The sequence below is a fragment of the Panthera pardus genome, unplaced genomic scaffold, assembly GCF_024362965.1.
Source record: "Panthera pardus isolate Hobbes unplaced genomic scaffold, ASM2436296v1 HiC_scaffold_1, whole genome shotgun sequence".
Classification (NCBI taxonomy): domain Eukaryota; kingdom Metazoa; phylum Chordata; class Mammalia; order Carnivora; family Felidae; genus Panthera; species Panthera pardus.
The window spans coordinates 78,714,685-78,766,609 of record NW_026526654.1 but is presented as its reverse complement, the minus strand read 5'-3'; the positions used below and the strand labels follow the sequence as shown (position 1 = coordinate 78,766,609).

At 40.5% G+C, this 51,925-nt stretch overlaps 1 protein-coding gene across 1 annotated transcript; it reads left to right on the top strand.

The window, feature by feature from the left end:
• Window positions 1-17,759: 17,759 nt before the first annotated feature.
• Window positions 17,760-19,416, top strand: LOC128777265 (collagen alpha-3(IX) chain-like). Its single transcript, XM_053903525.1, has 3 exons — window positions 17,760-17,772; window positions 17,805-18,430; window positions 18,726-19,416. The coding sequence occupies exons 1-3, from the start codon at window positions 17,760-17,762 to the stop codon at window positions 18,756-18,758; spliced, it is 672 nt and encodes a 223-aa protein (XP_053759500.1). The 3' UTR covers window positions 18,759-19,416.
• Window positions 19,417-51,925: the final 32,509 nt, after the last annotated feature.

The window sequence follows — 51,925 nt, the reverse complement described above, 5'->3', positions numbered from 1 at the left end:
CAACAGGTATGTTTCATAATCAACATGCTATTTTTATTACTATAAATAAATAAATAAATAAATAAATAAATAAATAAATAAAATTGTAAAGGGGGCAAATCTGTCCTTTAAAATAGATGTTTGTGGTGCCAATTTCTTGCACTGTGAGTGCAAGTGAGTGTGGACCTGCTCTTTAAAATAGTTAGATCTTTCACGGACAATCCTGGTGAGAAGAAGGTGACTGGTTTTCTCTGGGGACCCAACATTAAAATCTAGCCAAAGAGAAGTGACACTCATTTTCTTCTTATTGTGGTTCATAAGGGGGCAATTCCCCAGGAAAAGCATCAAGCATTGTGCTAGGGAAGCTGGGTTGCCAGTGGCAGGATCATTTGGACACAAATATTTTAGTATATTTTCCAAAATCTGTCTTATTTGGTTTAATCAAGCCTAAAACATCACTTCTATTTTTCATACACTGCCTCTTTACAGGCTTTCTTGAGTTAATATACTTAGTCTGTAGAAATTACTTTTCCTACTACAAAGATTTCTATCCAGAATAAGCAGCAGCCAGGTATAGAAATGATAGAGGATGTGCTCTGGTATACAGTTCCCTCTAAACTAATATGTACAGAGGTTTGAGGGCTCCTGAGACAGATCACCTGATTCTAATTCTTTGCTTCAGAATACTCCTGAGCTTTGTGAAACTGGGCCAAGATTCACACACATTTTAGAGTCTAAATGTCTCCATTATAAAATGAAGATTTCGATAATATTGACCCTACAATACAGGTTATTAGGGTGACATAAAAATTATGCACGTGAAGTGCTTAGCACGGTCTCGGGCACATGGTAAGACTCAATCAAAGCAGCTGCTATCTGTTTTGCCAGGATCTCCTTGGCGGGGAGCAATGGTTTCATCTAAACTGGGAAATTCCTTAATTTTTTTTGAAAGGTTGATGGAGAAAGGCTGAGAGGAATGGGGTTAAGGGATTTTTCTATGACCATCTCAACAATCTCCCTAATTTAGCTCATAATCCCCTTGAGGGCCTAAATACAGTGTTAATATTTCCCACATTCCAAAAGGGGGACTCTGGTCACAACAAGATTTCTAAGGGTGCCAGTGAGTTATCAGTGGAGGTAGAATCAAATTCAGCATTGTTTCCAGTTGGGTTCTCCAACAGTTCACTGCCTTTCATATGCAGATGATTTGTTATGCAATAATTTAATTCAATGCTTTTCATAAAGAATGCCACAGAAGGGCTTCTTCATGTGTGTTACTTTGGTGTTGCCCTGGTGACATTTGAAGAGCCCTCGGGCAACCATGGATATCTGAGGATTCCAGAGAGCAACTCCATGTGAACAAAAAGGGTGAGTGTTACAATGCAGCTGTTCAATGGAGATTCTCAAGTTATGTATCATGAATTAGAACTTTTCTTCTGGCTTTTTTTTTCTCCTCCTTGCCTCTAGTCAGTGTGTTGGATAAATAAATTCAGCTTTCCAGGAGAGGCTAAGCTTATGCATCACCAAAGAACTCAACTATTTTTAATGAAATTTTGTAGAAACCTTTTTCATCGTGAACCTAACGCCATTCGGTGTATATACTACAGTCAAAGAATTATAAGATTTCTTATAAGAATTGTAAGAAATCCTCCACAGTGGTAAGTTTCTTAAAGGAAGAATTTTATCTTATTCATTTTTGTGTCCCCACTACCTGGTATGCGACCTTGCCTCAAGTAGGTCATCCATAAATGGATGGTTCTTTTTAAAGACACTATTTAAAGAAAATAGTCCGAAATCTGAAAAATTGATAAAGAAGTCAGATTAGTTTTCTGTGAAAATTACCGACTACCAAATCTCTGTAATATACCAGATGTATAGCACACACTCCCCAGAACTGTAAACTTGGAAATCCATGCAACTGCACCACGATCAGGAGTGAAAAAGCCCCAAGGAGCAAGGCAGGAAAGTGGAAATTCACAGGAGTTTCTGTAGTTTCTGCTAATTTAACTAAAGTCATTGTTAAAAGCCAAAGAAGACCTCAAGTTCTTTGCAACACCCATGCAAGAAAAGAGGCTCTGATGGTTATTCTTTAAAGTGGTAGAGCAAGGTAACCTTAAAAAGATAAATACAAAAATAAACAGGGGCTGGTGATTCTTACCTCAAACACTGATGGAGAAAGGAAAACAGATTCATATGACATAAAGTCCTAGAGCTAGAAAAGAAATTACAGACTATCTGATATAGCACTGGAAGTCATGGATAAAATCCACAGGCTCATAATCTGGTCCCTGCCCACCTCTCCAGTTTTCTTCAACTGTTCCCCTTCTTGACCCCAGGTCCCATCAATCAATATATAAAATTTACTCATGCAACTTCATTCCTCTCTGTTTCTTTGCATGTGCTTGCGTTTTCCCTTACTTAGGATGTAATTTCTCTCCTTTAAGGCCCCACTCAAGGGTCATTTGCTCGGCAAAGCCAGGCCAAGTTCATCACTCCATCCTCTAATCTACCTCTATAGCTTGTATATTCTGCTGCTGCCGTTGCATTTGTCTACAAGTCCTTGAGGGTAAGACTTAGTGTCTTTTTCATCTTTTTATGCTTGGGGCATAGAGCATAGCAGAGTATCTGGAATATGATATTCATTAAATAAATGTTTCTGAATGAATAAATGGATCTAATTAATTCTTCCCATTTGTGTCAAAACATTGAGGGGCCAGAGGTTATTCTCTCCTTCTTTTTAATTAAGCACTGGCCCCTATGTGACTAGCAACTAAGTATTTATGGGGGTTTTGGGGGCTTTTTGTTTTTTACAACTGAGACATTAACTCAACTTGATATTTCTGGGAGGCCTCTAAAAAATCTTTCTGGGGAGCCTGGGTGGCTCAGTCGGTTAAGCGTCCGAATTTAGCTCAGGTCATGATCTCATGGTTCACGGATTTGAGCCGCACGTCAGGCTCTGTGCTGACAGCTCAGAGTCCGGAGCCTGCTTCAGATTCTGTGCCTCCCTCTCCTTCTGCCACTCCCCCACTCATACTCTGTCTCTCTCTCAAAAAGAAATAAACATTAAAAAAAAATTTAAGCCACTCTTGGCCTTTATCATCTTTTCTTCTCAACTTTTACATCATAAACCAGATAACTGTTCATGGCAAATTATACTCAAGATCATATCAGGACTCCTTCCCAGGCCTAATGCTGCAGAGGACCTGGCCATCTGAAAACCCCTTTTCTTACCACTCTCCCACTCGGTCACCATACCCCAAGCCCCACTGATATTCTGGCCTTTCTTCAAACACACCCGTGCTCTCCTGCTTCAGGAATGATCCATGTCCTATTCTCTCTGCCTAGAACACTCTTTGCCCCAGATCTTTGAATGTCTCTGCTCCAATCTCCTCCTCCCCAGAGAGATCTTCTGTGGCCATCAGATCCAAAATAGCACTCTCTTTCATTCTCCAGTTCCTTCTCATTATTTGTTTTTCTTCATGATGTGCTATTTGTAACACATATTATATATTTATTCACTACTATCTGTCTCCTTCCACTCAAATGGAAGCTTGGTGAGGGTGTGGATTTTGTCTTTTGGTCACCACTGAATCCCCAGTAGGTGGGACAGTGTTTGACATGGTAGGGACTTAATAAATATTTGTTGAATAATTTAAGTGAATAAGAACTTGGAGTCACTGTGGGAAAAAAATCATATGATTTGGGGGGTTAAAAAATCATTTTTTCCCTCTAGCTCTGTAATTTAAAATAATGGCCCAAGGGCCATTAAATAGATGAAAAATTGTTATTTAAATTTCAATTATGCTTTCTCCCATTTTCATCACCCAATATGTGACGATAGCAGTGAGTTTTCTTTAGCTATAAAATTTCCATTTGCACCTTGGAAGGAGGCAGGAGGACAGGTCAAGGTTATCTTGCAGGGCGTGCGGCCACCAGAGCACTTAGAAAGGAGCAATTATTCCCTTAATGTCCTTCAGTCATTGAGGCAGTGAGTCAGGCTGCCGGAACAAACACTCATAAACATATTTCATGGGGAAAGCTTCGCTCTTGAGGTAAGGAACCATTTTTCCCTCAAGAAGTTTGTACTCTAGACTAATTTCAAAAATGGGCATCTTGCTTGCTATTGGATGGCCAAGTATGAATTCACCTATAATCCTAAGATACACAGCTGGACTCTAATCTCAAATTTATCACCAATAAGATATGTGACCTGGAATGGGTTAACTGAATCTCTCTGAGATTCAATCGACCCTTGTAAAATGAATAGCCTGGAAAAGGTAATCTGAAAGTCATCCATATGCTCTAACATTTCATGTGTTTTCCAGTTAAAAGAAAGAAAAGGATGGAAGGTTGGCTGTTATTTCCTCATAATATTAAAGGGCTTGAATAAATAAATATACTATCTTGATCAATATCAGTTCAGCCTTTTGAAGCTTGCTAGGAAGTAATTTCACAAAAGGAGAAAAGGCATTTTTTTATTTCTTTAACAACTAGGTTTTTTTACTATGTGGGTTATACAGTGGGAGGTAAAAGATTTTTTTTTTTTTTAACATAAGACAGTTTCTCAATTATAGTACAAAAGAAATCTTCCTGGTTTCTGAAGACTGGAATATTCAGCAGAACGAAGAGAAAGGCAGGTACCTGAAGCCAGATGAGACTATGCCCTCTCCTAGATGTGCTGGCCTCAGCCAGGTTTCTTCACGTACCCCCTCCTTAAAATGGGAATGATAATCATGACCTCAGCATCTTGCTGTGATGGTTCACATGGTGACATGTGGAGAAACACTGAATTAGGGGCCTGACATGCAGCAGGCCCTCAAGCTGCTCCCACCCTCAAGCCCCCCTGAGAGCACTTAGGTACGGAAGGCGAGACTGTCTGGAGGCAGGAGTGGGCATAACCAGAACAGCACTAGCAACAAAATCATGAAGGAGTTGAGCTAGTCCTTGAAAATGGCTAAGATCTAGGTAGGCAGAAGAGAGAGAAAAGTATGAGACTAGAAGACACTGAATAGCACAAGGCATAGAGCCTGAAAAAAAATCATGAGTTTAGAGCCGTTTCCAGTCACCGGTGAGAGGACAGTGCTGGGCAGGCAGTAAACAAACAACAAAAATCACCTAGGAAGCTTGCTAAAAATGATAACTACAGACCAATCTCTCCCCCACCCCCCTACCACACACACACAAACACACTCATTATACTGCTTCCCCAGGGATGATTTTGGTCCGATGGATCTGGTGAGGAGTCCAGAAGCCTGTATTTTAAAAGCTTTTCTAGTGGTTCTGATGCTCAGTTAGGCTTGGGAGCCTGACTTGCAACTGACCTCTCACAGAGCAGAGCTCACACTGGGCAACAGGAAGAGACCGAAGACTGAGCACTGGAGTAGGAGCTGGATCCAAACCCCTCTCTGGCCCTCACTGGTCATGAGGCTTTGGGCAGTCGCATTATTTTCTTATCTTCATTTGTCTCACTTAAATAATTGAGATCATAGCACCTACCCCGCCTTTCTCAAGGGACTTCTGTGAGAACCTAATGATTTTAATCCACTGTTATACTACCTTAATGGAAAGACATTTAACTGTAAGTCTTACACAAATATTTAGGATCACCATTAATCATCGTCTTTATTACCATGGGACCCTGGGATGCCAGGATGCCATGGTCAGCTCCCACCTAATACTCCCTGTGGTAACCTTGAGGCAACACTGGGTGGGGCTCTGCAAATAGTTCCCGTATTGTCACAACGACACCCATCAACACTTACCCCTTCTTCCTAAGTGCTAGACTGTGACAAGGATGTGGCTCTTGGAGTCTTCAGGATCTCACAAACCGTACAAGTCATGTGAATTGTGCCAGCCTCCCAAATCTACATAGCTACAAGTAGTAGTTATGGGCCTTGAACAAGTTACTTAACCTCTCCACGCCTTAGTTTCCTCGGGCATCAGCTGGACATAATAGTGGTACCCAGGGCTACTGTGTACAACTGTGTGGGCTGTGACTTACACAGAGCAACCAGCCAAGGGGTGGGGGTGGGGGGCACACAGGATGAAATTCAGGCCAGGGTACACTCACTCAGCTGCCTGCCCTTGGGGCTGCATTTGCTCAGAAGAGGCACCGTTTTCTAATTCGTGAGCCCAGAGAAGAAGCCTTTTTCTAAATCACAGCAAGCTGCTGTGGGTGCTAACAGTGACCCTGGCAGTACCTTTCCTGAAGCCTGGGAATCAAATGAGAAAATGTGTGAAGTCTTTAGCATAATGCCTGGCACACAATGGGGTCCAAGCAGGTTTGCCGTTAATATTATAATGACCACTGGTTCATTCACTCAACAGACACTCATTGTGCACATTCTGTATCCCAGCTACTGTGCTAGGGCAACTGGACTATCGACAGTGAACGAGGCACTGTCTTTTTTCCGGGAGGAGGTTGGGGCTAAGGTGCAAACAGACACCTGAGTAAATCATTGTATTTGAGTACTGATGTAGGGGACCTTGTCCAGAGTGAGAGTTATAGTTTCACTTTCCGAATTCTGGCAACTGTGCTATTAAGGTTTAATTTACTCCTATAGATTTTTTTTTTTTTTTAACCTGGCAAGTCGAACTTGTTCAGGCTCTTGGATAGAGCTGTTTACACCTCTCGCTCTTCTCATATGTATAGAGCTGAACATACAGAAGGAGCTTACCAAGCCACTGTCACTTGATTCTCCTTGTGGAATAGCACCTGGGCCCACCTTCGTGCCATGGCCCGGCTGTCAGCCAGGTTCACTTCTAACATGGCCTTGAATCCACTGACGAGGGACCTACTTATTTACTACTTAGAACTATGCAAGCACATTCTTGTTTGAAGTAGCTTAAGGGCAAATGAAAATGCACTCTTTTTTTTTTTAGTCAATTGCCCAGAAATACTTAGCATTAAATAATAAACTTAATTTCCAACAAAAGAAAGTGTCCTTTTTAAAAAACATTATTAAATGGTGAGTTCTATGTATAGCTTCCATTAGCAAAGAGGGATTTTAAACTGTGCACCACTAAGAGACTAGACTCTAGTCAGCTTTAGTGTTCTTCATGGAGACAGGTGGACATAATGACAAAACAAAATGTTGGCAGATATGGGCTGAAAATCCCTGGTGATAAATGATAGGCTTTATTACTACCTCTCCTAATTTCCTTTTCTTAGTAAGTAGCCCTGGATGAACCTACACAGGAAATAACCTTAATGGTTTTAATAGCAGTGGCTTAATGAATTAATCTATTATGGGTATTGCAAATAACTTTTTAATTAAGAAAAAGCTTAATTAAGCACTTTTCAAAACAAGCCTTGGATCTGAAAATCTAGATTACCAAGAGTTGTATAATTTGTCCCTATTTCCTATTATACCTAAACACTGCAAAACCTTAAAAAACTAATTAAAATATTTGCTTCAATATATGTAATAGCTAAAATAAAATCACTATAGCTCTGTAAACACTAGGGGTAATGTTATTGCCTTATTTCATAATGATGCTGTCAGAATCAATAAACAATAAAATAAAACAAACACAATTTCTCCCTTGGGAGATCGCCTTTCCCAAGAGCAAGCAGCACAGAGCACGTGGATTATAGATTGTAGGTGCTTAAGGAAAGGCTTCCAAGGTCCCTTCCAAATCTAATATCCTATGTTTTTATGCATCCCTTTTATCTTACTTAAATAACAGCAAGTCACCAATGAAGGTGAACTCACAAATCAAGGCATGATTCTACAAGACCCTGGCTTTCTCTGAATGCAGGACCAGCTACATCACTTGGCAGGCACCGTACAAAAGGAAAATGGGGCCCCTCCATTCAACGATTATTAATAATTTCAAAATTGCAATAGAAGAACACTAAACCAAGGACGGAGCGCTTCTGAGCAGTGACCCTGCGTGAGTGCGGTGCAGGGGCTGTTGAGAGATTCTACAGGTGTTCACAGGCCCAGGATTCCCAGCTTGCCCCCCAACTTGTTCCACTCCAGTTCTGGCAGAGGTAGCTCCAATTACAGAAAGTACCAATTATAAGTTGTTGCTGTTGGTGGAGGTAGGTAACCAAACCAGCATGGGGAATGGCACTGGCAGGCTATCTGAGGGTATGCTTCTAGGCTTCAGCTTCCTCATCTCTCAGAACATCCTATGAAATCTACACAGAAAGGGAGCTAAAAGACTTAGTGCATTAAGTTTCCTTCAGACACATGGTCTGGTTTTACAGGCTCATTGATCTTTAAAGCTAAATGGGTCCTTAGAGATTATCTAGTCTAACTTCCCTCATTTTAATTAGGTCTCCATCAAATTCCATTTAGGCCAAGGGCATGGGAATGAATTCATGGTTGCATATCTCTAAAGCTGATGGTGATTTTGATGAACAAACCATAATTGATGATCTTTCAGAAAGACAAACGTTAGTAGAATGAATGATTCATGCTAGAACACTAACGGGTTACACAAGATGCTGCCAACCATGCTGCCAACATATGTAGTATTTGATTTTTTTTTTTTTTTTTTTTTTTTTTTAATCTCAGAGCAAAGAGAGTGAGACTAACGTCTCAGCTCTTGGAAACCCCTGAACATGGGATCTTAAGAATAGGTTCATAAGATATGGTGCTGGGGTAACCATCTGACTTGATCTCAGCTCAGGTCATGATTTCACTGTTCGTGGGATCAAGCCCCGTGTTGGGCTCTGTGCTAACAGTGTGGAGCCTGCTTGCGATTCTTTCTCTCCCTGTCTCTCTGCCCCTCCCCAACTCGTGCTCATGCACACTCTCTCTCTCTCTGAAAATAAATAAATAAACTTAAAAAAAGAGACATGGCTGATGAATGAAGGGGGTAAGTGGTTTAAGGCTAGAGATGAAAGCATCTCCTTTACCAGGAAATATGTCTCTGCTGCTTTATTCTCCACTTGCAGGTACACATACAGTTGACCCTTGAACGACACAGGTTTGAACTGTGCAGGTTCACTTGTATCCGGACTTTTCCCCCCCAAAATACAGTCCAGTACTTTAGATGTATTTTCGCTTCCTTATGATATTCTTTTTTTTTTTTTAATGTTTATTTTTGAGAGAGAAAGAGCATGAGTGGGGGTGGGGATGTGGGGGGAGGGGGGCAGAGAGAGAGATAGAGGGAGACACAGAATCTGAAGCAGGCTCCAGGCTCTCAGCTGTCTGTACAGAGCCCAACATGAGGCCTGAACCTACAGACCACGAGATCATGACCTGGGGCTCGAAGTCGGATGCTCAACCGATTGAGTCACCAGGAGCCCCTACTTCCTTATGATATATTCTTAGTAACATATTCTTTTCTCTAGCTTACTTTCTTATAAGAACACGGTGTATATATACATATATATGTATGTATATATACACACACATATGTATATATAATATATAATATATTATTTTGTTATATTTATTTTATATTATTATGTATTTTTTATTTTATTATTACATATTATATAATATATATTATACAAAATATGTGTTAATTGACTATGTTATTAGTCTAGCAGCATTTGTGTAACCCATTAGTGTTCTAGCATGAATCATTCATTCTACTAATAGACTAATAGACTAATAGTCAATAGTTATTGACTATTTATGTTAATAGTCAGCAGTAGGCTATTATTAGTAGGTAAGTTTTGGGGGCACTCAAAAGTTATACCTGGAGTTTTGACTGTGCGGGGGTCGCTAGGAGTGTCTGTGTGTATATAGCCATATAAACTCTCATACGATATTTATTAGGGGCCAGACACTATGCTAAATACTTTGAAAATATTAACTCATTTAATCTTCATAACAACCCTATGCGGTAAGTACTATGCTTATCCTCCTTTTTAAAGATGAGGAAACTAAAGAACATTGAGATTACTTATCTTTCCCAAGGACCGACTGCTTAAATGTTGGAGGCAGGATTCAAACCCACGTAGTCTTGGGCTCCAGTAGCCACTCCTAACCACTAGATCACGATGCCATGCCAGTAATCCTCCATCATGCCAAACACGGCTAATCCTGCCCTCCACTACATACGCACTGAAAGTAAAGTAACATGCATTTACAGTCCTGGGTGCTCCATGCTCCTGGCACTGTATGTAGCCGTAGCTGTGGCAAATATGTATATCAACATTATGACTGAAGTGATGCTAATTTCACAGATGTTAATCACCATTGCACAGCTGTGATTTTATTCGTATGACATCTCAAATAGCTTCAATCCCTTTTCCACCACTACAGTGCTACTCTACGTGGTTAAGAGTTCTCTTTTTCATTTGCCATTATTGATTTGATTTAGATTTAAGAACAAAAATCAAACATACAGCACAAAGCTTCTTTCTTTTTTCCAGAAAGAATAAAACAGCCTATATTGAAATATATGAAAGCTTTTTTTTTTAACTTACTTACTTTAATTCTAACAATTGTTTGTCTTTTATGTCTATTGCTTATGACATATTTTCTTGGGACTAAAATAAAGATGTAATTTATTTCCAAGATCATGAGGACACCTCCTCATGGCTAGGACAGGTGCAGTCTATCACTGTTTTTGAAGAGTTCTGAGATGAATGCAATCCACTGTCAGGTGAAGGAGGGAAGCAATACTCGGACCTCCTTGCAATGTCACTGTGACCATCCATACGTTCCCATGCAGCGGTGCGTTAGTGTAACTTACACTGTTACACGTATTCAAATATTTGCACTTTTAGAACCTTATCATAGTGATAAATATTACATTTCAATGGAAAGTGCTTTCAAATATCTTTCAAGGAACCTGGCTACTTTTCTACTTTATCAGATGGAGAGAGAATAAAAAGCATCTGATAAGACTTTCCAACTTAATGTCAGCAAGTAAATATATTAATTTTCATGGGATCGAACAACAATTACCTCTCATATTCATTTGATTTCCTATATAGGAAAGAGAAAGAAAAGTATTCACCAAACACAGTATGCCGTGTTGAAATATAGATAAAATATGCAGCATGAGACAATATAACAGAACCGTAAGATTCTGAAATTTTTATTTTGGATAAAAATGTTACTAGGGAAATAGTCTGCCTGAAAATATAAAATGGCTTGACACAGCAGATTTGCAAACGCAATATTGTGTAGTCATGGCACATTCTATACTGTCCTTTTGCAATTTCTGGAAGCTTCCTCTATTTCTGGTTAAATAGATGAGTTAAGTGATTTGAGCAGCATAATAAAATTTGTGTGCTTTGCCAGGATAAAACCACAGTACTAAATTAATATCCTGCACTACAGTCCCAACATGCTTTGACAAGGATGCTATTTCATGGCTCAATAAATACTTATTGACTAACTACAAACATGACAAAAATGTTTGTCCTTCAACTCGACTGTTTTAGGACTAAACATTCAAGGATTCTGAAAAAAGCCCAGGAATGTTGTAACACTTTTCAAACCACTTTTGTTTTCATTTTGCAATATCACTAAGCTTGCAAAAGGGCAGAATGAAATATACTGTTGGATAAACTCCCAGTAAACTACAAGGCCTTTTAGCAAATTTTTCCTTATAAGTTGTTTTATTGAACAGAAGGTTTAAAAAAACACAATGAAAGGAGTATATATTCATTTCATTAGACGTGTGCTCCATGTCTCATGTTGTTGAGTCAAAAAAATTGTACCACATGGTCTCCTCAAGGAGTTCCAGCCAACTATTAGGGCTCGTGTCTCTTATACAGAGCCCCACCAGCAATTAATGAATGTGATCATTTCCTTGCTCCAATTCTTGGAGGAAATTGTGTTACTTCTAAGGATTAGCCAGCATGCTGCAGATAGGTTAGGCCAAGTTTAAGTTACTCTTCTTACAAATGCAAAAAGTTAAGATAGGATTTCTTTTTCTCAGAGAAATTCCCTTCAATCAACTTTATTATGGACAAACCATAACTGATAAAGGTCAGTAAATGGATGCAGTACTCAAAACCTCAATATACAGAACTTTTCTTACAAGCTAAGCTTTGTTTGAGTAGACTATTCCCGGATATCATGACATTGAAAAAGTCATCTTTCCAATATAAAGCTCTTACTTCATTATATGTGGGGTCAACAGGTTATAATAACCATAGAAGTATTCCTGCTAAGACCACTTATACTTAACCATATTTTTATTTTTTTTAATGAGGGCAAACTTGAGCAGCCTTCCCTTCAAATGTTATTTGAAGTTTTTAATTTCTACTTTGTGGTATCATTTCTAAATTTAAAAAAGTTATATTTTATTAGCGAGACATATTTTTATGATTATTTTCATTCATCAGCAGTTCTGGGACCAAATAAATCTGTCACAAAAGATTATTCAGCATAGCACGATTATTCTTCTGTTATAAGAATGCTGAATTTAGACAGTGTTGCTTTTTCAAATTCTCCAGAAACTTAGCATATGTATATATAGAGAGAGTTCACATCCAAATAGTGTGCTCTAAATAAAGGATGCCCTAGGATTCTGTCCTTGGCCCCTCCTCTTATGTATATATTTTTTCCTAAGTAACCCCATCTAATCCTTAGGTTTTATTCTATAAAAGTTATATGACAATCACTTCTGGATTTATATTTTTGGCTTTGACTTTTCTTCCAAACCCGTACTTGCACAGCCAACTTTTTGACTTTTACTTTTGGATGTCTAAGAGGCACTTTTGGTCTAAGTTGGCTCAAGGAGAACTCCTCAATCCTCATCTGTCCAATGCCAAAAGCAAAAACAAACAAACAAAAAACAAAAACAAAAACAAAAAAACCCACCAAAGAACAAAAACAAAACTTCCTTTTGCAGCTGCAACATGCGTACCTGCCACGTGCCCCATCTCAGCCCATGGCACTACAACCCAGGAGTTCTTGATCCTTCTCCCTCACCTCCAGCAACCAACCTCAGCATTGGCATCTCTCCTTTCAACACGTATTCCAAATATGTCCCTACATCTCCATCTCTATCACTATTACCCTAGTCCCTGTCACTGTTTATCTCTCACCTAGACCACTCTGGTGGCAATTAAACCAGGACCCGCCACTCCTCTGCATAAAATCCTTCGCTTCTTACCATAGGTAGAACCAAAAGCAAATTTCTTACCCTGGCAAGTAGGCCCAAACTTTTATTTTTCTGTAAAATGACAAGCTCATTCCAACCCTACTTAATCAAAACTTTTCTTAGGGGCCTAGAATATGACCTTCTGCTAGACATAGACTTTTGAGAGTTATAAAATGGTAGTTAATAGAAGTCAGTGGTTCTTAGGCCAGGTTACCCACTGGAACCATCTGTGGGGCTTGAAAAAGAATACTCATCCCCAGGCCCTCTCTAAACTGAATCAGAATCTCTAAGAGGCAGCCAGGACACTGATATTCATAAAAGGCTCCCAGTGATTTTATGTGTAGCTAAGGCTGAGAACCCTTATATAAGGAATATGTTCTCCTTCTCTGATTTTAATTGCATACTTACTTAGATTTTTTTTGTCATTGTTAATATAAATCACATCTAAATGTATTCTCCTTTCAAGAGATGTTTAAAAAAACACCTGACAAGAAGGATGGCCTGTACCTTACAGGAAAGTGACAATAAAAAGGAAGAACGCTGATATAAAACACATAAAAAGGATCAACTGGTATCATCCTGTGCTTTTTGATATCACGGAACACATTTAGATTTTAATAAGGAACGTCTTTATCGCCTATGTTCTATTCTTGATCCCACTCTGCATGAAAGTCCCAGTCTGGTGTTTACATCACATCACAGGATGCTACTGTTGACTCTGAGAATGAATGAACCTGTTTCAACATGACAAGAACTCACTGAAATTTGGTGGAATTAGTGTTTCTCATCGAAACTCAAACTTTTCAGTGTTTTAAGTTAGTTTATTCTTGGCAGCAATAGAACTTCCTGTGTCTAAGAGAAATGATTTAAACTGAGACTATAAAAGAGATCAAAAGACTTGGACATCAGTTAGTTCACAAGCCACCTAAACACTGTTATGTGAGTATAAAGGAATCAAACATATGGATTACATTTCCATTAAAATAGAGTAGGGTTTTAAAATAAAGGAGCAGAAAGCTTTAGAGAACTCATTTGGATTTTCTCAGACCTTACCATTTGAAAAGTAGTTCAAGCTGCTTACAAACACCAAAAGCTGAGGGGTATGCTGCTGCCTAGAGAATTTAATGATGCTACAAAAGCTCAGAATCGTCACCAGTGGTGGCTGGTTAGAGATCTGGGGAAGCCAAAAGAACCTGTCACTCACCTGTCTTGAAGAAACCTACATTTAGGCTTTAGGACAGCCTCTCATTCTTATAGCCCTTGGCTTCTTATAGTGATGGTAGTGGGCAAGGCTCACCACCTAGGGGCCCCTGACAAGCCAGAGGTATGGCTGTTGGTTTCAAATCTCTATGAGCCCATACACTTAGCAGTCCAACAGGATGACAAAGGGACATTGGTTTAGGTGTATAGGGTTATCTTTGTCACTCCAGGAGTAAAAAAAAGAGCAATTTTTCCAGTTAATTTTACTATTCTTTTTTAAACTAATGGCAAGTGCCAGACTTGGAGAAAGGATTTGAGGTCCGTGTGTCTCCATAAAGCCTATGGAAGAAGCAGGGTAACTGTAAGGGAAAATGGGCACAGGTGGCCTTTGACTTGTGACAACACGCATTAGAATCCTGCTTTGAACACTAATTTTGTCATCTTGGGAATAAATAACAATTACCACCATTATTGGAATAATCAATATTGAGATAACAAGTAAGAAAAACTCTTGCTGACCCCTTGCGGGGTTAGAGTCTCGGGAAATTAAGAAGTATGCATTGGCAAAAATGCCATAGTCTGATGGAAATTTGGCAGCTACTACAGATTTGGAAGGCCCAAGAAGCGCTCCTGATATCAATCCTTCTTTAACAATAACTTACCCCTTTTTAAATTTAGTGATAAAATGAATATATTTGAACATCCTTCACATCTTATCCTTCCAATGATTTCATTATCTGCATTGTGATATGTGTTAAGAAATACTTCTTTCGATTACGTATAGTCCCTTCCTTCCTAAATATGGCCCCACAGCACAGAAATCCACACGCTTCAGTATCATTAAGCACTTTTACTTCTTGACTTTGTTTCATTGACGAGACAGCCCCTCACAAAGAGAAGTAGGAGTGAGTTAGAATAAGGATTTCCTTCCTTTGGGTGTAAAAAAGTAAAAGGGAGACTCAAATACCTTCAGGATTGCTCTAGACAATAAACACAAGTTTGTTATAAAGCACTGTGAATACTGTTCTATTGACCAGAGGTAATAAGAAGAAAATTTTAGTGGGGCGCCTGGGTGGCGCAGTCGGTTAAGCGTCCGACTTCAGCCAGGTCACGATCTCACCGTCCGTGAGTTCGAGCCCCGCGTCAGGCTCTGGGCTGATGGCTCAGAGCCTGGAGCCTGTTTCCGATTCTGTGTCTCCCTCTCTCTCTGTCCCTCCCCCGTTCATGCTCTGTCTCTCTCTGTCCCAAAAATAAATAAACGTTGAAAAAAAAAAAAAAGAAGAAGAAAATTTTAGAGAATTTAAAGAAATACCAGCACACCAATTTTATCTGATAGAGAAAAAAAAAAAAACAAAAAAAAACAAAAAAACTTCAGAAAAAAAAAAGCCAATCAGTATCACGTCTTGGCAGGGTGGATAGTCTCTGGGGGTCCATTCATACGGTTGGTTATTCTGATATTGTGAACAGAACCATAGAAAGAACACTTTTACAAATGAAGAACACTTTCCCCTAGAATTGATGCCAACATTAATAACTTAAGTATTTCAGTGTCTCGTGGCCAAAGTTCCATATTTTAGCTACCTTAGCAAGAAAACCCAAGAAAATCAATTTGCATCTAAAAGCTCCTTCATGGAGTTGGCTTGGTTTTGTGGCAATCATCCCAGCTTGCTTGGAGAAGCACAAGTTGAAGTCTGCTTCACAGAGGATTGTTTGGTGCTAGTTGAATAACCCGCTGGCATCCACTGTTAGCAGAGTGGTAAGCAGATTATGGGTAAGCAGATATTAATATTCTGATTAAACATTTTAAAACCTCATACCGCTATTTTAAAAACTAATTGCACTACTCTGGGAGAACTCTTAGACTTACCATTCTGAAGCCATTTCTAGCCTTAATTTCTATATACTCATGATCTTAAAATCTCTTTCTATGGTTTATTTCCCAGAATCAAAACCTTTTCTCTCCACCACCTTACCTAAACTGCAATTTCTACAATTCATGTGAACAAATGACTTTCCTGGACAACCTTAATGGTTTTAAGTCTTTACATTACACTCTCCTCCTTCCCAGATCTCTTTTTGAAAAAGACAGGGCTGCAGTCATCTTTGGCCTCAGCTTCTATAAAAACCCAGCACAGCCTTGGCAGCCCTCCTGGAAAGACTTCTTGTTTCCTGAAGATCCATTGATTTAACAAATTTAACAAACTTAAGTAACAGAAGCTATGAAGGAGACATTTGCAGCTAGCACTCTGAAGTTAGGAAGCAACAAATGTTTACTAGACCACAAAAATTTTTCTGACACCATCCATCACATAGATTATACAATTTAGCAGGGTAACAGGGAAAGTTACTAATTGTTATTAACTGAGGTCTGCAATGCACATACAAGTCTTTAAAAGTCAACAGTCAAAACTACCAGTTGTCACAACTTATTTCTGGGTCTAGACTGAAAAGTCTGTTTATTTCTTGGGTGCTTACTAAACGGGGCCACTGTGTTGGACAGGAAATATGGGATGAACATTTTATGCTGACAACATTGAGTGCTGAAATCATCTATAATCCCTGCTTCTAATTTGACCAGTTAGATTGATAAGGACCTCACAGTGAAGGAGATACAGTCTCTGGGCACCTACTCCAGAATGCTGTCAGGCTGCATGGGTGCAGGGGCAGAACATCTAGCAAACACACTTCAGTTCTACTTTAAGGAAAAGGGGAGGAGCCCAGAGGAGGTTAAAATCTCCCATGTCACCCTTGGTATCCCTTCCCTCTGTCCAGACTTCATACCTTCTTCTTCTCTAGAACTCTCTTCCACCCTTGTGGTCACTGACCAACTCAGGAGATACTGCTGGAGAGACAGGAGGCAACAAGGTCCAGAGACTGGACCGGTGGTCAGCTCAGGGACCCTTCCAACCACACTTCCCTCAATCCCTGAAACACCTCAAGCAGCCAGCCCTTGGGCGAAGGGATCCTAAATCCTCCACTGCTCTGCAACTGTGTGGAGGGCGGCTTTCCCTTATTGGGGCAGGGATGATGCGGTGACTAACCAGACCTACAGCTCTGAATGAGGGCTCTGAGAAGGCTCAGGCCACTCACTGCATCCGTGGCCCTACAAGGAGATGGTTCCATCGAAGACAGCACACAAGTAAGGTCATGGCGTGGGGAGGCTGGGGGAGGTGCTAAGGAGGGGGCTGGCGTTCTGACCAAGCAAGGATTCTTAAGGACCCCTTAGCTCAGAATAATCACCTCTTCTCTTCCTCTGATTCGTGGGCAATAGGTCCCAAACGGGAGGCCCCTCTTTTGTAATCCCAAAGTGAGGAGCGCCTGATCCACAGCAAGACCGGGATTGTGGGCGGCGATCCACTTGCACCAACAGCTGTCCACCTGTCCTTCCCCAAATCTTCCCCCTACCCCGACCCCCCAAACGTCTGGTCTCCCAGAACTTTGGAGATTCTCCCTTGCTTTGTCCCCCCACCCCCACCCCCACCACGCTGTGGAACAGGCGAAGTTGGGAGAGAGGTAGCCCTCGGGGAGGCACTCATTCATTCACCGGGTGGATGGCTGCGGAGCGCGGGCCAGCCGGGCCAGGCGGCCGCCAGAAGGAAGGAAGAGTCGCCAGGTAAGCCCGGCGCCGGCTCTCGGCCCCGCGTGGCGCTCCCCGCCAGGCTGTCAGCGCGCGGGACGGACCCCACACCGCCCGGGGAGCGCGGGGAGCGCGGGCGCTCGGGCCGGGCCGGGAGGGGGTGCGCGCGGCCGGCCCGGCCCAGCCCCCGGCTCCGAAAACCTGTGCGGGGCACCCCGAGAGAAGGCGGGAGGTGGGCCGGGCGTGCCGAGCCGCCCGCGCCTCCTCCTGCCCCGCGGCCCCGGAGTCTCGCGGGCACCGACCTGCCAGCCGTCTCTCCCGGACGTTCTTCCACAGCAGATCCCAGGCTCTGGCCGTGGAGTCCCGCAACTGCTCGCTGATGGACCGCCTGAGCTGCGTTGGGAAGGGTTTCCGTTTGCTGGTCATTTTAGATCCGTCCGCATAACGACCAGCGAGCGGGCTCGCCACCGCCACTCCCGCGTGGCCCGCAACTCAGACTCCCGGAGACCCGAGACGCCCGGCGCGGGACTCCCGCTGGGGTCCCGGGACCCGCCGCGGGCGCGACATGGGTCCGCCGCCGTCCCGCGCTGGGGGCTCCTCCGCGCGCGCGGGCCGAGATGCGCCGCCCGCCCCGAGCCGAGCAAGGTTAACCTCTGCGCTCGGTCAACTCCTCTACTCCTTTCCCACTTTCCCTCCCTCCCTCCCCTCGGCTCCGCGCTCCGCCGCTCCCCTCCCTCCCCCTCCCTCCTCCTCTCTCCGGGACTGTCTAGCGCCCCACTCCTTCCCCCTGCGAGCTTTTCCTCCCCTCCCTCACCGCCTCCCTCGCCTGAACCTGACGGCCTGGCCCCATACTCACGGAGCTCCCACCCCCTTTTCAGTTTCACTCGGAGATCAGGGGCTGTACCATATTCCTATTTTTTGACAGTTTCCATTTTTTCAGTTTCAGAAGCCACCACCATCACCACCACCATAACACAAATTTTAAACTATGCCACAGCTGGTGCCGTTATAACTCATCAGAGTTTTCCTGAACTCAAGTCACTTGACGTCAGCTATTCAGTTTGGCTAACATTCTTCTGGAGCTGGATACGGGTGTTCTCGGGTTTTATGTTAATCTCTCCTCATTTCATCAATGAAATGATTATCTGGCTGCAACCAGCAATCAAATTAAGTGATTTAAAAAGTCAAGGGGCGCCTGGGTGGCTCAGCCGGTTGAGGGTCCGACTTCAGCTTAGGTCATGATCTCGTGGTTGGTGGGTTCGAGCCCGGCGTTGGGCTCTGTGCTGACAGCTGGGAGCCCAGAGCCTGCTTCGGATTCTGTGTCTCCTTCTCTCTCTGCCCCTCCCCCACTCATGCACTGTCTCACTCTCTCTCAAAAATAAATAAATGTAAAAAAAAAATTTTTTTTTTTAAGTCAAAATATTACAGCCACTGCGTTGGAGGAAAATTAACTTGCAAATATTGAGGTCAAACTGCTAGGAACCTACATTAAATAGATTTACATAGCTTGGCATTTAAATCTGCATGCAGTTTAAAAACTAGGTGTTATGAGGAAGTGAAATATGAAAATTGAACACTTTTAAGGTATTTTAGTCAATAACATAAAGTAGGCTTATTATTAGAAATGAACTGATTCCTGCAGGGAAAAGGGGGGCTGGCTCTTGCGAAAATACCTGAGAAGTGGTGTCCAACTCAGTCTGCTAGGCTCCAAAGCCTCACAGGTAAGATGATGACAGTGCTCGTTCAGGCCTCAGGATGTCCTGCTATCCTCAATCTTTTGCTTCTAAAGTGCTTAGAGGACCTCAGAGAAAGTAATTTTGAAAACATTCGATGTAATGCAACCATGGGATTCATGTCACACAGCTCAAGTTTGGTGAGAGGAATTGATATATTGCAAGAGAAAATTTCTGAATTGTTTAAACACTGAAATTTCCGGACTCTCTGTTCTTTGTAAATGTCTTCGAACCAGACTGCCAGAGTAGCAGTTGTCGGCTGGTGTTTTTAAAAATAATTCAGGTGCTTCACGTGAAGTTTGAAAATTAAATTGTCTAATCCTTTCTCTATTACACAAATTGCTACTGGCTTAAGGCATGGAAACTATCAGCTACCTGAAGTATTCCTGCTACAATTCTACACTTTTTGGAAACATTCCCTGCACTAGCTTATGCTGTTGGTAGAAAATGGAGAAATGATGGTAAAAACAATCTTGATGGTCTTATTTTGTTATTTTAAATAATCAAAATGTTTACTAGTAAAACACACTTGAGAATGAGCTAGAAAGTAATGACTGAGCTCTTGTGTGCCATCCTGATAAACCTTGGAAACTGGCAGTTATGAAGCAGTAAGTCATGGATCAGAAATGGACTGGAAACTATGGCAGCCAGTCACAGACTAGTCCAGATAGCGTTCTGGATGCATGCCAAATACCCCTTTGATTACACCCTCTGTTTTGTATGCACGTAGTGGCAACGAAATTCTCTGCAAGGAGAAAGACCTGTGTTATCTTAAAGTACTGCGATATAGCATATCAACTAAATGTTTCACAATTACATGCCCAGGGAAGCTGTGTATTTAACTTTTAAAAAGGATCGAATTGAATCAAACATAGGCAGTAGCTGTAACATTATGTGCATAGAAATAGGACAATACAAGAATATTCCAGCTATTTCACTGATCATTTTATCTCCAAAGATCCTGGACCCCTACTATTTTCTATGTTAATACATATTTCATATTCAGATGGCACGGATTAGGGGGTTTCTTTAAAGGGCTAATTTGAAGATACACTTTTGCATTGCAAATTTGTTTAGTTCTGGCTGTAGGACAGCCCATGAATTCAAGACTGTCCAAGAGAAGCCAGATGAAAGGCTAAAGTGATCTTCCCGGAACAGGTGCCACCGGAGCAGCTTGCCACACAGCTCAGCCCAGCTCGCTGGCTTGCAGCAGGACACCTCACAGCTGTGCACATGCTGCTGGCACAGATGCAAGGGCTCCAAACTCAAAAGGAACCTCGGGGTTACTTGGAGTCTTTTATACAGGTCAGTAGCACCCACATGCCCTGTTTCAAAGCTGGACCTTAAGTAGGACTCCAGAAGGACTACCTTCTCCCTGCGGTCTTCACCTTGAGCAGAGGACAATAGGTCTACTTCAGAGAAAAGAAATCCCCACATGTGCTACCTTCTTACTTACTCCCCCCCACTCCCATCACAGTAGAAGAGGTGCCTCGCTGCCTACTAAGAGCCGGTCCCCCTGCTGCGCTCTGTGTGCTGTCCTTGTCCCTACAAGGACTTTGTTCCAGCAGTTCTTTCCTCTGTCTCCTTTGCCCTCAACCTTCCTCTCTAAAGGCTCAACCCTCAAGTCTCTCCCTTCTTTAAACCAAAACACAACCACAACCACCATAGCAAGTCGTCCGGCCTCTACCCTGTATCTCTTGGAAAAGAAATCTTCCCTTATCAACCCTGCAGTCTGGCCCTCCCTCACTACTTCACTAAAACCTGTCTGGCCAAGCTCATCAATAATTGGTTGCTAAATCTGATGGATGATTTGTGTGGTTGTTGTCCTCTCCAGGTCATGTGGACAACAGGACACTGCTGACCATTCATTCCCTTCCTTGTGACGCTGGCTTGTCTCGTGGCTGTCAGGCCACATGGCTGAGGTGCTTGTCTTCAGAGCACCTCATCTACCCGCTCAGTGTTGGCATTCTCTAGGTTTCAGTTTTCAGCACCCCCCTCCACCCCCCACCCCCCTGCTTTTCCTTCTGCTTTGGTGTCCCTGGATGATTGTGTTCCTTGTCACAGTTCCAATCCTCACCTCTCAAGGCCCAGCGTGGAACAGGCAAAAGTAGTTGTGTCCAGTGTGGCTGGAGGCAGAGTTGTGTTTGACTGGCAAGTTTCTGCCCCTCAACACCGCCTACCTATATGATTGTATTGTGGATTTAATGAAATAATCCACTTGGCACAAAGAAAGGATTCAGTCAGCGAATGCTACCGCACTGCTGCCCTATCGTTATCATGATCATATTGCTGTCCTATCCCAAATCTTTCCTGAGCCTCTCCAAGAGGCCTTTCCTGACACAATCTAAATAACTGCATCACTTCCTCTCATGGCATCCACGAGTGCTATAGTTTGCTTTACAGCACTTATCACTTTGGATATTTTCCTGTTTGTTTGTGGTCTGTCTCCCAGGCAAACCTTGAACCTCATGAGAGCAGAGGCCTTGTCTGCCTGGTTCACTAGTGTGTACTCAGCGCCTAGAACAGTCTGTACAGTCATGTTCAGTACTCACGTGTAGAATGAATGATTATACTCCAGCACTGTATATCATTTACCTTACTAACGGATATCTGTAAAATTTTCCCTCTGAACCTGCTCGTCCATGTTTCCTGTATTAGCCAGTAATGCTACCACCTGTCGAGTGTCCAAGAGAGATGCCTAAAAGACATTCTAAATTCCTCCAGAATTCCTAATATTGTTTTAATTTTTCTCTGTATCTCTATCTCCAGAGGACTGGGTTTGGTTAAGTTTTCTCCTTTCCTTCTCTGAATTTCTTCTTATGAGATTCTCATTGGAAAACTATCACCCTTACTCAACTCTGTCTTTATGCATTTCCTCTGCTGAAAGACCTTCCCCTACTTTTTTTTTTCCTCATGCATTCTTCAGGATTCAAGTCAGATGTCACCTCCTCCTGGAAGCCTTCCACAGATCCCTGGAAGGGAGGCTGCGGTGTTCCTCCTCTCTTGTGTTCCCATAGTACCCTGGGCCCAGAAATCACGGAGCACTGTGGGTAACTGTTTTCTCTCAGCCTTCCCCCTGGTCCTGAGTTCACCCAGCTAGAACTAGTATTTGGATTTCTGAATCCCATGTGCCATCTTTAGTGAAAAGCACATAGTGGGATCATTTACTGACTGAATAAATATTCTACTATAGTTTTGGATAACTGGTTATTCCTAGGGTCTGCTTCTTAGTATAAATGTAAATTTTAATTATGCCTATGGCTGTGTTGCTTCATTGTCATTAACTATCCCTCTATCTTCTTATATCTAGTTTATTAATTTTAAGTAGAGAATACATAATAATGATTACAGCTTTAAACACAGAAAATTATAAAAAGAAACATTAAAATTACCTGTAATATTACCAGGAAGAGAGGACTGAGAACATTTGAAAATTTTCCTTTTCAATTTTTTTCTGCATATTTTTAAAAAACTGTAATAACTTTCATACCAAATTTTGAAAAAACTTTTTCCACTTAGTGTTATTAGATCATGAGAATTTTCCCAATCTATTAAGCTTTTTAAATTTTTAAAATTATTATTATTATTATTATTATTTTTTGAGAGAGAGAGAGCAGGGGAGGGGCAGAGAGAGCAGGAAACAGAGGATCCAAAGTAGGCTCTGATGTGGGGCTTGAACTGGAGCCACGAGATTATGACCTGAGCCGAAGTTGGATGCTTAACCAACTGAGCCACCCAGGTGCCCCAAGTTTTTTTAAATATACTTTTTGGTGAATGTGCAAAATTCTGCTGGATAGACATACCATAATTTATCTTAAAACCTTCCTAAGTTTGGACATTTCATTCCAAATTTCTGAAATTACAAATAATATCATAATTAGTAACTTTGGCAAAAAAAAGATCTTTTTTCTTTCATCTTCTCTTAATGCTATATAATTAAGACCCATAACCACTGCACCCACAACCACAACAATAAGCAGGACTTGCCACGTACCCTTCTATAAATAAGACTGCAATTCTATTAACTTCTTATCTCTTCTGCTCCCCCTTCTTTTAACTCATTATGTGCCATCACCCCTTATACCCAAAATGGAGAAGCATATTCTGTTCACTTGCTGAGAATTTTGTTGTCAGAAGCCTCTGCTTAAGAAAAGAATTCAGTTTCTAACTGTGCCAGGCCAGCAAACCTTTGCCAGGAGCCTATGGTTATGATCCATTATTTCAGGTTGTTTTTCAGCTTTACTTTAGGAAATCACCTTACTTACAGTGACCCATTTCCCCTCGCTGCACAGTAGATGGGTAAAGAGCTCACTGTGACTCCTTCCATGCATGTTCTTTCCCCAAGAGAGATGTGATGTGGCAACCATTCCTTCAGTGCTCCCTTCAGGCTGTATTTCAGGGTCTTGTTATGGATATTCTGAAATGCAATCTCATTTGTTTCCTCATAAAAGATGTTGCTGAAAGTTCTGGAGAAGCTGGCTTTTCACGCTGGATCCTTGGCTCAGGATCACCAATCAGTGGCTGTGCTGGTGGGTGTATCTTAGTGCCCCATTGCCAAGCTCTGAATCTGCCAATCTTCTACTGCTAATAGTTTTGATTGCTTTGGGGTTTTGTTCTCTTAATTAAAACATTGTTGGGCTCCATGCTTTCTTGGAAGCAAATTCAGTGTTAGCTGTGAGCTCTGCACTGCCGATCAGTATCTTTGCCTATGTTTAGTATTATACTCATGTACACTGGGAAATGCCTGGAATCTTCAGCCTTAATGTCATGTCATAATATTTCACTGACTTTACAAATATTATAATTCCTTTCTGTATTTTTCACATACACTTGTGGGGACTATCATTACCACCCAGGAGATCTTGGGTCAGTGTGTCACAAATCACTTATTATACTCACAGGCTGCTGGATTGAAGAAGTGTCCTGTGATTGGAATCACCTTGATGTCTGCTTGAGGACACCCTGTGGCATCCTTCAGCCCGTTTACTCCGCCATAAAGGTTGAGTCAATTTAACTTCCTACACAACCATACTTTAATACACTGATATAGGCAAATTGATTAGTGAAGATTCAGCCATTTTGCTGTGACTGCCTGTAAACAAGGCTAGTTTTAGACCTCAGCATGTTTTGGGGACACTGAAATGTATACTGTGAAGCATTGTCTTGGTGCTACTATGCTCTTTAAGGTCAGTAAACATATCATATAAAGAGCTGTGAAAGGCAGCTCCCTGGCTCGCTTAGGCAGTAAAGTGCCTGAAGAAGGTTAAGGAGACAGACAACTGGTTGATACCCTGTCTCCACATCAACTGGCTGTGTGATTTTGACAAGTTGCCATTCTTTTCTGTTCCTCAGACTTGGCATCTATAAAATGGGAATAATAATAGTGCTTCCCGCAGAGGATTTTTGGCAAGGATCCAATGCAATGATACACGTAAAATACTTAGAATGGTTCCTGGCATATAATGAACGTTCATTAAATGTTAGCTATCATTAGTAATATTATCTGGCCTACATCAATTCTGCAATTCTCATGAGATTCCAGTCCAGCTAAGTTCTGCGTAGCCTCATACTAAGTAACAAGAAGACACTAAAGAGTGTTAGAGAATAGCAATGAACTGGGGAGATATAAGGATGGAATGCAAACCTCAGCTCTGAGAATGATAAGCTGTAGGACTGGTAGAAGCCACTTAACCTCCCTGAACATCAGTTTGCTTATTTGTCAAATGCAGACGAGAACATTTGTTCTACTTACCCTGATCAAAGTTAAACTACATATGAGAGAGTCTTATCAATTCAAAGCTGTTGTAGATAATAGGAAAGATTGGAGAGAATCTACGTTTGGAGCTGGTATGTTTCCTACTCGCATTAAAAAAAATGTATTTATTCAACAAGTGTCTTTATTCTTGAGCGACACAGGTTTCCTCTGGTGGCCCTGTGTCCAACCTGGTATGTTTCCTACTCGCATTAAAAAAAAATGTATTTAGGGGCGCCTGGGTGGCTCAGTGGGTTAAGCGGCCGACTTCAGCTCAGGTCATGATCTCGCGGTCTGTGGGTTCGAGCCCCGCGTCGGGCTCTGGGCTGATGGCTCAGAGCCTGGAGCCTGCTTCTGATTCTGTGTCTCCCTCTCTCTCTGCCCCTCCCCTGTTCATGCTCTGTCTCTCTCTGTCTCAAAAATAAATAAATGTTAAAAAAAATTTTTTTTTAAATAAAAAATAAATGTATTTATTCAACAAGTGTCTTTATTCTTGAGCGACACAGGTTTCCTCTGGTGGCCCTGTGTCCAACCTGCTGACATGATTTAAAGTCAGTTAAGTGTGTGGTGTGGACAGTCAAAAGGGGCTGGGACCCTCAGCCCCTTCCCTGGGAATTATATCTCCCACTGCAATTATATTTATTCCCTAGATACACATGGAGCCAACCTTTGTCATCTTTAAAGACAGGCAGCCTATATTCCACATTCTAGAGGAAAATCTTTTGGCAATAGCTCAGCAGTAACTCCTAACTTTTTACTTAATCTGAGTAGATCTGGCATTTTCTTTAGTAATTTTTTCATTAATAAGCCTTTGCCCTAGTGAAGCACTACCTAGGATAAAGCACTTTGTATGTATTACTTAACATAATAAACACATGAAGTAGGCATTCACTTAAAAAAAGACAAAGAAACAGGCTCAGAAAAGTTATGTGACTAGATTATCAGCTAATAAATTATAGAACCGAGACTCAAAGCTGATCTCTATTGCTAAGTCCAGCTCTCCCTGAGCCCGCACCGCCCCCCACCAACTGCCCCCTTACCACTCTCCAGAGCCCTAGTCCATCATCACTGATGATCCTTTGCCTATAGAACTTTGGAGGTTGTCAGACAATGCATTATAATCATTAAAGAAATGGCATCTGTTCATTATTTAAAGTAATCTAGAGTTAATTTGCATTCAAATCTATCATTAAGCTGTTGGAAAAAGTCTGGTTATTTAATATAATTTTTGGAGTTGAACCAATTTTCATGAGATGATGACTTCAAAATAACTTCGGTCTTCCAACCCCTAATTTTTTCAGATGCAGTGAGGGGTTATAAGGACAGACTGAATTCTGTCAACACCCAGAGACATTTCCTTGTTATCAATAACAAAACTCTGAAGAGTGAAAACAATATTATAAAGTATATGTCAATTTCTGATATTTTTAAATGTGTAAACTTCAAGATGTATCTCTTCAGCAGAAATTGTCTAAAAGTAGCTGACTTTTACAAATTTTAAGTGTTTTCCTGTTGTGCCTTATGATAATGTGGTGAATACAAAGGGAGTTATTATGTGGTGAATACAAAGGGAGTTTCTGGGGTGGCGTGCCTGGGGGGTTCAGTTGGCTATGCTTCTGACTCTGGATTTCAGCTCAGGTCATGATCCCATGGTTTGTGAGTTCGAACCCTGAATCTGGCTCTGCACTGACAGTGTGGAGCCTGCTTGGGATTCTCTCTCCCCCTCTCAATCTCTCTGTCCCTCCCCCACTTGTGCTCTCTCTCTCTCTCTCTCTCTCTCTTCCAAAATAAATAAATTAATTTAAAAAAAAGTTTCTGGGGCAATGGAAATTATTTTTATCAGGTAATATGTATTTTTCTCCTGTCTTCTCCTCTTAGTTGAAACTTTTTTTTCCATATGGGACAATAAGTATTTCCTATATCACTTCAGTTATGCCCCATTGGCCATTCATTACTAATAATATATTGTTGGTATGATTTATTTTTTAGTAAAATATTTTTCAAGTATCATTTAAAATAAAAATACCTGATATTAATTAGGAAAAAACTAAAATTTCAAATCCATCGTTTGAGTCCTGGGAGGTCTTTGCAGATTTAATTGTTATTTATTGATATCTCTATTATATTTTTGTGGCTGGGGCCTCTGTTTTATGTATCTTTGCATTCCTTGTGCCTGGAACTGTGCTTGGCGTTCTCAAAAACTAAATAAATAAAATGGATGACTGAATTTGATTTTCTTAACTTGTAGGTCTCAGCATAATTGTTACTACTTTCAAAGGCCTTTTCTGACCACCTCTGTGTGCCCCTCTTACATGATCAAGCCTCACTAACTCTGACCATAGCACATGCCCACATGATATTTTGTGTTTGTTTATTTTGGTTATTGCCTAACTTGCCCCTTCACTAGATTGTAAATTCCAGGAAAGCAGGGAATTGTCTTTCTTTCTGGACTTTCATTCCCAGCGCCTACGGCAGTGTCTGGTACAAAGTAGACACTTAATGAATGCATGTGACAAATGAATAAATAATACATCATTTGCTAGGAAAGCTCATGTGACCACATGATCTTGTCCCGTATCTTCTGGAGAGCTTAGTTCCTTCAACTCACAACTGCAGGGATCTTTGTCTCCAGCATGCCTTTACTCACCCCCACGCCCCTTGGACACGCCCTGGGCTAAGTCACCAGTCACACTGCTGTGCTTCCAAAATCTCCAACCTTCATCCCAGCTTCTATAATGATCTTTTATCTTTTCAGCATTCCTCATCTTGTCTCATGATCTTTGCTTTTGCTTTTCCTTTACTTAATCAGTCCCTCTCTTTGGCCTCACACCCTTCCAAGCCTTGGCTTAAGCTCCATGAGCCAACCTTTCAACCACTTTTTCATTACACACACACACACACACACACACACACACACACACTCACAGAGCTGTTTCAGTTTCTAGCTATTCCACGCCCATCTGACAAAACCCCGATATCCACTCTTCCATCCAGGCCACCACAGGCTGTCAGTGAAATCCCAGAACTGCATGGACAGGTGACACAATGCTGGTGAACTGAGAGGTGCCAGCACATTTTCACCATGTCTCTACCTGGGTCTTTTTCTGTTCTCAAAACCTCACCACTCTCCTCAAGGCCCATGCACACTCAAAATCATTCTTTTACTGTGGTAAAGTACACATAATATTTATCATTTCAATTATCTGTTGTATACGATTTGGTGACATTAATCACATTCACAATGTCATATAAAAGTCACAACCATCTCTTCATCCTCAACAAAAACACTTTACTCATAAACAGTAACTCTCCCTTCCCTGCTGCCAACAGCCCCGGCGATCTCTATTCTACTTTCTGTCTCTCTGAACTTGTTTACTCTAGGTACCTCACATAAAGCAACCACACACGCCTTCTTCCCCCTTGCCCTCGGCATTGACATTTGCCTGATGCTTCACAGAGAAAACTGAGAAATTGGCAGTTCCTTGAATGCATCACACCCTCTTTTGCCTCAGTACCTTTGCACCTGTTCTTCCTGCCTGGAACACACTGGCTCTTCCTTTCTATAGATAAACCTAAACTCCAGAGAGTAACTATTTCATTCCCCTATTGGACCGTGACCCCGTGAAGGGTAGGAAGTCTTTAATCCCTCTCTGGAGTATGGTGCCAAATACACGGTAAGTGCTTACTGTATATTTATGGAATGAATAAGAATTGGAAATTGGGGCTAAAGAGTGGGTTAGGGAAGCTGGGCATGACCATGTGTTTCTTATCCAAAAACATTGAAATATTAGCACCAATCCGTTAGACAGAAATTGGTAAAATATGCATACAAACAGATACGCACTGAGTCACAATTGATAAAATAACCAAGAATGACAGGAAACAATAGTAATAAATAATAGTAATAAGTTGTAGTAAATAAATATAAATAAAAAATAAATAAATAAGTAATAAATAGAAAACTAGTAATAAAATTAGTAATAAATAGTATAAATAAATAGTAGTTAATGTTAACTATTCTCAAATATTTAATCAAGTTGATTAACTTAAAACATTACTTAGGTTTCTTTTTTTCCCTATGAAATCTGCATTTTTTTAATACTTGAGAAAACTAATTTAGTCATAAATTAACTCCCTCCCTTCACCCAAACCAGGGTTGGAGTCTATAAATGCAGAGTCATCAATATCTCAAATATGTAATAAAAATGAATTGGGTTAATATGTAAGAGTGTACTGTTAATTTAACATGCAAACTTGTTGGGGTTATCTGAATAGGAATACGATATTGTAAAACAAAAAATCAACAATGTCTCATCTAAAGGAAAGTGTATGTGGTTTAAAAGGAAAATAGAATAATGATTAAGAAAAAGAAAGAGGACAAAAACAAAACAAAACAAAACAAAACAAAACCACTATAGGATGTGGGTAAGAGCAAAAAGGAAGCAGCTAAATGAAACCAGAAGGAACAAAGAAGGGCTCCAAAATACTACCTACCAAGTAGTGCCTCAAAAACAGAACCTACTAGAATTTCATCTGGAGGAAGCCATCTGCAAAAGGTGGAAACTCCAGAGTAAGAAAGAATCGGTCACTTTCCATGACAGCAGGAGGCAATCACAAAAACAAATTGATTTGGACTCATCTGAGCCTCAAGTAGGAAAGGACCCTGGTCCCCTTAGAAGAAAAGGAGACTGCAGAGAACAGAGGGTCTGGGGTAGTGGATTGAACAAAAATCCATAGCCACAAAGAATTCAAATTGGGAAATCTAGTAATAGGAACCGGGAAAGGTGTCATTTAGCACCTTTAATTTGGGCAAAGGACACTAAGCAATATCAGCCTCCACCTCTGATGCACATCAACAATATACAGCTGGTGTCCCTGCACTTCATTTCACTGCTACAGGTGCCTTAGAACAATGCTGTATCTCACATGAAAGAGCAGTTGGGGCTGGAGAAGAGAGCCCTACCAGGGACGTTAAAGCAAGGTGGCAAGGCTAGAGATTCTTACCATTGGATCCGTAAGTGGTGGAAATCAAAAGTGAACACACAATTTTTTAGCAGATGAAATGCCATGTATTTCATCAAATGAGCTTTGTAGAAGAATCATGGGTGAACTAAATACGAAATGCAATCCCTCAGCTTTCAGTACCTTGAAGAAGAAATCAAGCTGTCTGGAAGCCTCCTATATGAACTGTAAATTCACTGCGGGTCAGGTGTCTATACAGGAAAATATTTTGCTCTGTCTTCTCTCTACTCAATGTACTTTTCTTGATATAACTACAAAACATAGTCATTTTCACTTGAGACATTAATTACCCCTGCTCACAAATTCTCCCTGTTATTTTCCTAATTTATCTTTAATGGTTTTATTTTATTTTTCCACTTTCATGTCTTTAAATAACATTTTCATCAAGACATTATTGGTGTGACACAAAATTCACCCATCGGTTGTTTTATCTTAAGCAAGTTTTTTCTTAATACTTTTGGTTGGAGACTCGTATCAGAGGGGTATATGGCTTTTTCTCTCTATGTACAGTATCAATCATAGGTACAGAAAAGCTTAAACTTGGCTCTGTAAGCAAATTAAGTGTGCGAGTGTGTGTGTGTGTGTGTGTGTGTGTGTGTGTGTAGGCATATACATACATATATGTGTATGTGTTTCTATCATTTGGCTACAATTGTTAAAAATTCTTGCAAATAATGTTTCCTAAGATTAATCTGGTTTGCTTAAGAAAGATAGGATAGAAGGTAGAACTCTGCCACAGACACTAGAGGGATTTAATAAATACTTCTGAGGCTGATAAATATGTTTGTCCTTAGATTTAACAGGATTTCCCTGTAATTAATCTGGACACAATTAATACTTAAAGCAGGGCTATTTCCAAAGTGTTAATTCATTCTTCCAAGCCAAGATTTCTTAGAAATAACTATTTTAATCCTTGTGTTCCTAACCTTAGCTCTCTTATTACTTCTAGTAAAGCCATAAAACCTAAGCAGACACCTGCTTTTGATTTTTTATTTCTATTTTCTCCTTTAAATTTCCTAGGCACCTGCCTACCTGACTAACCAAGCTCTCTTCCTTCACCACCCTTTATTCCTGCCATCTGAGGCTGTTGGGTTTCTCCTTCGTTCTCCCAGCTTTTAAACACCTGCAGTTTCACAACAAGGATAGTATTGTCTGGCTGTTTTACTTAGCAGTGGGTTGACTTACCTGTCAAGGTAAAGTTCACTGTACATAGTATTGGATCTCTGGATTAATGCCTTATAAAACATCACATTTGCACAGTTCTATGCCTTTCATAAGCATTAAACACTGATTTCTCTTGATAGGCCGGATATTATATCAACATTTAGTGAAAGGAGATTATTGCTGGGAGCTCAAAGATGAACTATTATGAAAGCTAAACTTTTGGATTCGAGCTAAAAGTTTATTTTTTTAGGAAGGATTTTTAAAGGTTATGACAGGAGTTATCCATGTCCTATAAAAGAGTACTGTATAAGTATCCAGTAGTCCAAGTTTGCCTTAAAAATACATTAAAATAAGTATATTGCAAAATGATTAATGACAGCATTAACAGCATGAACACTCATCACCCTTCTGTCACTATGTAGATAATATATCAAGAAAAAGGGAAACAGAATTTTCATCAAGACAGAGATGTGATATATCATAGTCCAAATGATTTAATTTTTTTACCATTTTTATTTTACAAAATGTATGTTAGTCAAAAAAGACTGTTTCCAGCTGTTTCTGGAATCTTCTTTTAATTTATGTCTAATAAGGTAACAACTTTAAGCAGAGTTTTGAAACCTGAAGGCAGTTCTCTGCCTTAAACAGTTAATCAATGCCACATACAGGCTGGCTTCAATCAAATTCAGTCTAAGATAGCTGTGTTCTGATTAACTGCAATAGAGAAGAAAAGATTGAAACTATCGCTTCCCAATGGTAAGTAGCTCCTAAAAAACAAAGAACAACAATTTTTTTTGACCACTAAAAACAATAATAAAACTTCTTCAAGTATTAAAAACTGAACTTTATGGTTTAATATCTATTTGCTTAATTCTTGAGTGCGGTATTGTTAAATTTATCTTAACTTGTTCTGTGTCTGCTTTTATCTTGGTGGGAAAAGTATCCCAAGATAAAATGGCAGCTAGCTACCTATCTAATATGCCTTTGCCTTAATTGTATAATGTAAACCAATTAGAGAAGATTTAAGGGAAAACTCAGTTATGACTCACAGTATTTTTATCTTGCCCATATCAAATATTTTAGTGGAATATGTATTTAAAATTGAACTACATTTAAGAAGGCTTGATGTTTTGTGTGAATTTAAGAATTTAGTAATCTCTCCCACTGTGGGTAGTCCCTAACTAATGCATATTGATTTAGATGTGTCACTTTCAGATATATGGCCACTCAGAAAAAGGGCCCAGAGGGCTCAGTAACTGTAGGAACCCTCCTCCCCTTTCTGATAACAGGGTTTGCAATTTCCTTCCCCTTCCTCCTTCTATCACTGTTATTTGGTAGTGCCTATGTCTCCAGTCTCTCCTCCTACTTCAAACACTTCTTATCTTAGGGGAGTAAACCCTATGAGTAATCACTCTCCCCACTTCCTCAAGGCACCCCTCTACCACCTCTTCTCCTCAATATGTCCCAAGCTCAGTAACATCTAACTAGCCCCCTCTCCAATCCTGACCAAGCTCCTATTATACAGAAAAGCTCTTTTGATGAAAGGTCATTTCTACAAAATGCAGATAGAACTGATGCCAGCCCTCTTTTATTCAAATGTCATAATTAGCATTCATTCACTCAATCAACAAATATTTACATCCTATATAGCAGACACCATGCTTGGTACATGATACAATGATATTGTATGCAATTCTTTCTTTCCTTATGGACTTTTAAAAATAAAGAGGGGCGCCTGGGTGGCTCAGTCGGTTAAGCGGCCAACTTCAGCTCAGGTCATGATCTCGCGGTCCGTGAGTTCAAGCCCCACGTCGGGCTCTGCGCTGACAGCTCAGAGCCTGGAGCCTGTTTCAGATTCTGTGTCTCCCTCTCTCTGACCCTCCCCCGTTCATGCTCTGTCTCTCTCTGTCTCAAAAATAAAATAAACGTTAAAAAAAATAAAAAAAAATAAAATAAAGAGAAATAGGGGCACCTGGGTAGCTCAGTCGGTTAAGCGTCTGACTCTTGATTTTGGCTGAGGTCATGATCTCAGTTTGTGGGTTCAAGCTCCACATCAGGCTCTGTGCTGACAGTGTGGAGTCTGCTTGGGATTCTCTCTCTCCTTCTCTCTCTGCCCTCCCCTGCTTGTGCTGTCTCTGTCTGTCTCAAAATAAATAAATAAACTTAAAAATAAATAAATAAATAAATAAATAAATAAATAAATAAAGGGGCACCTGGGTGGCTCAGTCAGTTTCATGTCTGACTTCGGCTTAGGTCATGATCTCACGGTTCGTGGGTTCAAGCCCCGCGTCGGGCTCTGTGCTGATGGCTCAAAGCCTGGAGCCTGCTTTGGATTCCGTGTCTCCCTCACTGTCTGCCCCTCCCCCGCTCATGCTCTGTGTCTGCCTCTCAAAAATAAAGAAACATAATAAATAAATAAATAAATAAATAAGGAGACATGATGAGGGTTTAGGAGGGAACGATTTTATCTGAGTTTCCTCCTTACCATTATTATCAGGAAAACATCATCAACAGCACAAACCTTTGAGAACCTCAAGTTTGGTAAACATTTATTGACCCTGTAGTATGTCCTGGGCTCTCTGCTTGAGGCTGGAGATAGCAGAATCAAGTACAAAAGATGCTGTGCCATGAAGAGACTTACACAAGAGTTCAGACTAGAAAAAACTTGAGAGTAAGAACCATCCTCAACAAAAATAAGGGGGTGGCTGTGGACATGAGGCTGGCCCACTATAGTGTGTCTTCCAAGGGCTTCTATAGGTAGGAGTTTCCAGCCTTCAACTCAGGGCCTTCTGGGAGGCCCTCCCAGTATTCCGTGGTAGAGACACCATCACATTCCATCCTTTCCCATCACCACACACAGCCCCTATTGGAATCTCTGACCAAGACAACGGGGACCACCAGAAGTGAGGAGTCAGAGTCAGGTGTGGGAAGTGACTAAGGCTGCCTGATTTAGCAAATAAGAATGCAGGATTGCCAGTGAAATGCGAATTTCAGATAAACAACATATCATTTTTTAGTAGAAGTATGTCCCATGCAGTATTTGTATGTGTATTGTTCTGTGTTTTAGCTGACACCCTTGAAAGTGGGATGATATTTTCATTTCTATTTAGCCTATTGGGCGTCTCAGATACCAGTTCAGAAGTACTGAACTTCTGAACTCCCACTTGCGGTTCTCGGCTTCTGAAAACATTGAGACCTTTAGTAGGTGCCTCTGTAGGTGTTCGCTTTGTTTTTTTGTGCTGACACAGCTGAAAGCTTACCTGCTTTTTGATGCTCACAGCCAAATTAAATTTGGTCTTTTCCAGTGAAAATGGTTATTTCTCTTACTGAGATTTTCTCCCTTCAAACACCTTGAAAAAGTGTTAGCTTTATTCCAGTTCAGTGCACTTTATGGTAGCTATCAAAGAAATCTATAAATGGCCCTTCCAAAGAGAAAAAGAAATTTGCATGTAAGCCAAGAAACTTTCTTTTTAAAAAAATTTTTTTAAACATTTATTCATTTTTGAGAGACAGAATGCAAGTGGAGGAGAGGCAGAGAGGGAGGGAGACACAGAATCTGAAGCAGGTTCCAGGCTCCAAGCTGTCAGCACAGAGCCCCACATGGGGCTGGAACTCACGAACCGTGAGATGATGACCTGAGCTGAAGTCGGACACTCAACCAACTGAGTCACCTAGGTGCCCCAGTCAAGAAAATTTTCTAATGGAGACTTTTTAAAACCATCCTGCACAAAGTCTGGAAACAGGTCTAGTAGTTCAAGGCAAGCTGAACATATCCTGAGAAGGTATATGTCTCCCAACGAACTGCCACTTGTTCCAGGCTTGTAAACAAAGATGTATCTGAAAGCTCCCTTTCTCTTTGTTTAAAAAATGTGTGCCTATGTTCCTACACACAGATGTACATTATATGTGTTTTAGGTCAGGTTTGTTCTGAAGGCAATTGGAAGAAAAATTCCCTTATTTTGGGAGCTACTTATCTTTAATGAGTAGAGAATCCCTGGTTTTAGTACATAGTTGGTCCTCAGTAAGTAATTCAAGTATTTGCTAAGTAATTCAAGAAATATCAACAGATTCATAATCTTTTAATTTCCCCAGATATTTCTGATTTTATATTCAAAAGAAATGACAGTTCATATTACTACAAATGGATATAAGCTGCAGGATAAAGTACAGAAGCATATTTATCTTTTATATATATTATATTACATTACATTATATTATGTTATATTTATTATATTTATTGTATATCTATATCTATCTATATATTTATCTGGGCTTTATCTTTTCCAGATGGCTCTGCCACTTTCTAGAACAAGTTACAGCTTCTCTGTGTCTCTGCTTTCTCACCTGTAAAATGGGGATAATAATGTACTCTACTTCATTGGACTGTTGTGAATATTAAATAAGATCATACTTACAAAGCACTTAGAACAGGGCCTGGCACATAAAACTATCCATCACTATGAGCTCTTTTATATTAATTGCTTATAAATACTTATACTTACTACTTTTGATCCTCCTAGAAGAGGAAATTAGTTTTTGTATTTATGAGCCAATTTTGCTGAATCTTTGCTCCATCTTTCATTCTTAGCTGGGTTTGGGGAACAGGAAATGCTGATTTTCATAGCACAATTAGTTTCATAAAGACAGTAAGAAATTAATATACAGTAAAAGTTTGCTAATATCACTTAGGCTGAATTTTAATTTTGCCACACCTTTCTCATTTTTACCTGGATTTGGGTGGTAGGGAAAAATGTTTTTCATACTGTACTAGTTTCAGCAACAGGAAATTAATATATGTGAAAACATACCTGTACCATTTTTTAAATGTCCTAGGATTTATTTTATTGTTTAGTTATAATTGAAGAGATTACCTGGCTTTTTGCATAGCATACATTTGCAGGACAAAAGTATCCTTTCTAAATGTTGCCTTGCTTTAATGTGATATATTTTCTGTAACTAAAGCGATAGTAATTGTTTTCATCTCTAAATAAACTGGTATAAAGCATGTTAACATAATTCTTAATAGGAGAAAGGATTATCAGTTCTTTCCTTCTTCAATTGTCAGTGCTTCTACTATCTGAGTGCAAAGGAATTCTGTAAAGCTGTCTTGTCTGTTTTCACCTTCACTAGCATCTGAAAACATATTATATAGAAAAGTTCAGCTCATTTTTTCTTTGTACATCTGCTTTGCTTAAACATCTGTTAATACTATGCCATTTCTGAAAAACTGCTAAGAAAGCACACCCTCCTTAAGTCTGTGTATGTAGGTATCAACCATTCTACATTTCAGATTGATGTCATTAAGGATTTCACACTGGGTAACATAAAATGTTAAAATTTAACATTTAACAAAATGTTAAAATATTGGCTACTTTAGCATTCTTTTTTTCAGTAGGAAGTTCAGGACAAGGACAAGAAAAATTTCAATGTTTAATAAAGGAACAACTTGTTGATTCCATCATCATGCATGGTTTACTCTCATTAAAAAGGCAATAATTGATTAATATAGCGCTTATCAAAAGGATTAAGTGAAGGAAGACGACCCACAATAGTGAAGACACTGAACCGTGATACTTCGCAGTTTTTGAATCTCATCCTGGCGCTGTCCTTAGTGAGCTATATCACGTTAGGTTGGTCCCTTAAATTCACTGGTTTTCATTTGTGAATTGAGAGAAACAGAACAGATACGCTCTGAGGGCTTTTTTCTAAAATTGTATGATTTCAGGCATATGTTTGATACTCAACACATGAACTTCTCCTTTTCAGTTTAAGCTTTTTATACTATACCATATTGCTTTTATTCCAGAACTGAAATGGAGAAAAAGTGGTCGGTGGTCACAAAATTTATTTCTATTTAAACTCCAACTAAGGCTCAAAGGGACTTAAACCAATAGATCTTGTCTCAGAAACACCTGCCATGTTTTAGGCTTAAGATACAACCAATCAAAATTGGAAAGGTCCACAGATTCCTGGCTCTAACTCTCTATTCCTGTTAATCTCTTTTAATGTAGACAATCAGACAAATCACTTCAGAACATAGGTGAGTGAATGAGTCAAGGTCAGGGGAAAAATGTTTAAAGCACTCAGTAGAAGCAGTTGGAGGAAATGTGTAACCTTTATATATCTGAAAGGGCATAAAAAGTTTGTTCCAAATGGATCGCTCATCATAAAGTCAGGGGTTGAGTAAATAGAGTAAATAGGGAGTTATAATGAAGGTTAAGTATGACCCTGGTTAACTACCCACACATACCCTTTAAATATACCTACATCGTGTGCATGAATGGAGCATTATTAGCTCTCATTTATGTTATGTTAATCCAGTAGAGATCTTGTCCTTGAACTACGGTTACTCAGTTGTAATGTTTTGCACCAGAAATACTAAGTGCTTGACTCATGCCTTTGAAGTTGTTTCATAATTCAGAATAAAAATTACCCCAGGAAGGCAATCTCTTATGCTTTATAAATGACTTTCTCTTATTTGACCTTTTATTGCAAAAAATCAACCAGCTCTTTGTTGGGATGCAGTGCTAATACTCAAAGAAGTTTTATGTAATCCTTTCAAATGTGAACCAAGCAGAACAATCAGAATTTCCATTAAGTTGTCTACAGAGGGCACATGATCACAACAGTACACAACTAATGTGACTCTGTAGCCTGAAGATAATTTGTGGTAGAAAGTTTTTCAACTAAAAATAAATCACAGAAGCAGAAAGGCCAGAATATGAGAAAGCAAAAGAATCTAAGTTGTTAATAGAGCTATTATTAGTAGCTTTCTTCACCTCTACATGAGCCAGGTAAGGCAGTTCGGAAATAATGAAGAACCTACTACCTCTTTCATTTTACCATCCTACAAATATTCACTAGCTTTTTTTTTTTTTTATTCACTACTGTCATATTAATGATGCATCTGATTAGAGCAAAGACCAACAGGAGTCATGCTTCAGGGTACATTCAGAATTTTTATAAACATCCTTACTTCCCTGAAAATTCATTCTTTCAGAGTTACTTTCTATTTCCCATCTGTCTTTGATCATGGGACAGCCCCTAGCCAAACATAAAAATTTAAACTTTCATCTGATTGTCCCACAAATAATTTCTCAGCTCTTTCTTGTCATACAAGAGCAATTAACTTTCAAAGCCTCCTTGTGGAAGTTGCCAAAATTCTAAATCTAGGGACAACGATGGGAAATTTTCAGTACAGTGTTTTGAAGCCTCCTTTATATATCTTAGTAGAGTTCAAGCCTGAAAATGTTCACAATTATATTTGAAGGTCCTCAATCTCATTGGATTTGTCCCGAATAGTTTTAAAGCGAAGTTAATTTATATTTAGTTAATTTTGTCATAAATTTAAGCAAGTGAGAAATCATTAATTATCATTTAAGAATTCAATTAAACTGAAAGTATAAATATTGACCAGACACCACTTCAAGGCTAACTATAGTAGGGCTATAAAAACAGTTCCTATATTAAAGGAGTGAAAAGGCAACATACAGAATGGGGAAAACATTTGCAAATCATGTATCTAAAAAGGGGTTAAGACCCAGAATACACAAAGAATGCCTACAATAACAACAAAACGAACAACCTGACTAAAATAAGCAAAGAACTTGAATAGACATTTCTCCAAAGAAGACATCCAAATGGCCAATAAGCACATGAAAAGATGCTCAACATCACTAATCATTAGGGAATTGCAAATCAAAACCACAATGAGATACCATCTCATAACCATCCCATTAGAATTGCTATTACTAAAACCAAAACAAAACAAAAACAATCAAACAACAAAAAACAAAGAAAACCCAAAACAGAAAAAAACAAATGTTGGTGAAGATGTAGAAACCTGGAACCCTTGTGCACTGCTGGTGGGAATATAAAATGGTGCAGCTGCTATGGAAAATAGCACGGAGATTCCTCCAAAAATGAAGAATAGAATTACCATATGACCCAGCAATTTTACTTCTGGATGTACACCCAACAGGAAGCAGCGACGCAAACAGATATTTGTACACCCATGCTCACAGCCGTATTATTCACAATAGTAGAAAAGCGGAAGCAACTCAAATGCCTATTGGCAGATAAATGGATAAAGAAACTGGAATATTATCCAACCTTAATAAGGAAGAAAATTCTGCAACACAGGTAAACTTTGAAGACATCATCCTAAGTGAAATAAGCCTGACACAAAAGGACAAATTCTGTATGATTCCCTCTATATGAAGTATGTAGAGTAGTCCAATTCAGAGACAGAAAGCAGAATTGTGGCTACCATGGTTGGCAGGGACAGAAGAATGATAAGTTGATGTTTAATGGGTTTGAGTTTCAGTTTGGAACAGTAAAAAAAGTTCTGGAGGAGGGCGGTAGTGGGTGTACAACAACGTGAATGCACTTAAATGCCACAGAGTCATACACTTAAACGTGGTTGAAATTGTAAATTTTGGGTTACATATCTTTTATCATAAGAAAAAAAAAAGATAGTCCCTGCCTTTATTGGGCTTACCATACAGTGGGGAATGCACATGTATGTAAACTTAGTACCCAAGGTAAGTGACATAGTAGTAAGAGTAGAAATTAAACACTATGGTGTTCACAAAATGTAAAGATAGGAACTATTTCAGAAAAGGTTTTATAGATTATATAGTGGTTGAGGTCTACCTTCGGAAGACCGATAAACCGCAATGAGAGAAGGTGTCAGCAGGTATCTTGTAAAAAAAGACCAGTATATGGGTGCCTGGGTGGCTCAGTCCATTAGCCATCCAACTTTGACTCAGGTCATGATCTTGTGGTTCATGAGTTTGAGCCTCCTGTCAGACTCTGTGCTGACAGCTCAGAGCCTGGAGCCTGCTTCAGATCTTCAGATTCTGTGTCTCCCTCTCTCTCTGCCCCTTCCCTGCTCATACTCTCACTCTCTTTCTCTCTCTCTCATAAATAAGTAAAACATTAAAACAAAAAAATTTTTTCAAAAGAGACCAGTATAAAGAAAGCATGGAAGTAAAATTTTGGAGGTGGGGTTTTGGAATTGTGATTCCTCCCATTTAGGTTAAAGTTAGAGCAGTGTTTCTCAAACTTTAATGTGTATACAGATCACTCAGGAATTTTGCTAAAATGTAGATTATGACTCTACAGGTCTAATGGTAGGGTCCAAAAGTCTTTATTTTGAATAAGCTCCCAAGTGATACCAACTGAGCTGTTTTGAGCAGCTCAGGTGTCCAATATGTATGCCTATGAATGTAGATTAGTCGAGGTTAAGAACGTTGAAAACCAGAAGTCTGTAGAGTTAACAAAAAGCAATGCCAGTGCAGGCTATTGTTTGGAACTCTTCTGGGTAAGGATATCGTATTATTGTAGCCACTATTCCTTAGGAAGATTAATCTGGCAGCCACATGTAGTGGGAATAGAATGTGCCAAGACAGACATTGTGGAGACTGGTTATGGATCAACAAGGCCAGTCATGTAGTAAATAGGCTAGATGTGGGGAAGCTGGAAACAGGCAAGTGAGAGAGAATGAAGGTGCAAAGTGGAGATCAAGCTAGGGGAAAGTTTAGGGGCAGGCAAGATATATCTCCTGGCAGCTGACCCTGCAGGGGAACGTATGAGGAGGAAAAGTTAAAAAAAATGCTGATGATTAGAATACACACTCAACCAGGTTTTCCCAAGACTTTCCAAATTTATGACTACTGTCCCAGAATAATAATTAATTATGCCCCTTCCACACTAAAAATTAATACTGTCTCCTCCTATCCACTGTGGGTGATAAATAATATGGTAGCACAGGTGACTACCAGGATGTAGAGGAGAGTTAGGCTAGTTTGCAGTGGGTCCTGAGGGGGTGATATTCACTCATTCATTCATTCAACATCTACCCAATGTCAGCTATATGCCAGGCATTATTCAAAGTGCTGAGGATATCTAAGGTTAAGTAAAAATGACAACAATTGGGGTGCCTGGATGGCTGAGTCAGTTAAGTGTCCAACTCTTTTTTTATTTTTAATTTATTTTAATGTTTGTATTTATTTTTGAGACACAGAGAGACAGAACATGAGCAGGGGAGGGGCACAGAGAGAGGGAGACACAGAATCTGAAGCAAGCTCCAGGCTCTGAGCTGTCAGCACAGAGCCCGACGTGGGGCTCAAACCCATCAACCATGAGATCATGACCTGAGCCAAAGCCAGATGCCCAATTAACTGAGCCACTCAGGTGCCCCTGTGTCCGACTCTTGATTTCAGCTTCATGAATTCGAGCCCCACGTTGGGCTGTGCAGAGCCTGCTTGGGATTCTCTCTCTCTCTCTCTCTCTCTCTCTCTCTCTCTCTCTCTGTCCCTTCTTCTCCCCCTCTCAAAAATAAATAAATAAATAAATAAATAACCAAAAAAATAACAACAACCAAAAGGGTTGCCCTAATAGAATTTCTGATCTAGAGGAGACTTACATGTTCCAGAAGTGGAGGTTGAGGAGAGATGGAAAGGGAGCAAAGTTGAAGGTGCAGCAAGATTTATTGCCAGGGACAGTGTCAAACACAGAATCAAGAATGGGGGATTCAAATTCAACAGGGTGGAAGATGCAGGTTTAGATATAGGTTTGGTCTTTATGGAGGAAGAAACTTTGAGAGTGGGTGAGATGCCTTCCTGAGGCTGGAGACCATGGGCACTGCCTGCACTGAGGGAACACAGGGAGGAGTCAGTGAGCCTGTGAAGGAGCAGTCAGAGCCTTAAAAGAAGTACCAAAGTACTGCTCTATGATAGAAGCCAGGGAGGTCATGGGCCCTCCAGGTAAAAATACCAAATGTTGAAAGGTCAAGGAGACAGATCTGGGACAGGTGGCCCCTGTGGGGAAGGGGTGGTCAGCTCTGGGAAACAATGCACTGTGCCCTGGGGGTTGGTCAGTAAGATGCTACATGGTATTCTACATATGAGAAAAAGTCCCGAGACTCTTAAGGGGTCTAGTTTATTCTTAGATGATAATTTGCTGCCATAACTTATTTCTTGCTGCCACTTTTTTATTGTCAATAAAAATAACCTTTTTGTAGTTGTTATTCCTGAAGATTTGGAACAAAATAAAGCAAAAGCTCTAAGCATCTCAATGTTCACCAATAACTAGTGCACAGTTTTCCTCAAAAGATTACCATGAGAATGGGTTATAATGGCACTTGTGCATTTTAAAAATCTACAGTAGCAAACAAGAACCATATTCTAGTAAAAACATTTAATTTTGCTTCATGTCTTTTTTCTGATATGAGGAGGCATTTGGGAAGAAAGACTGAAGTCTGAGGTATGTGCGTGTGAACTTCAGGACACCATGTGAAGAATACTGGGCTTTCTCTGAAAGGTAAAAAACAAAGTTATCTATCCAGAATTGTCAGTATTAAGGCTGTTCGTATGCATATTAATTCCAGTAGTTCTACCTGACAGTAGAAAAAAATGGTACCTTAGCCTCATGGTGTTGCAAGAAATGTTAACAGAGGATTTAAATCACTCTCGCTCTGACCCTTAGGCTAGCCTCCTCCCCCTACACACACACACACACACACACACACACACACACACACACAGGAGTGTGTTCACAGAAGGTAAGAATGCATCCTATTTGTAATACTTTTAGGGAAGACTCTACAATATCCCTGAATAACCTATATCAGAATTGAAAATCCTAACTTAGAACAGGAAAGTATGTGATTACTCTCCGTGGTTATGATGTAGTTCTTTTTGTCTTTTTTTTTTTTTTTTTTTTTTTTTCTGATTCTGAAACCAGGGGGTAGGGCTGGGAACACAGGAAATAGAAACTGATTGAATGGGTAAATCAGTAATAACACATCTAAAAACCAAATGAACAAAATCCTGTTATTAAACCATTCTCAATAGCCAATACAATTCTGGTAGAAATGTTTGGTACATTTTAGTGGCTAAATGACTATTTTTATAGTGCTGGAACAATGCTGGTGCTGGTTATTGTTTACTGAATGAAACAGCTGAGCAAAGCTTTATTTTAATGGGGGAAAGCCAATGTCTGGCTGTAGGTCCCTAGGGTCAGGGGAGGGGTGTCTCCAGACCTTCCTTGGCTATCAGACTTGTAATTCATGGAGGCTGTTAGTCAGTGGTTTCTGCAGGGAAGTGGGCAGTTCAACCTGGAGGAATGCTTGGGGCAGCATGGCACGCCAAAGCCTCTACATTTCAGTGTAGACCACTGGACTTAGCTTCCAGGACCAGCCTGAGCCTCCACTGCTGCCATATGGTGAGCTCATCACCCTAAACATACCAAATGCATGCTGAGCTCTACCTTTCTGCTTTACAACTGCCTAAATCTTACCTTGCAAGGCCCACCTGAAGCTCCACGTCCTCTATGATATCTTTACCCCACTGTGGTTCTCAGGAATAATTTCATTCTGTGAAAACCCGTGTTTATTCATTTAAAAAGTGCATTTGATACTTAGTATAACCCAGATCTAGTTTTCTGTACAGAGTTCCTATGAGAATCAAATAAGACAACATGTATTTTTTTTAAATTTTTAACATTTATTTTTGAGAGACAGAGCACGAGTGGGGGGAGGGGCAGAGAGAGGAGGAGACACAGAATCCGAAGCAGGCTCCATGCTCTGAGCTGCCAGCACAGAGTCTGACACGGGGCTCAAACTCACAAACTGTGAGATCATGACCTGAGCCAAAGTCAGACGCTCAACAGACTGAGCCACCCAGGCTCCCCAAGACAACATGTTTTTTAAAGCACCTTGTAAAACAGTACAAATTAAAAATATGTCCTATAGTACTTACTATGACATTTACAGAGTTTTTCATAAAAGCTATATGACAATGTTTAAAAGTCGGGAAATAAGAATACTTTATAATAATTTTGGTTGGGCAGATTATAATCATTACACAATGCAATTTATACCCTCGTATTTGTTCAGGTAACTCCTTTATGGACAGGATCCACATCTCTGATTTGACGTTTAACAGAATTTAGAAGGGTAGAGGTTTTCTCTTTGTATAGCACACCACTTAAATGTTCTCTCACTGGGAAGCCTTGGGAAGGACACTCTATATAATTTAAATAAATAGAATAGGTGCAGAAATAGATTATAAATATAGACTAAGATTAAAGAAACAGCCCCAGAAGTAGACAATATGAACATCCTCTTTTTACAGATGACAGAGTGAAGGACAAAACGGTTCAGGTCACACAGCTGGTGAAGAGTTGGGATTGAAACCAAACATTTTGATCCCAGAGTTCACACATTTTGTCACTTTGCTGTGACAATCTTTACATCAGCAGGGGTAGCAGCAAGGAGTTGAGCAAGATTCAATTCCATTTAATTCAAGCACCATTGACTGGCCATTTACTAAATGTCAGGATTTATGCTAAGTGCTGAGAATGAAAAATGAACGTGCTAAGATCCCTGTGCTCAAGGACAATGTTATCACATGACTCCTGTATGTACATAATTTTAATATTTTATGGTAAGTGCAATAATAAATGCATGCAAGACAGAAAGGTGTGCTTCTCATCAGAGAAATGGTTTACAGTTTGACTTGTTTTATTTCAAATGTGGAGAATACCTTCATCACACATATCACGCACACACAAACTCAAGTTCATGCACTAGGCATAGATAATTCCTTTGTGTGCTGCATGCTGTATTAGGTGAGACTGTGTACAAACCGGACCACTATCTCTGCCGTTCCTGGAAGCAAGAAATTCAGCCAGGGGAAGGCAGAAGGCAGGAAAGGGCCAGAGAAACAGACAAATGAGAATATAATGGCGAAAGCGTTTTAAAAGAAGAAAGAACAAAGGTCCCAGAGAAGATATTTGAATTAGATTTTAAAGAATGGACAGGCCCTTGACAAGCAAAAGTGGGGCCTGGGGCAGAGGGAGGTCAAGGGTGGGGACCAAGAGCTTTCCAGCAGAGGGGAATGTGCAAGGCACAGACAGGTATAGGGGAAAGAGAGGCATGTTTAGGGCAAGGGAGAAGTCAGTGTGGCCGGAACATAAAGTACATTTGCTGCGGGGACAAAAGATGGAAGAAAAAATTGGACTGGGTCCAGACAGTGATTGGTTTATCAGCTCAGCTCAGAACTGTAGACTTAATTACAAAGGCAACAAAGTGGCAAGAAATTCTAGAACCAAAAATAGTAATGACTTTTTGCTTATTTTAGATCACCTATATGGGTAGTATACAGGAATACTCAGTTCTGAGGATGGTATATTTCAAGATGTCAAATAGTATATTTATTACAAGAGTTTTACAATTTATATTAATATAAAAATATTAAATACTTTGGCCAGTTGGGCAGTAAGAAAGTCTGTTTAACTTTGTTTAATTCAGCCTCTGTTGAACTTAAGTCATTAAACATTGTTTTAATTTTTCCCGCCCACAGAACACCTACTAAACACCTCACAGTTGGCCCATGTTCATTCTCAATAAGGGTGTGACCCAGGAGTGTCCCTATGTGTGTGGATTACACGTCACTTCTTCAGAAAATCATTCATGAGAAAACATTCATGGAATTTTAGAAATTGTAATTCCTCCCTTATGTGATATGAAGGATCTCCTTTTAGATTTCTCTCCAATGTATTTTATGGAATATAAGAAATTTATTCCTCACCATGGTTTTATAGAATGATACACCAAAGTCAAAAGACCATCCAGTAGTTTCCCCAAAGTGTCCCCCTTTACCTTTCCAACATAGAAAGAACCGAATGTTGTCTATGGTCACCGGGGATAGCAGCGGTCCCCTCCAACTCCATGGCAGATCTTCCCCACCCCCAGTGAGAATGCACAGATGAGCCCAGGCTGCACTGCAGAATCATAAATACGGCCTGTCATACCTTATGGGCACTAAATCACGCAGATAGAATGTTCTTCGTGGAATTATCTGAAGTTCTGGGTTCTCTTGGGTAACTGCAGGTCATTTACACTGCATTTTAATTTTTATTTCTTCAGGGCATATCAGGTCTCACGCTAAACTAATCCAGTTAGGAAAACTGTGCTCTACTCGCTGGTGTCACAGGGCTTTCACAGAGGTGTCTCCTGCTCCCTCACAACTTTTTCTTCTACCCCCTCTCTTTCCCCACAGGGAACTCCTCCTCAGACCTCACTGAACTGTCTCTTCTCCTACCATCCTCCCCAGACTGGGAAGGCCGCCTTGTCAACTCTTGGAATATCATTTGTCTTTTCCTACTTAGCACTGACGTCAGCTGTAATGTTAAGTTTATCATTTGTGGCTATTTGTTTATCATTGGTCCTGTCTGTAGACCATGAGCTCCACGAAGGCAGGGGCTCTGTTTCTGTTCAGTACTGTGTTGCAGCATGTAGCACACAAATGTTAAACAAACATGGATCAAAGAACACCAAGAATTCATAATTTAAGAGAATGGAAAGTGAGACTCTTCATGAATTGGCTACAGCATAGACCCCATTTCTAGAATTAAGGCTCTTTTTGAAACTACAGAGAAATGTTCTTCCACTGATAAGAGCTTATTGATATAATAGCTTTATTTTCCTAGTTATAAATATTAGCTATTAATATTACTATTATATTTGGTGAACAGCTTAAACTCACCCGCCTTTAATTTTATCCTATGACGTCTAACTTCTAGAGAGTACTTTCTCTGTATGTGTAATCGAATTCTTCCAGTTGGCATTCATACACTTCAAATGCTTTTAGCCTCACGTTCTATTCACTATTACTTCGCCACACTACACATTTGTTTGTTCCTTTAGCATGCTCCGGAAATCACTCTCCCCTATTGCTTTTATTATTCCTGTGGATCTTTCCAAACTTCTAATTTATAAGTCCCTTTGTGGCACTGGAGCATTAGACCAAAGACAGTATTCTGTGCATTTAGTTCTCAGTGGATCTGGTCTGGGCTGTGCTGGTGGGTGACATCTAGTTGGATCTCCCATTATAATGATGAAAAAAAATCCAGGAGATCAAGCTTTCAGAATATATTTAGATTCTTTCACAAGACACATAATATTTCTCCCATGTTTCCCTCGGTGTTCCACAGAAATGCCACATGGGTAGAGTTATGCTTCCTCTGAGGTTGAGTTCCTGTGGGATACCACACACAGAGAGGACTCTGGCAACCTCCAGTGGAAACAGCACACCATTAGCTCTTCATTTGAAAAACAAAACTGCACATCCTCTTTCTAGTCATCCTCCTGTCCCACCTGCCTGGTACCTGGGTGTTTTGTGAGCTTGTTTTCTTACCAGGGGATTACTTCCTGTGGTTGGGGGAGGGGGGTGCAGTTTGGACAGCTAACTGTATACGGCAAGCAGCTCGTTCAGGGGCACACCGTTAGGTGATTAATTTGACCTGACAGACCAAGACAACATAGAAGCTGGAATTCAGACTTTGACTGTGTGCTTCTATTTAATGTGTCACCTGTAAGATAAATTAGCCCTGGAAGAGCAACTTGGCTGACTAACCCAGCGCTAAAGCAGAGATGATGAAGGCCTTAAGAACAGTGTCTTGCGCGATGTGGTCCAATCACAGACCGTCTTCAGATGAAAGGAAGTGAGATTGCCTTCATATAAAAATACCTTAAATCTGACTAATAATTACAACTAGATGACCCTTCCTCTAGCTTTAATCCTAGCTGTTGACCACTTTGTAATGATTGAAGGGAAATACTTCTCTTCAGTTTTCGTTTTTAATTTTTTTTTAACGTTTATTTATTTTTGAGACAGAGAGAGACAGAGCATGAATGGGGGAGGGTCAGAGAGAGAGGGAGACACAGAATCTGAAACAGGCTCCGGGCTCTGAGCTGTCAGCACAGAGCCCGACGCAGGGCTCGAACTCACGGACCGCGAGATCATGACCTGAGCCAAAGTCGGACGCTGAACCGACTGAGCCTCCCAGGCTCCCCTTCTCTTCAGTTTTCTAAACTGATGGTTAAAGCACTGTAATGTTGTCAGCCAAGCCAGGAATCCAGGAGGCAGGCTGCTAAACCAAATCACGTAAAACCACTCAACATGGCTTTTAAACACTGACCAATTAATACTTTAATGCTCCTTAAGAGAATGCTGAGTCAATTGTCTTGAGAAAGCAAATGTTTTTGAATCAAATGAATTGATATTAATAAACTGCAGAGAACTTTAAAAATCCACCAGTTAGTACTATAGCACAAGAGTAAGTAAGCCCCTAAGTATAACAGTACAATAGTTATTTAGCACAAAGATATGCATTAAGATATCCTAATTTGAATTATAAAATAACAACTTGAAATATAAAGTATAAGAACTATCCTGATGGTGGGGTGCCTGGGTGGCTCAGTTGGTTAAGTGGTTAAGCATCTGACTCTTGACTTCAGCTCAGGTCCTGATGTCATGGATCGTGGGTTTGAGGCACCAGGTGCCCCACCCTCAGGATAGTTCTGACTTTATATTTCAAGTTGTTATTTTATAATTCAAATTAGGACATTTTAACATATATCTTTGTGCTAAATCATGTATCTTTGTGCTAAATAACTATTGTACTGTGATACTTCCAGGCTTTACTTACACTTGTGCTATAGTACTAACTGGTAGATTTTTAAAGTTCGCTGCCGTTCTCTGCCTTGATAGTGTAGAGTCTGCTTGGGGTTCTCTCTCTCCCTCTCTGTCTCTCCCTGACTCATCCTCTCTCTCTCTCTCAAAATAAATGAGTAAACTTAAAACAAAACAAAACAAAAAAAGAACTATCCTGATGGTTAGTCAATCCCATTGTCAATCCCATTGTCCACAGGGATGTAATCCTCAGATTCATTTCTTTCATCCCTAGAGCAACCGTAATTTACCTCTGCTTAATCCTTACTCCAGCCACCTCTACCTCCAAAGAGTTTGCTGTGCTGAGGGAAAGAGAAATTAGTTAAATGTGCCCACAGCTCCATGGGAAGACCCAAAATAGTAAACCATAGCAGAGGGTAGGTGACCTACAGATGGAACCAAAATGATGGCAGAAAAGAGAGACTCAAAAATAAAAATAAAAATAAAAAACATATATAGGGGCACCTGGGTGGCTCAATTGGTTAAGCATCCGACTCTTTGATTTCGGCTCGGGTCATGATCTCACAGTTTGTGGGTTCGAGCCCCACATCGGGCTCTGTGCTGACAGCCTGGAGCCTGCTTGGGATTCTCTCTCTCCCTCTCTCTCTGCCCCTCTCCTGCTCACTCTCTCTCTCTCTGTCTCTCAAAAATAAAGAAATAACATTAATTTTTTTTAAATATTAAAAAAAAACATATATAACCCTCTTCCCAAATCATGTATGGCTTGACAATAGCTCTAGCTTCTCTGGTGTCCAAGTGTCCAATATGCCAACAAATCCTAGATTTTTACTTTGGAAAAAAAAAAGGATTCTAAAACGCAGGAAAGGGATACATGTCTTAAATACATCCACAGAGTAGCAAATTAGGAAAGTTCTGGAGAAGAAAAAAAAAAAGGCAAAGCCTTCCTGGGTACAGCTGTCCTGAGCTGTGAGCTCAAGAGTAAAATTGCTGTAAAAATTAAGAGTGCAGAAGCCAGAGGAACTGGCAGCTGTAAGGAAAAGAGTATTCGCCTGAAATGGTCCAAAAATAGAGACCAGGGTTGTGACCTGGTTAAGAGCAGAGATAATAGTAAACTAGAAGGGGAACTGGAGATAATTGTAAAAGTCTAATTGATGGTAAATAACATTGTGAGTCGCACTGAGTAATATGACTGAATTTGTAATTATTTCCTTGCTTTTGTATTCATTAATTCATTACGTATTTGTTATATTTATATCAGCTGAATTTGAGTTCATGAAACAGAAAGCAGCTTCCCTTCAACATTCGGCCTTCAGATCCTCTGTTAACCATTTCTTCAACATTCTTGAGGTGAAATCTGAAGGGTCATGGTTCTTCGTATCACACAGATGATTGAAAGTAATCTGGTCACCTTTGATCATAAGAACAATCTCATTTTAGCAACTGAAATATCCAGTCCACTGTAATTATAAAAAGCTTCAAATCTGATCCCAGATGAAAGCTTTTCTGTTTCCCAGCCTTGCTCTTCAGTCTTCCTTTTGTCTCCCCCCACGCCCCTCACCCCACCCAGCTTTCACTGGATCACCCTTGCCTGCCTCCTGAGGGCTCACAATGGGTGGAGAGATCTGAAGCCAGAAAAACAAAAGGTCTTATGTGCTGAGCTGGCTGGTGCCCTCTGGATGAGGCAGATACCTAGCGCCAATCCTGTCCCATGAGGTCATATGCTGGATTTCCTTCTTGGCTGGGCATCTGGTGGCATTCCCACTCTGTCACCATCAGTTTCCCCTACAGACGGTTCTCGTGCTGACTTCCTGTGTAGGGCCCACATCTGGCTCAGGACAAGGACCCATGCCTGCTGCCATCAGTGGGAAAGCAGCTCTCTCCCATGTCTCTCTCCTTTTGTTCCACCCTTGTGGCAGGCCGTTCAAAGCACACACCTCTGCCTTTTGTTTCCTCAGAAAGGAATTACGCACCATTTTCTGGCCCTCAATAAAGTCCAGAGAATATCAGTCAAATTCTCTGGTCCCTTCATGCAGTGGGGCCCACGGAGTCCCTCTATTTGTCTTAAAGTGAGAGATAAACACAGCATAGTGACCATTCCACCAATTATAGAGCTGCCTTCCTTACTCTTCAATTTCCACCCTTTAAAAATTTTGAGGTGGATGATGTGCTGAGAACAAAACAGAATTTTAACTATGCTTTTTGCAAACCCTGCATAGGCCTTCTAGTATCTTGGTTTGGAATTGGGGCAAGGAGTGGAGGGGCCTGGCACCTGATGGTTTGACCTTCATAGCAGGGAGTCTCAGCTGAAGCTAAATAAAATGGTTCTACTTTATCATAGGGTTACAATTAAGAAACATCTAGCTAGTGCCCATTTTATGCGAGGCTCTGTTCTAGGTGCTGGAGATTCAAAATGAAAAGACAAGGTCACCTGTCTTGAGGAGCTCACAGTGTAGGGAACATTGCCCTCTTCACCACACTTTGTGTTCGACTTTTAGGTGGTCTTTATTCTCCAAAGCACCTGAGTATTTCGTGGGCTGTGAGGGGGGAAAGGGACAAGCACAAGTGTGGGGAGATCAAGGGGGTGTGCTTATATAAGGCTGGACCTGCCACATAGAGTTTCTCATCCCCCACGAGAAATGCCAAAATCAGGAGGTGAGAAGAGCCAAGAGTTGGAAGTCAGGGTCCAGGAAGCCTCAGAGGACATCTACTGGGTTGCAGAAGAGTAGGGACCAGAGACCAGTATCAAGGCTGGGTTCTAAGAACTACAGGAAAATCGAACAAAAATACCCAGTTGAGAGTAAATGGGCCAAGATCAAGAGAAGTTGCCTAGATGAGGCCACTGTGGCTTGCCTTCACTTGTTGGAAGAAGCATGGTACCAGAGTGGGTCGGCAAAGTTAAGGGCCAGCTATGACCGCGGGGATGAGTGGCGCAGGAGGAACTCTGTATAGGTCGGGAAGAGCTCTTGAGCCCAGGTGGTTGTTGCCT

Excerpts from the sequence above, each read along its gene's own strand:
- LOC128777265 (XM_053903525.1), top strand. Across the intron at positions 18,431-18,725 it reads CCCGCCCCGAGCCGAGCAAG|TTTCAGAAGCCACCACCATC; the intron begins GTTAACCTCTGC and ends CCATTTTTTCAG.